Genomic DNA, 57,500 nt, shown 5'->3' on the forward strand with positions numbered 1-57,500 from the left:
TATATATATATATATATATATATATATATATATATATGTATACATAAATATACAGAAATATATGACAGCTACAAACACATGCAATCTGAGAGTCATGCTGCTGCACACTAGAAGTCTAAATCTGAGCATGCACTCAGTGGATGTCTTCCTTAAAATTGGGAACAGTGACATCTGTGCTGTAACAGAGACCTGGTTAAAGGCAGCAGGAAGCACCCCTGCACTACCAGTGTATAACTCATTCCACAACTTTTGGCTGCAGAACTTGGACTGAAGCACCAAAGGTGGTGGTATTTCCATATTCATTAAAGATGCACACACCTCCAGAGCAGTAGACCAACATTATGCATTACAGATCCTACAGGTGTAGCTAACATTGATTAAGACAGTGGTTCAGGTTGTAGCCTGCTATAGATCCCCAAACATGTCCCAAGACTCACACTCCATGTCCCCAAACACCCTGGAAAATATTAGTGTCCAACCTAACACCCCCCATACTGGTTGACTTCAACTATCCCACCATTAACTGGAAAACCTACTCATGTACCGATGCACATGCCCATCACATCGACCTGGCCCTTGCTAACATGGGCGAATGTTGCTCTACACCAATAGTCAACTCCTCCCCATGTTATATCTCAACACAAATTAATCACCTTTGGAAATCCACAGCCCCCCCCCCCCCGCACAGGTAACCACCATGAAAAGCCTGTCCATAGCTAACTATGGCCTCATAAAAACAGAGGTGGCTAACCCCAAGGCAGCCATGCAAATGGAAACTAGTTGCAAGACTGCTGAATCAAACAGAAATGCACTATGAACACGTACACAAATGCATGGATACTGCCATACCCAATAGAACCAGGACCCTCACCTCCAAAAAAAGGAATGGGATGTAGTGATCCCCGTTCATAAAGAAACTGTACAACAGAAGGAGGGAACCGATATGGAATAAGGTGAAGTCCCAAGACTGGAAAAAACCCTTATTAGCCTCAATTAAAAGTTGAGATCCCTCATCAAATACTACATTAGCTGTGACAACAGAATTGGAGCACATAGTAAAGACAACCACAAGGCCTCATACAGTTATGTAAAGAATCTCCATGGCAATACCAAGATTTGTTCTGAGATACTAGACAATGGTACTTCCTATACTGAGCCAACAGATATTGCAAATATACTGGCTGACATACTGAGTGCAAACTTTTCCCCTCCCCCCCAAAGGACCAATCACAATACCAGTACACTGCCAGGCACCCAGTATTACTGCTGCACAGGTTAAAACATCACTGCCCAAGGCCAAGAATACAGCTTCTATGGGGCCTGACAGTATCCCTGGCTGTGTTCAACATGAACTACAGAGTGACCTGGCACCTCACCTGTCTGCTCTGTTCAAGCACAGCATCACCTCAGGCTCTGTCCCTACTGAATTGTGCACAGCTACAGACACCCCTCTCCCCAAAGAGGTCTGACTACAGACCCTGGGAAATCCCGCACCAACTGCCTGACAAGTCTGATTTGCAAAGCTGTGGAATGTATCATCATGCACCTAATAAACAGGGATATGGGAATCGGCAGACTCAGGATCCCATAGAGTTTACTTTTGTGAAGGGTAGGTCATACATGCTCAATAAACCTGGTCAACCTCTTGGCGTCAGTCACCTGAGCTGTGGATGATGGCAAGGTGGCACATACAGCCTACCTTGATCTGGCCAAAGCCTCTGATAAAATTGCCCACTCAGGAGTCATCCAAAAACTCACTAAGCTAGGCATCAACCCCTCTATCACTAGGTGGGTTGCAAACTGGGTCACATATAGGTCTCACAGTGTGGAAGTAGCTGCCTCCAAGTCAGACTGCTGAGAAGTTATACATGGAGTCCCACAGCGTTCTATCCTGGGTCTTCTCATGTTTGGTATCAACTTCTCTGAAGTCCATGCCAACATGAAGGGACTCTGGCTGACAAAGTTTACAGATAATTTGGGACCTATCATTAACTACCCAAGTGATGTTGGCATCCTACTGAAAGGCCTCACTGAGACCAATGACTGTTGTCAGAGTCATGGCCTTAAGCTCAATATCAGAAAATGTGTTGTCATCCCCTTTGTGGAAAACCCTGTTCCCATGATTTACCACATTGATGGTAGTCCCCTGAACAAAAAAAGTGTTATAAGAGATCTGGGTACACAGGTTGACAGCAATGTCTCTTGACCACCACATTGCCACTGTGGTCACAAAGTCCTTCTATGTGGCACATCTTAGTGCTAACACATTAGCATCCAGGAAGGAAGAAAGAGATCATTGTCTCCCTGTACTTTTCTTGCTAGAGTGACACAGTTTGCTTCAGCATACATATTCTGATGGCTGTGAGGTAGGTAAATGAAATGTATGTTCTCATTTTCTGACAACCATCATATCATTACATTGATTTACTAGAGAAATGATAATAATCTGTACAACATACCAGACATATGAGCAATAAACCTGGACATCCTGAAACAATCCAGCCAGTTGACAGGTATGCTTAGAACTCCATTCTGCAATGAATCTGGACCAAGGCTGACAAAGTAGTTGGTGGAAGCCATGCAAATGGGGATGTATCTGAAGAACTGGCATAGGGAAGCTAGTACAGTTGCTGTAGTAACACCCTCCTGTACGCTCTAATATATATTTACTGAAATAGCACAAGTAATTGAATTAGGACATCTGCTATGGATAATTACACATGTATTTGCAAACATATCAGGCACTATGGGGATGTAACAGCAGTGACAAAGAGACACCAGTGTAAAAGTGCATACCCACAACAAATATCACCACAGTCACAGTCACATACCAGTAAGTCAAGTGAGCAGTAGAGTATACAGACTGTGTGAACAAATACATCATTGTTTGCCACTCACACACTAGCCCTACATATACAGTCCCAATTCTCATTGATGTCTGAATACTGACCTTGGTACAGGACACGTCTCAGTCTGCCCTTACAAACACATACAGCCAATAGATCAGCAGAAACTGGAGCGGCATGCACAGTCAGATAAAGAAGGAGCCATAACACTTACATCCACCCCCCTCCATATACAACCCAAATAACATGTACACATGATGTGTACACAATCATGACAGTCTATTAACAATGGCCAGACATACACAGACCTCTCACATGTAAAGTTCACCTCAGAATGTACAGGCTCAGGACTCATATCTATGGCCTCTTCCCTGACATGTCTGTGGGTCTACTACATCACTGGGATGGTAACAGGAATGAAGTCAAGAAATAATGATAATAAATATGTCTGCCCTCATTGGTATTTGGACAAAGTCTGACATCATTTGGGGACAGAGGCACAAACACAGGGGTAGATTAGACATATTGCTGTCATACATTGAGACAGTTGCAAGTGTTACTGGGTTTGTTGTAACATACTTTATAAGGAATATGACGTTGGTAATACCAATAGATGTGAGCATTTACTGACTGCATTCCACAGATTCCATGACTGATTTAACACCAACTGTCTGGGGAACAGACAAAACATAACAGGCAGCCATGTGGCCAGTCAGTGGACAGCGTGCCACTGGAGAGGTATGTCAGAGATATATCACTGTCAGTCCTGAAGTCACTCAGTAAATGCATGTCCACACAAACCCTGTCAATCTATCAATCCACCATGTGTATAACAGCACTGATGACATAGAATCTTTTCACAAATCTGGGGATATGTCCCCCATCTTGTTTGGCTGTCTCTACATATCCTGTCCTGTGACGTATTGCTACTTACTGTATGTGAATCTGTAGGCCACCACCTCTGTAATGTCCCTCACACAGGCAAGGAAAAGGAGCAAGACCCACATTAAGGAATGTCCCACATGTCAGAACTAGAAGCAGTGTCCAGGCCCATAGCACAGCACAGTACAATGTGGGCACCTACATAGTGGTATGGCCTTAGCAATTCCTGACATCTGCACATCCGTACAGAGGACAGACAGGAAGTAGATGGCCAACAGGTTATGCATTAGGATGAATGTTTTGAAAGATGGATGTCTGAAACTGAAACGTATGCCATTACTACATGACAGCAGTCCTCAATGACATGTCCAAAAACATAGTAGTCTGCAGTTCATATTAACATATCAGATCAACATCCAATAGGAGTTACATAAAAAACATACAGCTCAAACACCAAGAACAAGACAGTAGTACTCAGAGTCCCAGCTTTGCATGCAGGACTGTATGATTCTAGTACTACAATCTGCAATCTACTCTTACTTGGAAAATCACTGTTAAAAGTACTAACATAATGATACAATATGTTTTAAACTATTTCTGTCAAACAGTGCACTGTAGCTGGTGTAACATGCAAGTGTGACTGCATATAACCTGGGATACTACCCATGTATGAAACAAATACAAAGAGAAAAGATTGTGGTACTACCCATTTATACCCAGGTGTCCCATACAGTATAGTCACACCCCTTCCTACTGTAATGACAGCACATAGAAGCATATTATGTACAGGAAATTAAATACACTTATTAAATATGTCATTATCCTGCTATTTTATCAGACTGGAATGTGATCACTGGTTACCAGGGCTGTTGATGTGCACTTTGACAGCCATATGAGGTCCTGTGACCTTTTTCCTGTTTATGTCTTTCAGGTAACATGTAGAGGGCTCACCTGCCAGCATTCTCTGTTGAGGAAACTGACATCATCACCCAGTATGTGATTGTACATTATACTCTGTTATTTGGATGGAGAACAGAAGATGTGCGTGAGAGGACTGCCCTATGGAACAGTGTGGTCCACAGGGTAAATGATGCCGGCCTGCACAGCAGACCTTATGAGTATGTGCAGCATTGGGCCATTGATCTCATCCACCATGCCCATCAAAGGGCTGATGCTGTAGTGAGGGACTGGCTAGCCAAAGGTGGGGGCCCAGATATCCAGCCCCCACTGACACCCAACGAGGAGCTCCTTGCGAGACTTGGGGCACCTGCCCAATGCACAAGCCATGAAGCTGAGGGAAGCATTGTGCAGGTGGGTTGCACACAAACACTGGACAAGGAGTGTGCAGGTAAGGGCCAAGTGTGGATTAGTACACTAACGTATCAGACATACATGTATCTGTATTGTATCTACATCCATGTGTCAGGTCCAATTGCAGTTGTGGATGGGGTTTTCTAATGCACAGAGGTGCACATCTATGGTGAGGACAGGACATTGTGTATTAATGGGGTTAGTACTGTAGATGTGCAGCCATGCTGCATCCATACTGTACCAAGGCCACATGTGAGTCTGGTGAAAATAACTCCCTTTCACAACCAACTAGGACCCTCTGGTCTGCATATGGGACAGCAGCCTGAAACTGGTGAGTGTGACATTGTTCTGTTGTTGCCTGGCAATACCCCAGGCATGTGAAGGGCATGCAATTTACCATGCACACAGCCATCAGTAATAGCTATAGTGCTTTATGTGATAGCTATATTGCTTTTCTGCATGTTCACATGCACTGGGGTTAACTGTATTGCATCACAGTACTCACCACTGGGGCCTATCTGACGTGTTTAACATTCCTGTAGCATACCTCACAACTTGTCAGTGCCAACACATCTGGACAGATGCAAGCAAAATGGGCTGGGCAAATGGCCTAAGGTAGGGACATGTGTGACACATTAGTGGTATACAGTGGATATAAATTGTATACACACCCCTGTTAAAATACAAGGTGTTCCTGTTACATACTAATTAGGACCACAGTATTTAAGTCCACACCTCTTCCAGCTTTTGATGTGACCCATAACAGGAACAGTTCACTTGTAAAACCAAGCATCTGGAGTCATGTATTGCACCTACAAGGCTGGCCACCTGTGAGGGCGGCACACGTCGTATCAGCATGATTTTCCAGTCAGGTATGATACCTCATGCTGCCATATGTGTCAGTACACTCACTGTGGCCTATTTGGCTATAATATCACATACATGGGTATTGTTAAGACACACAGACCACATCCGACCATGTATACATTGCAAATATATGGATATTCCAGACACATCTGTGCAGAGGACTGTACAATGGTTTAACCTGCTGCATGTGAGGCAGATGCTATTACCACACTATATAAAGTAATGGCAGCAGGAGGTGGTCACCAGCCATGTATGGTATAAGCGACACAAGATATGATCCTCACACACAGTTGCTACCATTGGGAGTAGAACTCATGTCTATCTAGGCATTCCTACTATAGTGCTACACAGTTATCAGACGCGGCACAGAGCGTATACATTTCCATCTCTGCCAAAGGCACTTCTAAGGTGGATGACATCAACAGGACTACTAAATTAGAGTGAGAGGAAGTGTAAAGGGTAGTACACAGGTCAAAAATGGTCTAACACACACACTACATGGTTCTCACACAAACATGCACACACATCCAAACAGTTGCCAGTAGGATGATTAGAACTCCTGCTTATCTAGTTATTGTTACTATAGTGCTATGCTGTTATCAGACGTGCCACAGAGCTAATGCATTTCCACCTACTCCAAAGGTACTTCTAAGGTGGATGACATCAACAGGACTACTAGATGGAGCAAGGGGAATTGTGAAGGCTAGTACACAAGTCAAAAATGGTATAAGCCAGACAGTACATGATTCATACACACACACACACACACACACACACACACACACACACACACACACACACACACACACACACACACACACACACACACACACACACACACACACACACACACACACACACACACACACACACACACACACACACACACTTACTTGCCAGTATTGGGATTAAAACTACTGCCTATCTAGTTATGTCTCCTATAGTGTTACACAATTACTGCACTCGCAACAGAGCTTACTGAATTTTCACATGGCCAAAGCTGCTGATAGCTGCACATGTGGTAAAGTATTACAGGTGGCAGACAGTCTGCCTTCTGTTTCACACTTACATCGTGCTAGTTCTATAATCTTGCACTTCAACTAGCATTATGGCTTGGCACTTCACCAGGTTATTGTATCAAGAAGTGTGGCACACCTGGGAGCCTTCAGCAGTACTTGTTCATCACAGATGTAGCTAAGGTTGCCACCTGTCCCAATGTCAGTGGGACACTCACGGGTTAAGCCACCTTATCCTGTTGCCCGCAGTATCAAGTAGTGAGACCTGAAAAGTCCTGCTTTTGCGATCTCACTGAATTGCCGTGATAAAGTCGCAATTACTTCCGGCTTTTTCATGGCAATTCAGTTACGTCACCAATCCGGACCTGCAGGCAAAGCTACTGCCTGTTAGATCAGGGTGCTTTAATTCATGCAGCAATTGGCTGCAATTCACGAAAGGTGTGGGGCTTGGGGCAGGAAGAGCCCTGCAAAGATCGCCGCTGTAGGAACGCTTTGTTTTAAGCTCTTCTACAGCCGCTAAAAAAACGACCGAGATTTTTTTTTTTATAACAAGTGAGACAGCCAGACAGCCAGCCATCCTCAACCCATCCAGCCAGCCATCCTCCTCCTCCAGCCAGCCAGCCATCCTCCTCCAGCTAGCCAGCCAGCCATCCTCCTTCAGCCAGCCAGCCATCCTCCTCCTCCATCCAGTCAGCCAGCCATCCAGCCAGCCATCCTCCTCCATCCATCCAGCCAGCCAGCCAGCCATCCTCCTCCATCCATCCATCCATCCATCCATCCATCCATCCATCCATCCATCCTCCTCCTCCAGCCAGCCAGCCAGCCAGCCAATCTCCATCCAGCTAGCCATCCTCCTCCATCCATCCAGCCAGCTAGCCAGCCATCCTCCTCCTCCATCCATCCATCCAGCCAGCCATTCTCCTCCTCCAGCCAGCCAGCCAGCCAGCCAGTCATCCTCCTCCATCCATCCATTCTGCCAGCCAGCCAACCAGCCATGCAGCCAGCCATCCATCCACTCATACAGCCAGTCATCCATCCAGCCAGGCATCCATCCATCAAGCCATTCATGCAGCAGCTACTCCCACCAACCAGCTAGCCACTCCAGCCAGTCATCCATACAGCCCCCAGCCATTCATGCGGCCAGCCATCCATCCAGCCATGCATCCATTCATTCAGCCATCCATCTATCAAGCCATCCATCCAGTCATTCATCCATCCAGCTGCTACTCCCACCAACCAGCTAGACACTCCAGCAGCCATCCGTCGTACCCATAACAGCATCTCCTTCACCACTCTGGTGTTGACGTCATGGTAGAGGGTGTGGCCAGTGTCATATTGGCCACACCTCTGTGTCCCACTTTGGCCTGCTTAAAAGGGGGCAACCCTAGATGTAGCTCCAGTACTTACTAGTTATGTCCACCCCTCCTGGCATGTTTGAAGGGCAGTTTTCTGTGCTTTCACCCATTAACCTGGTACACTTGTCCATTCTGAGGCACTGTTGCAACTGCCTCATATACACAGACAACTCTCCCCTCTAAATTCCAAACACTCAGAGCTGTGAGAGTTACCCATATATCACCTAATGTGGATATAGGCACTCTCCAGCAAACAGTGGACTAGCAGGTTAAGAGGATAAGTTCAACACCTGCACCACAACATGTGGAACAAGTAGCTCACCATACCACCCACTTTGACAGCCATGACATACAGTGAAAAGCCACACACCCACCTTCCCAGAGGCACTCAATGGACATTTACCCAAACAGCACAGACCAGCAAGACAGACACCCATTCAGACATCGCAACATGGCATATGCCAAGGGACACATATTTAACCTACACAGTGTGCCACTCAACCTAAGCTCCTAAGGTTAACCACCTTGCACAATACAGTGATCCTGGGTAACTCAATACTGAGGCACATACATATCCCACTCACTAAGATGAATATGGAGCAGGTAAAAGCCAAATATCTATCACATGCCAGCATCCAACACATGACACAGCCAGTCATGGCACTCCACAACAACTATGATTATCACTCTGTATCCATGTGGATGTGAATGACTTGGGACACACCTCCCTGGACTACATGACAAGAGACATGGTTGAAGTCTGATTATGTGGTCCAGGCAGGTGTGACAGTAGCCCTGAGCAGTGTACCACCTTCACCCAGAATGATGCTGCGGTACTATCAACAGATGACTGACTGCAACATTGGCTTACATGTTTTGTGTCATTCTCAGGGGATCCAGTACCTCACTGCTTGGGATGACATGACTGACAGAACCCACTGACTTGCCACAGAAGTCCTACATCTGTCAGCACTGGGTTTCCAGATAATGGCTAAGTGTCTTGCCTTATTAGGCAGTGTTCCTAATGTAATTACCACCATAACAGCTGGACGTGTATGCAATCTGAGGGTCATGCTGCTCAACAGTAGACATCTAACTGTCAGGATGCAGTCACTCAAAACACTCAGAGTAAAGGACATATGTCTGCTGTAATGGACAGGTGGTTCACAGCAGCAGACAGCAGACCTGCAGTATCCGGCTATGATACAATCCACAGCTGTCAGCCCCCAAACATGGACCACACCACACCTCTACAGGTGGTGTTGTCTCCATATTCATTATGGCTAGGAACACATCCGCACTAGTATCCCAGCATAATGCATTGGAGATACTTCTGGTACAACTGCCTTGGGGTAAAAGTGCAATCCAGACTATAGCCTGCTATGGGTCCACATCTATGTCCCTAGACTGTCAATGCACATTTCTCAACACCCTGCCATCTATGACAGTCCAATGCAACACTGACATAGTATGAGTCTTCAACTACCCCTCCATCACCTGGGGAAAGTAGCCAAGCACCCGTACAGTTGCCCAACACTTCTGGGATTCATCATTTAAAATGCTCTGGACCAGCTCATACTGACCCCCAGTAGAGGATGAAATGACCTTGACTTGTGCTGACCACTTAAAAATGGGACTGTTGTTCATCCACATATGTCAATCCCTGCATGGTGAGATCCACACAGGCTGTAATCAACATGGAACTCAACATGTCAGCCACACCCCCCACAAAAGTAACCACCTTGCAAAACCTCTCCAAAGCTGACTTTGCAGCCATGAAAATAGGGGTGGGTGTCTTCACCGCCCCCATGTCAGTGGGAAATAGCTGCATGACTGTGGAATCATACACATATGCACTGTACCAGCAGGTACATGAATGCATGGTACTAGCCAGAGGCTACTTCAGTAATGGCGGGGGCCATCACATTGTCTCCCACTGTCCTCCAAACACTGGGGACAATGTGATAGTCCCCGCAGTTACTAAAGTGTACATCAGAAGGAGGACACTGTTGCAGAGAAAGGTGGTATCCCATGACTGTTGAACTCCCTTATTAGCCTCAAACACAACTTTGGATCCCTCATGGAATCCTCTACAGGCATCTATGATGGCAGACATGCAGCAGACACTGACGACAATCACAACAGCCTTTCATAGTTGCATCAACAACCTCCACAGCATTAAACACAAGTGCTCTGAGTTACTGCACAATGCTAATACCTATCCTGAGACAACAGATATTGGCCACAGTCTTGGCAGCACATTCAGTGCCAGCTTTACCCCTCTCTCCCCCCACAAGTGAAGTGCTGAGTGAATGTGTTCTCACATGGTGTATCCCATTTCTGTTCTAGGTGTCTGTGTGTCACCAGGATGTGGGCCTGCAGCAAGACCATGGGGTATGGCAATGTGATAACACATCCACCATGTCATAGGCAGGGTATAGTATGTGCATGGAAATCCCCAGTCTGTAACACAGTGATTGCATATGCCTCATAAATTATAGGGCTGAGGGTTGTACATAGGTATATGTTGATTTACAACATCTGTTGTAGAATGGAGAATGGTACGTGTTGTGGTTTGAACACACCTCTGATTGCTAATAACCACAGCCCCAGAGGATATTCATCAACCAAACACACTGAGATTACACACACACACACACACACACACACACACACACACACACACACACACACACACACACACACACATATCTGCCAGTACTGAGATCCACTAGTTCATTGCTTCATAGGTGTGTAGTAGGTGAATGGGCCTGAAGGTTCTACAAGGCTAGCCCAAGGGAAAACTCTGGCATCAGGCCACATGAAAATAGTCCCAAGTGTGGCTCAGGTGTATAGTCACTGGAGTGGTCCCCAGGGGTGGGTATTGTATTCCCCATCTGATCATCCAGATTTCTATTGTGGGTGGCCAGTGATGTGCACTGCTTCACATGCATGTGATTTATAATGTATAACATGGACAGTGTCTGGGTTGTGCACATGTCCCACATGCATGTTCTTTTAAGTGTGGAAGTGTGCTTGAGTTGTCTGGGGCATGTTGTGTAGATAGATTGGTATCTTCAGAACTAGCATTCCTGACCTCATTTGGTGAGACATGGCTATGTAACTGAGGTAGTGATTTCACCTACATAGACAGTATGATACAGGGATTCATTGGAGTTACTGGAGTCTGTCTATACAAGGCATGTGTATAAGGCATGGTATTCCCTTTGGGGGGCACATTTGCAGACTCTACAGTTGTTGCAGGTGTTCAGTGGGGAACATGGCAAAAGGGCCACTGTACACATTGGGCTACTGAGGGGATGGAACAGGGTGCTTTCTCCTTTCACTTGCTGGATAACACACACTCAGTCAGGAGATGTAGCACATCAAAGTACTTTCCGATATCAGTGGCACTGTTGTGGTCAACAGGCAGCTGACTGTCAGCCTGTGTTCCCCATTCTGTTATAACAACATCACTGTTCAGTGGACTACCACCAATGTATTACTTCATGTGAGCCATGGTGTTCCCAAAGGTAATGGCAGCACATTTCTTGGCATTGAGGTAATGTCCAGGGTTCTGGCAACAGTCATAGGTGTCAAGTGGCCTTTGGGTGTGATGTCAACCTTACATGGATTGGGAATGCCACCCCTCACCATACTGTTGTATGCAAACATTATTAGCCAAGGTGCCTTTGTGTACTCCTGCACCTCAGAAGGGTAGATCCCAAACATGAGAGGACATGGGTCCATACCCTGTGTGGTATCAGTCATGTCTGGTCATCGGTTTGACATGGCGTCCACTGCAATCACACCGTGGGTACTATCTGTGAGGCAATTTGCAGGACTACTGATATAGTGGTTGTTGCCTAGCCAAGTGTGTTTGTGTATGATTCATGGGTAGAGAGTGGTCTCTGAGTATTAGTAGGGTTTCCTGTATTGTAGTCATTGAACATGGCACTACACATTTAGTACTGTGGATTGTCTACACCAACCTCTATGGTGTTTGACAACTGTTGACCTTGTGATGTGGACATTGGGACATATACAAAGTCCGCAATATAATAATTTAGCAAAACCCCCCCCCAATGGATCCTGTTATTGCACACCACACCCACACAGGATATTGATGACATACACACACAAACACAGACACACACACACACACACACACACACACACACACACACACACACACACACAAACTTGCCAGCACTGAGTTTTGAACCTCTACCTTGCTATATATTGCTATTACAGTGTTACGCATTCATCACATGAGCCACGGAGCTTATAGGATGGATGATGTCCCGATGTACTTCTAAGGTGAGGTACATCACCAGCCCTTGTAAATACTGGCATTGGGTGATGTAGTGGGTGAGAGATTTCACAAAATATTTTACCTTACACATCCATTTACATTTGTCTGTGTGTGTGTATGCTTGGCATATTATATTATGTTGGCCTTAGATATGTGTGAGTATTCCTATCCAATGTGTGTGTGTGTGTGTGTGTGTGTGTGTGTGTGTGTGTGTGTGTGTGTGTGTGTGTGTGTGTGTGTGTGTGTGTGTGTGTGTGTGTGTGTGTGTGTGTGTGTGTGTGTGTGAGGTATCAATGGTGTACAATTTGATGTGTGTGCACAGACATCTGTGAATAACCGATATCTGTAGTCCACTGTGCTGTCAGACATCTCTAAGTATAGGAGCATGTCCAGTATAACCTTCTATACTGAGTGTGTGTATCCATTCCAGGGAGGGATGGACTCCAGTTCAGGGTTTTGTGTGCTACAGCTGCACCTAGTAAACTGTTTCTGCAGGATATCTGTAGATAGGTTGCCAATATGGAGACACAATGGGCGTAACATACGGGGAATACTGTAACTATTGCTGTCTTTGCTGCTTGTGTAACATGGTTGGTTGTACCATAGATTTTCTGACATATTTACTGTTTTACACTGTGATGTATCATGTCATCAACTACTGACAGTTATCATTCTTTTCTCACAGTTATTTACTAGGGAAATACAAGATGAATGAAGCTGAGACCAATATTCTGAGGCATATAGGCTACACATTCTGGCACTCTCCTGCCATTGTGGAGGGGTAGCTACAGACAATAGACTGCTGGTTCTGTGTAAGTGGTCCAACACCTTGTTAGTATGCTGGCAGGGGATCCCCTTCTTGTGCTTTTCTCAACTTCACAGAATGGCCATATCCTGCTGGGACCATACCTCTCAGCTGTACAGATACACCCAGGTTATCCAGAGGCAGGACTCATATATCTGGTCAGTTTAACTTCACATTGTGGTTACAAGCAGTTTTGTGGCTATTCATTGATGGGTCTGCAGTCATGGGGTAGTATGGGTGGAGATTAGAGTTTCAGACTTCACACACTCCATGACATCCATGCTTCTACACCCACACTCTTTTATTCTCTCCTCTTCCTAACATTATGTACGCAATTTCTCAGAGGTATCCTTATAGTTGGGCCTTTATGTCAGTAGTATTTATGGCCTGGTCCACAGTCCTTGTAGTAGGACATGGGGAGGAATGCTACTGGCATTTGTCAACATGGCCTTGCATTTGTTTTCTGTTTACTGTATTAGGTTGTTAGTTAGGACCCCCTGACATTCCATAAATTGGCACTATGGGTGAGGTATGGGCCTTTGCCAGAGGACTGTAGGCAATTTGAGAGTGCTGCAAGCCATCTGTAGCAGGTCAGTGCATTCTGTCAGTCATATGTTCCCAGGCTGCATGCCAGTGGATTACCCTGGAGTGACAGTAGTGAGTGGTTGAGGTATTCCTGTCAATCTTTCCTGTTCATACTGATCCACAGGTCTGGATGTGGTCAGGTTGCTGTTTACAGCTAGGAACACACCTGCATTGGACACCTATTCATCATCCAGCATCATGTATGTATTCCGATACGGAAATGGGTTCATGCTGTACTCATTCCCTACAGCAAGGATATGACCTGTGATAAACCTGTGGCTGATGGTGGGGTGAGCTGGGTGCATGTGTTATATGAAAGCTTCTTGCACCTGTCTCACAAATATACCTGGGACATTCCCCTTATGCTGGCTTGTATGTGGACATGGGCAGCCTGTCATCACTTTATAACTGTGCCTTTTGTGGTCTGCCAGTGATTGACCAGACTACCAGTATTCCATACTAGAGGGACAACTAATGTGATGCTAGCCTCTATGTATAATTCCAAACTTGTGTGCAGTTGACAGTTATTATATATACACTCTGTGTAGGTTACTTCCACCTGTGTATTGTTTCTATGTATGGGCCCCTGTTCATGGTGTGTCCAGCTTTCCGATGGTGACAGATATTGACATCTAGACAGTGAGTAAGTACAATTGCTGACATATAAACAGATCTCTCAGGGTAAGGTACCTGCTATGTCCCCAAACGAAAAAATGTCATTATCAAGGTGCAGGTACTCCACGACTATCAAAGCCAACCATCAACCAAAAAAGCAAAAATCAATAAAAAAATTTTATACTTGAACAGCAAAATAACTTTATTCCAACAGTTATAATCTATTACTACATCCATTTTAGTGTCAATGTTGAATTTTTAATTTTTAATTTTCACAATATAAGTTTCTGACTTTTTATCTAGTTAGAAGTTTCTGACTTTTTATAGTTATGTATTCGTACAAAGGCTTTCATTGGTTAACTGTTTAATTGATAAGTGTTTAAATACAGAAGTGATGAAGTGTTTTATTAAAGTCTGAAGAAGCGTCCAGAGTAGACGTGAAAGCGCTAACAACCCATGGAATAAAGTTCTTTTGCTGTTCAAGTATAAAATTTTTTTATTGATTTTTGCTTTTTTGGTTGATGGTTGGCTTTGATAGTCCTGGAGTACCTGCACCTTGATATTGACAACTGCTGACATGGCTGTAGCTGAGAAGCAGTGTGGTTGACACTGCAATTGTTGGAACATGGCCCTGTCGTCCACTGTACTGTACCTAGGCCACTGAGACTCAGCCATCCAGGCCCACATGCTGACTACTTCCAGGCAATATTAAACACACAACAAACTTACCACACTGACCCCCTGCATATTGTACACATGCAACACTGTAGATTGGGACAGCTCTGGCAATCTGTGCTCCAGTGATATTGCTCCTCAAACTTACATGTTACTGCATTTCTACATGGGATTGGGGGGCGGTGCACACCTGAAGACTTTAAACATTTGCAATGACTGTACTGGTATTTTGGTTACTCTGTTGGCTTCCATTTCATAATGTATTGTGACCTATCATGCAGAAAGGAGGCATATCAGTAGAGTAGACATGTTAGATCTTAATGGCATAAATTTCAGTTTCAGACTTCTTACCCTTCAGAACTAAAATGCAACTGCCAGACCTGTTGTAGTATGTCTGTGTAGGTCTGGTGGAGGGGGGGGGGGTGTTCACCATTGCATTAATTTGGGGGCCCTAGCCTGGCCTTTCTTTATGGTCATCTACACCTGTCCTGCTGGGTGAGGCTGGTAGTGGGTATGTGACCCTCATTGACATCCAAGTGTGTAACCTGTTGACACCTACAGTTCTTTGGGCCATCACATGTACTGTGGTGGGAGTTGTCACCTTGTGTAGCACTGCCTAGTATGTTGACACTGGTATTTGTTATGAATTTCCTGCTGTCCCATATAGCTGTCAGCTGTCTGCTGCTATCCCATTCAGTCACCCAATTCCCTTGCATGCTTGCATCCATATCATACATACAGCTATGAGAACATGCTACTCCATTCAGTAATTGATAGGAAGGGTCACTTACCTTTTAGCTTGGCCAGTACTGAGGACAGTGCTGGAGGGCTGACTATGTCGGATGCACGTAGTACACTCCCTATACATGGTAAAGCACAGGTAGTGTCATGTTTGGCATCCCTTTTACTGTATGTGCAAATTGGTGAGACATATCAGTTCCTGGGTCCCTACAGTGTCAGCATGTGTGCTATGCGTTGCCTCTTTGCCAAGTCCTGGGCATACTGGGCACCTCTCCTTCTACCTACAGGGGCAGGCTCAGGATGTTCCTCCTCCAAGTCCCTCTGTGCCTGTGCTGGCCTTGCCAATGGTGGGGGGGACTGTGTGACCTTGCCCCATGCTGTTTCTGCTGCAGCTGTTTCTACAGGATCATATTGTGTGGAATGGCACATACTATGAACATTTGTGTACATGTAGCTGGAGAGTACTGCAAGACTCCACCGGATATGTCAAGGCAGCTGAAGCGTGACTTGAGCATCCCAAACACATGCTCTACAATGGTCCTGGTTTGTGCGTGTGCCTCCTTATGGTGTTCTTGTTCGGGTGTGTGTGCATTTCTGATAGCTATCATCAGCCACGGCTTCAGTGCATAGGCAGCATCCCCCACTATATGGCCATATGGGATATCTCCACTGGCAAATACCTGATAAAGCCGTGAGCAATGTCAGATGTGGGAGTCGTGATAGCTTCTAGGGCTGCCAGCACACACATTCATGATAATGCCCTGGGCATTGCACACAGTCTGGCAGTTGATGGAGGGCCCTTGCGGTTTACATAGACTATACCCTGCTCACCGGGTGGTGCTTTGATGTGGATGTGCATGCAGTCTATAGCACCAACTACCTCAGGATATTCTGCTATATGGTAGAAGAGATGCATACTTCTGATCAATGCCTCACAGGTGGTGGGGAAATAAATGTGCTCATTGGCATGTGGTGTCATGGCATCCAGGAACCCTGGATGCTGATGTCTGTGAGACCCCCATGATATCTCTAGTTGGTCTTTGGAAGGTACCTGTGGCTAGTATTCTTAAGTATAGACATACCTTGGTATCCACTGAGATGTGTTCCTCTCTATTAGTTCTGTGTGTGAGGCATGGCCAGTACAGCTCCATGATTTGCTGTAGAATGTCCCTGTCACCCTATAGCACTCCACTATCTCCAGCTCATGTAGGGCCTGGTAGGTTACCCTGGGTCTGTACACTCTTCTCCTCCTCCTCACTGTGGTCCGATTGACAGCATTCACCTCCTCACCACCCTCAGTCTCTAGCATGTACTGATGGAGTAAAGCAGCAGCAGCCTCCAACATTTTTAGTTAGTTTTGCCAGTTAAAAATCCCCCGTCTGTGTACACCGGTGGTGTAGAGTTTGTGGGAAAAACAGTCTGTAGAGTGCTTGCATAGTTTATAGTAGTGTACTGGGCTGCTACATGAATAACTGGTTCATTCTAATACATTACACCTGCTAGCTATGCTAGTTCTCCTTGATTGCCTTCCTACTGCTGCTTCCCCTTCCCAGTTACTTCCTATTTATGCCCTGAGGAACATCGTGCATACCCAGTGCTGAAATGTAAACAGTGCTGCCACTTCCCCTTTTTTTTCTTTTTTTTTTTTTGTTATTTTTTTGTTTAAAACCCAGTGCACGGCACACACACTCGTTTAGGCTATGTACACACTGCTCAGGCACATTTGATACACCCCCTTCCTTAGCTGTGCTTAGCTAAGAGCAAACACGGGCCACAAAGCTCCGATGAGCTTACAGCAAGCATGACACACCCCTTTATGAAGTCATTCAGCTCTAACACTTGTTGCTGCACCTACACGGTTAGGTACAAGCTGACACTTTGAAGAAATTTGTGATTCAGTATGACTCCCCTCATTTGCATACCCCAGTCTGTAGGCCGTTAGTTACTGCATTAAAATGGACCCTTTCTCCTTGACAAGCAGTGCTCCCTGGTATTGTTTACATTCTGCATGCCATTGACTATCATGGCAAAATGCAGAATTATCTTAAAATTGACTTTTCTCATTTTTTTTTTATTTTCAGCACAATGCCATTTGTGCGCCACTGCCCTAAGCTTAAATGGATGAGATTGGCTAAAAAAAAAAGTTTAATTTAAAAAAAAATTAAACTGTTTTAATGCCAGTGGCCTTATATTTGGCCATTGGCATATGTATTAAACATAATACATGCTTTTACATGAGCTGTTATGCCTCCATTTATGTCAGATGCAGAAATGTATTTGGTTACTAGCCGAGGCAGAAATGTATTCGGTTACTAGCCGAATACATTTCTGCACTGACACTGTTCTTACACATAGTCTGTGCGCTTGGTGAATTGAAAACATCACCTCATTTGCATGTTTTTCACCAGCAGATGAGGTAATTTGCATGCTGCATGGTTTTCCGTGCAGGAACAGTGTAGGGACACTCGTGCACATGAAAACAGCCCTATCCTGAATCACACAGTGGCCATAGTCCATGCAGGAGCAGCTACACTGCTCCTGCACAGAAGTTTGCCATTCATGAATCCTGGGGAAAGTCTATACTAGGAAGCTTTCTGTACTGTCTTTGGGGTGAACTAATTACTCTTTGGAAGCATGGAGGTATGCATTGTTTTATGGATTCCAGCACCTGCCAAAGATCTGAGCAAAAGCCCTTGTTTGTGTATTTTTACAGGTAGGTGTTAAGTCTTTCCAGCTTTCAACAATAGGAGTTTTGCATGGTAACTAGAAGTCAGATGACCATAAATGATGCCATTCTGTAAGCTATCCCACCAGTAATATTTTAGATATTATTTTGGGAAGTCCCTTAGTGAGAGACAGAGCATTCTCTATTCTGTCTTGGGCCTGATAACAACAAGAAAGGCCACTCACGACATCATCTGCCTTGCTCTATTAAGTAAGCTATTAGGGTATAGTAACTTTCTTAGATACAGTCAGGAATACAGTGAAGCTTAGTTTAGATATTATTTTTCTTTATTTGTCTGAGCCTGTCCTGAAATGTTATTTTAAATATTTCCTCTGTTTTTGAACTCTGATGTTACTGTGAATATATACTTAGTATTTTCTTGTTCTTTTATTATTTATTATTAAATATAAAGCCTTCATTGTGGCTGATCTTTGTAGAGATATTTAAGTTTTGAGAGTACTTGCATATTTATTTGGTGACACTGTATGGGCCACTCCCACTAGACTTACTCTTGGTCAAACTATCATTTGTATTAGTATTAATATTACACAGTAAAACTGGACAACCTTTCTCAAGGGCCATAAAGTAGCTGGTGAAAGGCTCTGGAAGCAGGGGGCATAGCTAGTAAACCTGTGCCAGCCTTTCCCAGGTGTGTGTGTGTGTGTGTGTGTGTGTGTGTGTGTGTGTGTGTGTGTGTGTGTGTGTGTGTGTGTGTGTGTGTGTGTGTGTGTGTGCAAATCAATGCACAAAGAGTGTGTATGTCAGCTACTTGAGCAGGGACACAAAGCACTAACTGGGCAGAGAGCATGCTGGAGGACTTGGCTTAGAACCCTGGCTAAGGACTCAACTCTATAGGTGGGCCAGTGGGGAGTCTTTTAGGGATCTTGAGAAAGAGAGAGGAACCATCCCCAGACTGACTGTAGTCTCCGTATGCTAAGGGAAATTGCACTTGATGCAGAGAGTTGCATCTGGAAATACTGTGTGTGTACCCATTATCCTCCACATTAATGTCCCCCCCCCACAGGTGCCAATGGTGAGGATTGAGGCTCCTTGATTACTGGCCCAGAGGTGGAATATCCACATCATGTATTGGCTGGCAGTGGTGGGTCTTCACAGGGTCCACAACAAGGGTTGTATTCCTTTGGTGACTTTTATGACTACATTTTCAAATGTGTAACAATCAAGCATTATGTGCTCTACTAATATCTTCAACGTGACTGCTTCCATGGTTCAGCTTGTAAATAAAGTGATTTTTTTGAGTATTAGTGAAAAGGGTTGAGGGTGGAAATCCTCACAAGGTTGTCTGGATGTTTTCCTTCTACAATTTGCATTATAATGCAGGCACACTAATCAGACTCTATTGATGCCATTACTGGATTTGTCAATAAATCTTGTTTGCTTTTCTGTGCCCCACCTCTCCTGTCTGTTTTTATTACGTTTATTAAATTGAATTACTTGAGAGTGATATCTATGTGCATGTTAATTCTTCTCTGCATATATATGTATACATGTGTATGTGTGTGTGTGTGTGTATATATATATATATATATATATATATATATATATATATATATGTGTATGTGTGTGTGTGTGTATATATATATATATATATGTATATGTGTATGTGTGTGTGTATATATATATATATATATATATATATGTATACATGTGTATGTGTGTGTGTGTGTATATATATATATATATATATATATATATATATATATGTGTATGTGTGTGTGTGTGTATATATATATATATATATATATATATATATATATATATATATATATATATATATATGTATACATGTGTATGTGTGTGTGTGTATATATATATATATATATATATATATGTGTATGTGTGTGTGTGTATATATATATATATATATATATATATATATATATATATATACATGTGTGTGTGTGTGTGTGTATATATATATATATATATATATATATGTATATGTGTATGTGTGTGTGTGTGTATATATATATATATATATATATATATACATGTGTATGTGTGTGTGTGTGTATATATATATATATATATATATATATATATATATATATATGTATACATGTGTATGTGTGTGTGTGTGTGTGTATATATATATATATATATATATATATATATATGTATACATGTGTATGTGTGTGTGTGTGTGTGTGTATATATATATATATATATATATATATATATATATATATGTATACATGTGTGTGTGTGTGTGTGTGTGTGTATGTGTATATATATATATATATATATATATATATATATATATGTATACATGTGTATGTGTGTGTGTGTATATATATATATATATATATATATATATATATATATATACATGTGTATGTGTGCATATATATATATATATACATCCATGGTTACAAAAATAGATCAGCACACAAGCATCACCAACTGTGTCTTCAGTTTTACACTAGTTACCCATGAGCTCATACTCACTACATGTTTATTGCAACTATTTGTACTTAACTACACCTACAAGTTATTCCAACAATATCTTCCCAAAGGTCCACACTGTGGCCGCTATGAATAGCTGCTCATTGCATATACTTTCCTGGCCACATGCATTGTTAATGAGCCTTTGGGCTCATTGCACAGTTAGAGTAAACAGTTTTGGCTTGGCTGTGATCATGGACACAATGTTTCTGAATCCCTGGACATGTTTTTGAAAATAAATGCATTGAGCCTGGTTGGCATGCAGGAGTGAGTTATTAATGCAAAATGGTTTGCATCATTGTGTTTAATGAGTGAATTTATCAGGACAAGATTGGAATGGGTATAAGGGAAGATGATAAAATACTGAATGAGATAGGATGTGAAAATGGATGTAATGAGTAAAACAAAGAAAAGGTAGAAAAGGAATGATTTAAAAATGAATATGGCGTGTAACAAACTGCCACAACACTGGCAGAAGAAAGGTTAACATTTGCAGGTATGTTAGCCACTTTTTTGGGTTGATCTTCAGTCATTGTGCAGTTTGTATTTCTTCTGGTCAACGAATAATTAAGAATATATTTTGTTAAAAAAAACATATTAAACACATGTAAAAGATAAATTAAAATGTGTCAAAGTCCACACTCAGGTGCTTGTATCTGATGTTATATAATAAAGATATATCAGTGTGCTTTACACATAATCTCGATAATAATACCTATTTATATCTGATATATGCATGTTTCACACAAATAGAAATACAGAGAATAGTTTATCTCTCAAAATGTTAATGATGTAGACAAGAGGAATAGTGAGAGCACTGTATATTTTTATTTGTTTTTCATTTTTAAATACAGGAATTACTGAGCAAATCATCTAGTTTCCCCTTTAACAATATTTTTCCCTGTTTTCAAGCATTGATAAATTTGAACACATAGTACACTTTCATGTTAAATTGTATGCAAAGCGAACTGGCAGGAGGAACCAACGTTAAAAAATCCACGAAGATGAAAGTCAATAGCGTAAAAAAAAATTTTTTAATATCCGCTTTCGTCACACAACTTCATCAGAATACATCAACAGTAGGCGCTAATGCTTTAAATACACACACTAATAAACCATCAATTAACTTAATTAATCCAATAATAAAATGAGATCTAAAATTCAAAAATTAAGTAACATAACTGAATCAAATCCTTTAGAAATGGTGAGTTTACGATTTTTTAAAAAACACTTTAAATTAATGGCTTCATTTAGTCCTGGCAAATTGTCAGATTTTAATCTCACTTGCCATAAGGTTTCTCTTTGCTCTACGTAATTTTTAAAGTCACCAGCTCTCCTATCAGACTTACAAATCTCTAAAACAGAAAAAATAAATTTCTTAAAAGATGAACATGTAACAGAATGTTTATATAGGGCGTTATTAAGGTCCTTGTTTTTAATAGCATATAAGTGTTCTTTTATGCAAGTGCCCAAGCTCCTCGTGGTCATCCCCACATAAAAAGCAGGACAAACCGAACACATGCCAATATATACAAGCCCACAACTGTTACAGTCAACATAATTACACACTTCTAAAATTTTATCAGATGTGACTACATTAATGTAGGGACCTTCAGAAATAAAACGACAAATCTTACAGTGATAACATCGAAACATGCCTTTCTTTCTGTTTGGTGTAATCTGATCATCTGGAGCTTGACACTCCAAAATTCTTTTAAGAGTGTTGTTTTTGCGAAATACAAACTTGGGTTTAGAACAGCCTGAACAATGTCGGGGTTACCCTGAATGACCTTCCAATTGTTTTCTAATATAAATTTGATCTTATTGATATCACTACTCATCTCAAGGGAACAAAAATTGTCACTAATAGTATTATTATGCGTCTGTGGTCCATGGGTATTGGTAGTGATGAAAGGTTGTTTAAGAATGGGTGGAAAATGTGTAAAACGTTTACTATAAACTTCATTACCAATGTCAATTAATAAACTATCATCATAACCCCTTTGTAAAAATAATGAGGCAATGAAATGAAATTCCTGTATAATATCATATTCCCTGGTAGTCATACGACTGGCTCTAATATATTGTCCTCTCGGAATGTTTCTTACAACATGCTTAGGATGCCCACTGGAATTATGCAAGTATCCGTTGGTAAACGTCTCCTTTCTGTGAATTTTACTATGGAAATTTTGATCCATATTGTCCCACCAGATATGAATGTCTAAAAAATTAACAGCTAAACCAACATCACCTTTAGTGAATTTAAGAAAACTAGATGCAGAATTAACTTCAAACAAAAAAGATTGCACAGTGTCTGAACTGCCCTCAATAATAAAAATTAAATCATCAATGTATCGACCGAAGAAGATGATGTTAAACTTTTCCTTCAAAGTGGGAATGATTTCAAGTTCCCACCATGCCATAACTAAATTAGCATAGGCTGGTGCTGCAGAAGATCCCATAGCAACACCGCGTTTTTGTCTGTAATATCTATTATTAAACAAGAAAAAATTGTTTTCCAAAATAATCTCTAACAACCTACAAATTAAGGAAATAATGGAATTATTAAAGAGCTTTCTTTTAACCAAATAACTACGGACAGCATCTACACCATCATCATGGGGGATGCATGTATATAAAGAAATAACATCCATAGTAAAAATGGTATGTTTGTTGGGATCAAAAATCCGCCCTTCACAAAAAACTCTCATTTTTTCCAAAAAATTCCAAGAATCCCTAACAAAAGATGGTTCATCATTCAGTAGGGGTCCCAGCACAGCATCTATAACAAGAGAAATTCCCTCGGTGATGGAATGAGGAGAAGAAACAATGGGCCTGAGAGGTGGATTTACAACGTCCTTATGGGTTTTTGGAATCCCAAAAATAACACCTATTTTTGGTTGTTCAACAACACAAAAGTTGTATAGTCCAAAATTTATTTCACCAGTCATAAGTGCGTCATACAAATACGAATGCACTACCCGAAAACATTTTAAAATATCATAAAAGGCAATAGGTTCATATTCATCAGTATTGTCTAAAATTTTTAGCATGTAACAGTTATAACGCTCATGGTCCATGATAACTACATTAGAGCCTTTATCGCTCTTCATGAACCTAAATTGTTTTGTCAAATCTTTTAAATTACTTAAAGCTATCCTTTCTAGATGGTTTAAGTTGTCACAAATATAATTCTTGGTTTTAAACAAATTATCAACTTCTCTAATACACAACTCTTCGTAAACTTTAATAGTATGGTGTAGAGTAGGTACATAGCACGAAGGCCTGCTGATGGAATGACGGACATCAGGGAGGCCATGCATTAAATAAGATAAATTCAATTTTCTTGTAAATTTTTTGATGTCAATAATCGTTTTAGCATAATTCGCCCTTTGATTAGGAATAAAATTGAGTCCATACTTCAAAACAGTCATCTCTGAATTGGTAAACAGATGGTCAGTTAAATTAATAATGCCAAAGCTGTCCAATTGTCCAGCTAAGCCTCGTCCCCCGATTGTATGCATATGCTACCTCTCTGCTGTCAAAATAAAACAATTACACTCTCATAATCATCATCTTTACAAAGGTACACTCTCCCTTACTGCTGCACAGACCTTGCCATTCAAGGTGGTCCTTCAGGGTCAAGATGGAGGCGTGACAATCTCTAAACCACCAACCACTCTGGTATGCAGAGGCACAGTTGGCAGGAGACTGATCTTTATCATTGTCCGGAGTACTAAACATGGTATTGTCCACCTGATTCTTCACTATAGGATCAATGAAGCCATCTTCAGCTGTACTGGGCTGGTACGTACCTAGCCTCATGGCATAGTTCTGTGATTCTGGCTCCAGTTTGAAGTGGCTGTATTCTGCAAACCTACTGACACTGCCAGCTGAGAATACCACCCTTAGCTTGTAGTTTGCTGTTTTAGTTAACTGGTGTACAAACTCATGGCCTAGCCAGTAGGTGAACTGTACATCTCCAAAACCATTCTTGTACGACTTCCAGTCAAGGTCAAAGTTGACATCCCTGCTCATGTAACGCTGAAATATAACAGTCCAGCCTTTCGCCCCCATGTCACAAGTGGCCTTCTTTCCAGGTGAATTAATGTCATAATAAACAGCATAGACACCATTTTTCAATGTATTATCTGCTTCATACAGCGTCTGACAGTCACTAATTGCTGTAGAAGTAAAAAGAACATATATTACCAGCTAGACCTTGAAATACATAATATTTTTTCATTTTTCTCTGTCCTGTACAGTGGAACATTAGACTACACTCTTTGGATTTAAAATGAAAAAAATATATACATATCATGATGTAATTCCAGTATTACTAATCAGGTCCATATAACATCTTTATAAAGTAAGAATAAAGCAAACAATACACCTTTAGAGGATTTCCTTAACTGATTCTCTCAGAAGTACCATAATGCAAATTTTGGTGGTTTCCATGAGAAGATGACAGCCATGACTGAGATCTAAACCTTACATGCACCACCTCATGAATTATTTATAAAGGTATTGAGTTAGGTATGACTAGCCTGTGTAATATGTACACGCACAAGCCGGGAATAATATGGAACTTAAAATGTGGTCTACGTTTTATGTAGCTTGTTAACATTCTTCTTGTTTTCTTCCTCCTTTACTTTATCAAGTGTTTCCGGAATGTCCACGCCAATGTGCAACACAATGTCTGTCAAGTTGTAGGGTTTGATAACATGGCATTAACACCATATCTTAAACCAGATTTATGCTCAGAGCTTTGGGCATTTATTTGGTGTCATTGCAAGGCAGCTCTTCCTATAAAGCTGTCTTACAGATATGTAGCCTTCCGTAAGTGATACTACCTGAGTTTATCATCATGAGGCAATGACATGGTAGGTAGGAGGTTATGTACACAATTATTCATGCCACTTGACAGCCAAACCTGGTAAAAATGTAATATTCTTTTTTGTATGACTGAAGTGAAATTAACTGGATGAGTATTTGGGAGAACTGTAAATAAGTTGTCTGACTCTCCCGACAGAAAGAAATCCTATGCAGCAGATGATCATGTGGGTTTATTTACTGCCAACTTGGATTCCTTTCATGCCTTGTTAAGTTAAGCTATTTCTGCAGCACCAGGACTAATCCTGGAGAAAAAAAATAAACAATGCCTTTTCCCAGGCTAGGAATCCATGTCCGGAATAAATGCTGGCATCCTCTCTTTTTTATCAGCACAACACTACCACGGACAGGGTGCAACTTCAGAGGAAGAATAGTAAGATGTGATAGTTTATTTTACTCGTGAGCTTTTACTTAGTATTCTGACTATATTTCTATCACATCCTCACAGATACATTTGTTTCCCTTATCTTTAATTTATGAATTTGGAGACATGATTACTTCTGTGCTCCAATGCCCCTTTTATGTCTAATTTTATCACTAACTGAAATTCATAAACTTACCCTTTCTCTTCTAATTGTACAGCAAATGGAAGCAGAAATGGTTGGATTTGCTGCTGGCTGTTAACTAGGTTGTGTATTATGATCGTATCTCCATACTTCTGCCTTATCCTAGCATTATAACATCTTTCTATATGGACACAGTTCTAATGCTTATAAATGGCCTGAGTCGTCTATTTTTCCTTACTGTGTGTGCGCCTGTCAGGTATAAAATGGGACAAGGGGATTGATGCCAATGCTGACTTGTTTACTGGGATTGTCTGTCATGGCATAAGTTACCTCTTTTCACTGGAAGCCCGGGGTGAAAAGCTTCTAGCATAATACACGTAAAAAAGGTTCAAAAAGCAGGTAAGAAAAATTAAAATTACCTTAAGCAATTTAACAGAATGGATGCAAACAGAACACATAGTAAAACATAAACAGAGCTTTACAAAACATAAGAGTACACATTAATAGATTAAAAATTGTGGGTCATGAATAAAATGTAATACATGATTACAACAATGGTTCAAAACAAAGAAAGCAGAAAAAACAATTGTGAAATCATGCTTTTAAACAGTGATGTATGAGGAAAAAAATAATTAATGTGTTTGTGGAAATGATAGTTACACAGCAATGTGCAGGAGAAGCAAATTAAAAAGACAAGTGTGAGTGACAATAGCAGGGAAATAGGCAGTAGTGCCAGTACATAAAGTGATTGGTATTCTGCATGGCTATTGCCTCCTAATTCCCAACCCCACCCTGGAGACATTGAGAAATTGTAAAATAATATATGAAATCTCTATTCTGGCCATCAGAAACAATGTGTAAACAGAGAAAAATAGTACTTTGTATTGAAAACTGTTTCAACCTATCTAGGATACATACCTCGGTGTGATCTTGGTCGTTCTGTGACTCTTAAAGAGTAACTAAATAAATATAAGCTAATTTATATTTCTAAACCATTTTCTACCAAATGATGCCAAAACAGGGGATGGCTCCTAACTGTTAGCTACTTTGGCCATTCTCTGGCACCCAGTATTAACCCTCAGCCCTCCCAATTGCTCCTTAGACTCATATGGTCCATTCATTCTTCAACAGCAACTGCTGAGCTAGCCCATAGTAGGAGTCATCATCATCCATGTGATTAAGCTGAACATTTGTTAGCGATATATGTAGGGTGTGCACAGGCACAGACACCCTACTCCCCACTCTGACAAGGTGCAGTCAGGTTAAGCATTGTCATTTTTCCCCTCCCCCACATCAGCCACAAGAGGTGACAGATCCATGCACATATAAAAACTCCCTACCTCTCGCCCCCACTCTGAGAGGGTGCAAGCAGGCAAAGCATTATCTTTTCTCTCCTCCCTCAGACCAGCCCCAGGAGGTGACAGATCCATGTACAAATAAAGCTCCATACACCCCACCCCTACCATGCGAAGGTGGGAGCAGGCTAAGTGTTATCATTCCTCTCCTACACCATTGCCGCCAGCAGGTGACAAAGCCGCTAGTTAGACAGCCACCTGGATGGTAGTCAGGGTTTCATCCTTCTGTGCCAGTGGAGCTGGTACTGTTAACTAAGTTAATCAAACACTCGTCTTACACAATAACATACATCTAAAAGTGTTTCAGGAGGAATTTTAGGTGAGAAACAATGATTTCATCATACTATTATTATCACTGCTGTTACTTAACAATACTTTACTTATCTAAACCAAAAATGGCACAAAAGACATCTTACTCCTTGCATTTCAAACAGAAATCCCAATAGACACTAACTGAAACATGACTTATCTAGTATACGTCAACCTTGTATCATATCATTGATATAATTTCAATACCATCTCACATGACTGCATCCTAGAAATGTGTAGCGAAACTAATTTCCTACAATCTGTGCATTTAGGGCAATGTGCTTAACACTTACCTCCAGCCAAAGCAACTGCTGACTCCTGAGCATCAACAAAGGTACAGAACAGGGCCAAAATACTCAAAAGACAAAGACTCGCCATTCTGTTTGACTTCTGTGTCCCAGGTACCTGAATTACAAGAAACAAAAACAAATCATTATCAACATACAGTGAAAGTACTATGCAGTGTTCTCAGAAAACAGTACAGTACCTTGTCTTGTCCTGTGGGTCTAGATGAAGTACTGTTAGCCCCCTGTGCTTTATATAGGTTTGCCAGCCAGGAAGTGATGAATAAACAATATTATCACTGCTAGAGATCTAGGATCTGTGATTACCACCTCAAACAAATTTTGTTTGATAAGTGTGAGGTGTTGCATTTACTTAACCTTCATCATAAGCTGAATGTTATTCAAATCTATATTTACACAAGATAATGGTGAACAGTTCTGTGCTTGCATCTTGTTTCTAATGCTGACAGTTTAGAAAATCTGCTTTCTTCTTAGACTTCTAGTCTTTATAAAGTTCTTTTGCACAAAAGCACTTACAGAACCTTGTTGTATAGGTCAGGGGCCCTTTTTACTCCCTTTAATCTTTTCTTTCTTCTATACGAACCTTAACTTTGCTGTGGTGGTGGTGCTGCAGTAGCATTGTCACCTCACAGTGAGACATTGTCCTGTTCGATTCTCAGCTAAAGTGTCTTCTGTGTGGAGATATGCGTGAATGGGCGTACCTTCGTTGAAGGTTGTGCGTCAGGGCTGGCAACTCGGTATGTAAAAATCTACTGCCAATCATTAGCAGACCGGAGTTCCTCTGTGGTGACCCCTAACCGGGAAAAGCCGAAAGATACAACAACAATAACATATGAACCTTAACTTTCAGTCTTTAGGGAGGAAATGGACAACTCTTCTCAGCTTAGATGCTTAGGTTTCATTTTTCGTGGTTCATTCTATGAACAAATTACCCCAGACAGACCCTGCCTCATACAGAATTATTGTACATTTTTATTTTATTTATTTATTTATTTTATTGACATTTGTTTACCGAGAAGGTCCACTGGGCCAAAGAGCCCATTTTTAGTGGAGGCCCATGGAGAAAAGCCCCAATTGCATATCAAAAGCTCCATTACATATTAAAACCTCCAATTACTTATTAACAACAACAAAGGGATTACAAAGTTTACATACCTGGAATAGCAATATGTATTTATTTTTTATTTATTTATTTATTTATTTATTTATTTATTTATATTTGTTGATCAGGAGTGTCCGACTGGACGTAGGTCCATTTTCAGTGGAGGCCCGGGGAGAAAAGCTCCACAGTTAAAATAAACAGACAGTAGTTACATTGGATTACATAGCGATTAACAATTTACATAGCAATTACTTACAACATATTTACAGATGAAGAACATAGTACATCAGTAAACAACTAGAATCTTTATCTGTGAAGTACATAACAGACATTAACAAATGTTACAATATGAATTTTCTGCTGTATAATAAGTACTAGGCTTATGAACATCTGAGCTTGCTATAATCAAGGTAGTTAGTGGAGTGGAAAGAAAGGTAGTGGTTGGATGGGGTGGGTGATATTAGAGTGGGAGTTACAAGGGCATAGCCAGCATGTTTTTAGGTGCGCTTTTAGTAAAGTTTTGAAGTGGGTGCATGATGGTATGGAGGTAATTGTGGGTGGGAGGGAGTTCCATAATTCGGCTATGGCGCAAGAGAATAGTGCTTCACCAACAGAGTTATTGGCTTTAGTGATCTGCAAGTGATTTTTGTTGCTGGATCTTAGTGGTCTGGTGGTGCGATAGGGTTGGAGTAGATTCTAGAAGGATGGGACATTTAGTGGATGGTTTACTAGTTTGTGGGCGAGTGAGAGTTGATACTATTGAAGGAGGTGAGGGAGTTCAAGCCAGCCCAATTCAGCAAATGAGAGACAGTGGTGACTACGGTAGGATGCTCCTGTGGCGAATTTGGTGATTTTGTTGTAGCAGGTTTCTAGCTTGTTTAGATCACATTGCCTTAGGTTGGTATATATTGGAGAGGCATAAAGTAGGGTGGAGATAAGGTGGGAATTTGCTATTGAAATCTTTGCTGCTTTGGTGAGAAGTTGCTTATTTCTGTATAATGCTCCTAGTTTTTTGTGGACTTTTTTATGGTCATGGATATGTAAATGTCAAATTTTAGTTTATTGTCTATTTCCACTACTAACAATTTGGTGTGTTCAGTTGGGTATATAGTGGTGTTGTCTTTTGCTGTGATGTTAAAGTGAGAGTTGTTTTGAGTATGTTTGGTGGGTTGGAAGATGAGTAGTTTAGTTTTGTTTGGGTTGAGTATTAATAGGGCATCGGATAACCAAGTTTCAACAGAGGAAAATGCTTCCTGTGTGACTTTTTGCAGTTTGGGTAGGGACTGGGCTGAGCAGATGATGGTTGAGTCATCTGCGTATTGTATGAGTGTGCCATGTTTGGTGGCAGAGGCTAGATTATTGATGAAAACAGAGAAGAGTAGGGGTCCAAGGATGGATCCTTGGGGAACCCCTATGGAGACAGGTAGTTGGGGAGATATGTCACTCTGCCATACAACGGGTTGTTGGCGGTCAGACAGGTAACTCTGAAACCAGTTGGTGACTGATTGTGAGAAGGATAGGTTATTGAGGACAGAGATGAGTTGTTTGTGTGGGACCATGTCAAATGCTTTAGATAGGTCTAGGAAAGTAGCAGAGGAGAGATAGCCATTGTTTTTATGCTGAAGGATAGTGATAGTAAAGGAGAGTAAGGCAGTGGTGGTGCTATGGTTTGGTCGAAAACCATGCTGAGTACTGAGAAGGAGGTTGTTAGTAAGGAGATAGTCTGAGACCTGAGAGTGTATGCATCTCTCTAGTATTTTGGAGAGTGGAGAGAGAATAGCTATGGGGCAGTAACTGGTTAGATCTGTGGAGGGTCCACCTTTGTGGAGGGGAATTATATGTGATACTTTCCACAGTGTGGGAACGTAACTTTCTGACAGAGATTGGTTAATCAAGATGGATACTGGGTAGGCTGGAGCATCAGCTGCGATTTGTAGGTTTTCACTTGGGAGGTTGTCTGCTGCTAATCTGGTGGGCTTAAATTTAGTTAAGAGTTTTTTTTTATGTTGGAGGTAGGTACAGGAGAAAAAGAGAAGGCAGTGGGGAGATTACTAGTTGAAGGTTGAATATGTTTCTTCCCAGCAGTAATGCAGTTCTGAGAGTAAGTATTAATCTCACTCAGTGCAGATTAATGATGTCTATTTGGTTCCCAGTCATACAGCATGCAGCAGCATTAGGGCGGGCTGGGGGAACACAGTCTTGTGATCAATCTTTCCTCCCCTGCATCATTTACACTGTGGCTCTAAGTACAGTAGTAGCTTGCATTACCTCTCAGTTCCAGTGGAGGGCACTCATATCCTCATCATCCAATTATGAGAATACAGCAGGCCTTTGGTTGTCCAGTCATCCTTTCCCCAGACAGTCCTTCATGAGGGCTATTAATTGAACATACTCCATATGCAGCACACCTGGTTAATATGCCATTAATTCAATGGGCCAGCTTTTTACAAGTGTTGCTTTCTACTTAGGGTTTGCAGCCCCTAAGAAAGAAGTGTTGAGAAAGATGGTAGTAACAAACCTAACAAGATGAAGCACACACAGCTTTCAAGCTGCAGTCTCAAAGGATATGGCTATGTGCTTGCAGTAATAATCTCATCTGCAGCTCTTTTATGTTAGCAATGCAGGGTATAGTTCTTCCCTTACAGCTTTTATAGCTTCCCTTAGAAGAAACGAGACAAGTATCTATTTAAATAGAGATTTTATATATCTGTCTGTCCATATATATATATATATGTAAACAAACAAACCACCACACTACCTCTAAGTACATGCATAATCAAGATTCACAGCAGATATAAGTGTAAAATGGCAGTCGCTAAATGCTCCGTACTCACTCAATTTCTAACTATTCAATGTCCAAGAAAAATTGCTCAGGTTGGTAGGTGCACAGTAATCATAGGCATTAAGCCCAGTGCTCCTTGTCAGTGGACAGTGCAGTTCAGAAATGTGTGTGACTCAAACAGGAAGCATAGAGCATGTCAAGAAAAATGCTGCTAAATGCAATTAATCATATGACTTCTGAAATTAAGAACACATCCATGCCAGGGGGTAATTTGTAAAGTAAGTGAGCTATTGTCATATCCAGTAGATGGGATAGCACAGTACTCACAGTAACCCTGTGACTTTGTTCACAGGGAGCTCCTGTCATACCCTAGTAAAGGGATGTCACAGTACTCATATTAATACTCTGCCAATGTTCACAGGGAACTCCTGTCATACCCTAGAAAAGTGATGTCACAGTACTCACAGAAGCACTGTCCCTTAGTGCACAGTGAGCTGTAATCATACCCTAGGAAAGGTATGCCGCAGCACTGAAAGTAACAGACTTCAGGGTTATTAACTACAAAAATGGCTCCTGCTGTGCACTGCAGAATGGCTGGCATGATGTTCACTATAATACTGTCTCTTGCTACATTGAGTTTTGCTTTTATACTCCGGGGAACAGATTGCACAGTATTCACAGTAACACTGTCCTACAGGAAGCTGCTGTCATACCTTGGGGAAAGACTGGCACAGTATTCATAGTAATACTGTCCCTGGAGGAGCTGCTGTCATACTCTGGGAAACGATAACACAGTATTCACAGTAATACTGTCTCAGAAGGAGCTGCTGTCATACTCTGGGAAATGATAACACAGTATTCACAGTAATACTGTCTCAGAAGGAGCTGCTGTCATATTCTGGTGGAATAGATGGCAGAGTATACACAGTAATGCTGTCCTGCAGGGAGATGTCTTACTCCAGGGAGTGGCTGCCACAGTATTCACAGTAATACTGTCCCTGGAGGAGCTGCTGTCATACTCTGGGAAACAGATAACGCAGTATTCACAGTAATACTGTCCCTGGAGGAGCTGCTGTCATACTCTGGGAAACGATAACACAGTATTCACAGTAATACTGTCTCAGAAGGAGCTGCTGTCATATTCTGGTGGAATAGATGGCAGAGTATACACAGTAATACTGTCCTGCAGGGAGATGTTGTCTTACTCCGGGGAATAGATGCCACAGTATTCACAGTAATACTGTCCCTGAAGGAGCTGCTGTCATAGTCTGGGAAACAGATAACACAGTATTCACAGTAATACTGTCCCTGGAGGAGCTGCTGTCATACTCTGGGAAACGATAACACAGTATTCACAGTAATACTGTCTCAGAAGGAGCTGCTGTCATATTCTGGTGGAATAGATGGCAGAGTATACACAGTAATGCTGTCCTGCAGGGAGATGTCTTACTCCAGGGAGTGGCTGCCACAGTATTCACAGTAATAATGTACATTGTTTTATAAGGAAATGTGAGAATGATTTCTATAAATATTTCTCAGATATAAGCAAAGGGAAAAGACATGAAAAAATCTTTTATAACCTTAATTTTGAAGAATTTCAAGCTTTACAGAATCTATCTAGAAATGAGTTGCTAACTATAAGACCAGCTGATAAAGGCGGAGGCATTGTAGTCTTAGATACTTTGTTCTATGATGAATTAATGCTTAAGATGCTAAGTGACACTGAAAAGTACCAAGAAATTGATAAAAATAGACTAACTAAGATTATTAATACAGTACAGGATATGTTATATGATTTACTTATGTGCAGACTAATTTCCAAACAATTATATGATTACTTTCTAATTAATGCACCCAATGTTCCCAGTATTAAAGGTCTCCCAAAAATACACAAAATGGAGAGCCCCCCACCTATGCGACCTATTGTAGCGGGGGGGAAATGGGTGACAGAGTACATATCCAAGTTTGTAGAATCTAAATTAGGTCCTGTTGTTAGACGAATAACTACTATTTTAAATAACACATACTCACTGTTGGATGATATACAACAAATAGCGGGTCAGATAGATAGTATTTCGACTTTAACATTAGTATCATTGGATGTCAAAAACCTCTTTACAGTCATACCTAATGACTATGGAGTTGAGGCAGTTAGAGATGTATTATTAGAGGAGAAATCCTTGAATAAGGATATGCAATATTTAATATGTACATTATTGACTTTAGTTCTAGAAAACAACGTGTTTATGTTCAAAGACAATTTGTATATACAAACATGGGGTGTTGCAATGGGCACCCCATGTAACTTGTAAATATTGTCATGTATTATTGGGAATCTAAATATCTATTCAACAGTCACTATATGGACAATATAGTTCTTTATAGACGATTTGTTGATGACGTTTTGATATTTTGGAAGGGTGAACAGTCAGAATTAAGAGAATTAGTAAATTACTTAGAAACAACGACTGACTTTTTGAGATTCACCATAGAATACTCATATAACAAGATTGATTTTCTAGATATATCCATACTGAAAGATGATAATGATTTACTTATTACGCAACTTTATAGGAAACCTTGCTGGAAGAATGCAATTTTGAATTATAATAGCATGCATCCTCGATTCATCTTTTCAAATATAATACAGAATCAGAGAGCTAGGATTACTAGGCTATGCACCCATATATTAGAGAGAAACGAACAACTTACACTGTTGGATAAGTTATTTGCAGATAGGGGATATCCTAACAGCCTTATAAACAAATTCAACAGTGAAACTAATGGGAACAAAGGAACTAAGCAGTGGTATAACAAGGGTGTACAGCATATGCCTGGAAATAATCAAAATGAGGATACTATAGCCTTCACTCTGAGGTACACTAATGATAATCATAATATTGTAAAAATTATACAAGAGAATTGGGATATCCTTATAATGGAAAATAGCATCAAAAACCTAGTAGGACCTACACCACATTTCAGGTATAGAAATGCTAAGAACCTAAAAAGGTGGTTATGTATAGATAAGATGATTAAGAAATCTAATACTAATGGAAATGTTGGTTTCAAGATGGGAACTTGGCCATGTGGGAGGTGCAATATGTGTAAATATGTTAATACAGAAAGTGAATTCATAACACCATACTTGGATTACACACACAGGTTTCTTATATGTGCCACATGTAATACTACTAATTTAGTATATCTAGCTACCTGTGAGAAGTGCCAAGCATTTTATGTAGGTCTCACCTCTAGAAGGCTCAGAGACCGCATTTACAATCATATATATGACATCAGAAAGATGAACCTAACAAATGCTCTAGCTAAGCATATTAGCTCCAATCAAGACCATCACTTTAATTTTAGGGTGCTACAAATAATTGAACCCTCAGTTAGAGGTGGAGACAGAATGAATATACTAGCTAAGGCAGAGCTAGATTGGATATTCAAACTACGAGCACATATAGAGCCTGGATTAAATATTAACATCAGTATAAAACCAGTATTGGAAGCACGTAGATAGTTAACTATACATAAGAGATATAGAATATAAAAAGGGACTATATCTATATATATATATATATAATACATATGGTAATAATTATCCCTTTTCATCTACATTGTTAGATTATTTACATAATTGTATCTATTACTGAATAAAAAACTTCACAAAATTTTGCACTTTTTACCTATATGTATATATGATAGGTTTTTATATATTTAATAAATACAACAATAAGATAGGCAATTGATACTTTAATGCCTATTTATATATATATATATAGCTAAAAGAATGAGAGAATAATTTGAGTTGAATTGATGAAATATAGTTCTTGGGTTTGGTATGCTGCATTTACCCAGGACTATATATGATGAATTGGATATTTTATATTACTATATCCGTATAGTCTCTATGTGAGAAGTGAATAAAAAGGATACATATGCCAATTATCTGACAGACTGTATGTGCTCTGCATTTCAATATTTTAATATTCTGTATTTATTTATACATCTATTTACATGTTGCTCTTCAACAAGATTATTTTTATTAGTGCCATATCTGATATGTAATCAAGTTGGATTTGTAAAATACTGCACTTAGATTTTTAAAGATAGAAGGGTAATATGATTATTTTTATATATATAACAATATTTTATGTGACAAAAATTTTTTATATATTTATATATAGGAAATACATATATTTAATATTTAGGGAGACATGTTGCTTTATTTCATTTTATTTCATTTTATTATAAATGCTGATGCAGCTGCTTTAACCTATGTCAATAGACCAAGTAAACAGAAGTGAAATGTTGGGACTTCTGCTTTAAACAAAAAAGCCAATGCTTCATTATTTAATCATTTGACCTATCAAGTAATTAATATCATTGCTTGATTGTTTAATTATATGGCTCAGTTGAGTATATAAGCAGAATGGTTTTACTTAAAAAATGTAACCTGATGAAGCATACTCGACGTATGTGAAAGCGCTCGTTTGTTTTTGTTCTGTCTTGTGAATAAAAGTTTTATTCTACATCGTGGTGGATTCCTTGGTTTTCATCTAGTATTTCTTGTGCCTACTCCGTTGGAATCCTTTGGATGGTAACTAGCCTGTTTTTGCTGATATTCACAGTAATACTGTCCCTGGAGGAGCTGCTGTCATACTCTGGGAAACAGATAACACAGTATTCACAGTAATACTGTCTCAGAAGGAGCTGCTGTCATATTCTGGTGGAATAGATGGCAGAGTATACACAGTAATACTGTCCTGCAGGGAGATGTCTTACTCCGGGGAATAGATGCCACAGTATTCACAGTAATACTGTCCCTGGAGGAGCTGCTGTCATACTCTGGGAAACAGATGACACAGTATTCACAGTAATACTGTCTCAGAAGGAGCTGCTGTTATATTCTGGTGGAATGGATGCCACAGTATTCACAGTAATACTGTCCCGCAGGGAGATGCAGTCATACTCTGGGGAATGGATGGCACAGTACTCACACTAAAGTATCCCATAGTACACAAGGATCTGCTGACATACACCAGAGAAGAGGTGTCATGGTACTTGCAGTAACACTTTCCCCTGAGTAATCAAAAAGCTTCTATAACATACTGGGAAGGGTGAAACATTATTCACAGTAGCACTTTATCTTATAATACTGGGAACTGATCATACATTGGGAAGAATGGTATGGCACTGACACTAATACTCTCCCTAATTATATGGGGAGCTGTTGTCATACACTGGGAAGGGCGTCATGGTACTGACAGTAATACTCTCCATCAATATACAGTAAGCTGCTATCATAGACTGGGAAGGATGGCATATCACTGACAGTAACACTCTCCCTAATTATATGGGGAGCTGTTGTCATACACTGAGAAGGCTGGCATAGAACTGACAGTAATATTGTCCCTTAGTACACTTAGAGCTGTAGCTGTGTCTTGTAAAAGGTTATGTACAGCATTTGCTATGCATTATCCTTTAGTGTAGCAGGGACATCAAATGACACGAGCATTACAGTTCCCTGCCATTGGTCTGTGTGGACATGAAGTGGGCATGTTCAAGTTACATTCTTGTCTTCCGTGTCACAAACAGAATAGAAAGAATGAGAACAGACTGAGGCAAACTCAGTGGCAGTAAAATACTGGACATGACTTTGTTAGCTACATCTGAAGGTATGGTTACTTGACCCTGTGTACCACATATTTTCTCTGGAGTTGGTTGCAGTGACAACTATCCCAGCTTGCCTCTGCAAACTTTGGTGTGGCTATTTGGACCACTCATTAAATACAGTGACCTAGAATGTGTCAACAAACAAATATTCAGTATATACTAATGGTGTGATGAGATGTGCTGGGTAAGATGTCTGATAGTAATATTTTAACTTGGGTTTCATTACCAGAGCTTCTGTCATGATACTAGTCATGGAGAAGAAGGAAATGAGCAGTGTTGTCTCTCTTACCTTTATTAGGGTGGTGGGCGAAGGCATTTCTGGCTTCTACAGCAGCACCCCATGCATACTGGTGGAGTTGCACTGGGATTTTGCATAGAAAAGACCACTGGATGACACTCTAAGACAAGTGCAGGTACATGCAAGGAAATAGTGCCAGCCTGTCTGCCAGGGTGACTGCATCCTCACCTCTGTGGCACTGATAGATATGTTAGATGAGCACCCCTGACCCTATAGTAAGAGAGCATCACTCCTTCCTACCTCAACTCAAACATTTGTATGATGTAATGAATTGCTAAAGAAGGCTATACAGGCAGGGGAATGGCACTAAATGGTCAGTTTACATGGCCAGCATATTCATTTCCTGAGAGAAAACTCTAGTCAGCCAATTGTCTTGTTTTCTGTGATGGCCTGTTTCTCTTGCTCCATTCCTAATATAGAAAAAAACTTCAGTGACTGCTATATTAATGAGATGATAAGAAATGTGATACTGAAGATAACCCACACATGCATTCAGTTTGAACACCACTATAAAATAAGGTGCAGAGATTTTTGCTTCACTTCAGCTTTCCAAATAAACACAAATGTATACTTAAAAAAGATCCTGTTAGTTAACAATTCAGGAGATGATAAAGCAGTGATACTTAATCCATGGTAAGGCAACTTAACTTAGAGATTCAAGACTGCAAGACCTAGACAACTGAATAATGAAGTACAACTCTTCTAAAATAACAGCAAAGAGCAAAACCTTCCTGTTAAACATTAATATTGCTTTTGAAGGGGAGGAGAGATGTATCTCTGCACCATAATGAAGGCCAGCCCCTACACATCTGTTACTTGTATATACTAACTCCAAGATTGCTGCACCTTGGGCAAGAAGAAATTCCCAAACATACAGCAATTTTGGAAAGTATGTATTTCCCTCTTTTCACACTTAAACTTTTTCACTTCCAAGAAGCTCACTTTAGAGTCCTCGAACATATAAAAGAAAGCCTCATGGGTAACCATAAATATACGAAAAAAGGATAGAATGAGAAACATTTACCAATACTTACTGCATAGTATTTACAACTCTTGCATGCATGTCCAGAAATTAAAATGAAGTTATATACATGAATTAAGACAAGAGACAAGTGAGGTGTGACTTTCAACTTTGACTGCAATACATATTTTTAAAGAGTTTACTCCTATAAATTGGCATTTATGAGTTTGATTCCTATTGTTTAAAGAAACTAATGCAGTCACGTTTGCTTGTGTGTGTTTGCATGGGTGTGGGTGTGTGCGTGCATGCACGCGCATGCGTGTGTGTGTGTGTGTGTGTGTGTGTGTGTGTGTGTGTGTGTGTGTGTGTGTGTGTGTGTGTGTGTGTGTGTGTGTTCTCATCCTTCCATAGACTGGTATCCTATGTGAGATGGGTTTCCCTGCCCTAAATTCACTGAGTGCTGAGATAGGCTCCAGGTCCCTGCCACCTTAAGCTGAATATGAGAGGTGATCAAAAAATGAATGAATGACTCAATCGAGCAATGAAATCAACATTTTTTTCTAAAACAATAATAGCAGCTGCATTGTGTCATTCAAAAGACTGGTAAACTTGAGAACAATAGAATACAAATTAGAGATGCAGTGTGACATGACAGATATGTGCAAAATGTATAATTAGGAGAGGAAGTAATTAGAAGAGTTTGCTTTGAAATATAATTTTAAGATATGAAACTCAGTAGATCAGATGAGTTAAAATTTGTCAGAAATATACCGCAATACCAGGAAGATACTGCCCTGAAATAAAACTATATCCAAAGAGCAGCTATATACTAATTATTTCACCAATGTGTTTCGGTAATTGTGTAATATTTCTTTTAGTTTGTAATACAGACTGGGGATGACCATGCCTTCATAAGTGATATATGCTGCCTTACTATTAAAAACCTGATAAAAGACAGAGTGAAATTCTGACGCATTGTCTGCATTTTACATCATTATTTTTTCATAAGACACATGAAAAGTATGCCTACATTCAGAGAGAACTGCGCACTGCTAATGCAGAAACGGCATGCTACTGCACATGAAGGAGGCAAGTGGTGTGTGGTGCATATGGCAATGACCTACACAATAATAATAACAGCACTACCACAGTTTAGAGACAGCTATAGTGTGCACTTAGCTTGTGCACTGAAACTGCAGTACAACACATTCAGGGATGTGTAGGAGCAAGTGTTACAGTGGAATCAAACTGCTCATCCTATCAGTGTTCCAGTGTTATCTTTATATCTGAGACACCACTTGACATGTGTGTGTGTGTGTGTGTGTGTGTGTGTGTGTGTGTGTGTGTGTGTGTGTGTGTGTGTGTGTGTGTGTGTGTGTGTGTGTGTGTGTGTGTGTGTGTGTGTGTGAGTGTGTTTGTGTGCTTGCTTATAAATACATACCTAAATGTGTTCCTGTGTACATGTGTGCATGCTTGTTTATACATGGCTATGTGTGTGTGTGTGTGTGTGTGTGTGTGTGTGTGTGTGTGTGTGTGTGTGTGTGTGTGTGTGTGTGTGTGTGTGTTTGTTTGTGTCCTTGTTTATACATACATACCTAAGTGTGTTCCTGTGTACATGTGTGCGAGCTTGTTTATACATAGCTGCATGTGTGTGCGTGTGTGAATATATATATATATATATATATATATATATATATATATATATATATATATATATATATATATATAGCTAGATATAGATATAGAGATAGATAAATATATAGATATATATGAAGGCATGCCTTCATATATCTAGCAGATATTGCAGTCTGTGCTGTCCCCAGCCCCTCAGAACCCTGCAGGTTCCACTACAGTTGCCATGTAACCAAGTGGCTCACCACTTGCAGTGTAGACATGCTAAGTTCTTTATGTTGTGATGATAAACCTGCATTTCTGTGGGTAATGCATTGAGACATGCTTCCGTTTTTCCACCAGGATTGGTGTCATCCGCTACTCACTTCCACCTTCCCCAGACTAGTCTGTCCAGCACACATGCCCAGTCGAACATAGGTTGATAACAGGTCATCTGCAATGTAGTCAGGACGTTATCCCTCCTGGGCCATGGTGCCTGGTATAAGAGAGAGACAGAGCTTTAACACATTCTGCTTAAGTTGGGTGGCACCCAGGCCCTTGCCTTTCTTTGCAGTGATTCACTTTGATCTCTCAGGTTGGAGCATATGTGTGGCGAGGTACATGCCAAAGGGAGTACTATATTTAATATGGGTTTAATAAGGGAGGTGTAGAGAAGCAGGGGGACATCCATGGACCTGGAGGAAATATTCATAGTAATCTGTTGAGTCGAACAGAGGTATTTGCTACAATCCATGGTTAGATAAAGATCAGAGGAAAGCTCATTGTTCACAAATGTGCCCAGGGCTCTGATGACTTTATCTCTTTTAAAAGGCAGTCCCATTAATGGGGAAAGAGCATAGGTGTTCCTGTTTGCCAATGGTTACAATACTACACTTTTTGGCATTTAGCTTGAGGCCATGGTTGAAGCACAATTTCTTTGTGATGTTAGACCTTTATGTGGAATCTAGGAGTCTCCAGGAGAGTTGATAATGGCTCTAAGTTTACAGTCAACATTAAACATAGTCATTTAGAGGCCTTCAATATTAGTTTTGATTTCAAAGAAATAAATGCCAAATAGGAACAGAGTTAGTACTAAGCCCTAAGGGACATAAGTGGTAACAAGCCTTTTTGAGAAGAAAGTGCCCCCAACCTTAATTTGCCAAATTCTGTTCATGGTCCAGTTTTTATCCATTGAGTCACATAAGTGTTGACATTTACTTTAATAAGCTTATGTTTACATTTACTTTAATAAACTTATCTGTGATGACTGAGGATTGCTGAAAGCTTTGGCTAGGTCTGGGTAAGCTGTGTGTATAAGCTTGCCCTCATCTTGGGCCTCAGTGACTTTTCCAAAGAAGCTGATCAAATTAAGTAGATGTGATGAAGCCTCCACAAACCCAAAGTAATACTAAACAAGGGATTTTAGGCTGCAAATATCCATGTTAGTGAGATCCAAAATGGTGCATTACAGTGGATTACAGATAAGGCTTGTGAGGCTTATGGGCCACAGTATCACTTGTAGGCCCTCCTTTTGTAAAGAAATAACCACCACAATTCTCCAAATCTCAGGCACAAAGACAGACAGCAGAATGAGGCTGAATGGATTCTGCTTATGGAAGGTAAGACAGTCCTTCATACCGGCAAGGAAGCACCATGGCACATTGCCAGGTCTCACTGAGATAGCATTTTTCACCTCCAAGAGAGCCTTTTGGACTTGTTCAGGGTGATGTTTGGGAGAAGGCCAACAAATGGTCAAGCATTTGTAGGCTAGATGGAGATAAACCAGAGAAGTTTGAACTAAACTTGTCTACTAATAGGTCAGCTATGTCTTCATTATTGCAAGTGGGGTTGTTTTGTATCAGTCTGGTACAATTATGGATGTTGTTTTATTGTTTCTTGATTTAGTTGAAGAATAACTTGTGGTTGCATTTGACAAAGGAGGCAATTTTGAGTTTGTTCATACTTGGCTTTGGTAAATTTTATCTTTTTTAAGATCTTTGCTAAGGGAGAGAAAATGTATTTTTGTAATAGAGCTTGATTATGTTAGGGGTCTACCAAAGGGATTTATTCCTGACCTTGGAACTGCATTTGTTATAGATTTGGACCAGTGACTCACTGCAATAATGAGATGACAATAGAACCCTTCCACATATACGTTAGTATTTACTGTAGGGTCTTCAAGTAGACACTTAAAACTCCTCATGTCATCATAGACTTGAAGTAAATTTGCCTTAGATAAGTCCGTGAAAGTGATAGTGTTTATGTGTGTTTTGAGCTGGGTTATAGTAGTGTGGACTGCCAGTAGTTTTCATTTGTCCTTATTTTGGCTTTTACTTTTTTACATGTTTTTTTAATAGTGTGGACCATTGCTTGATGGCTAGACCTGGCCAAGGAGGATACAGTTATAGACACAGAGCATAATTGTGCTATGTTTATAATGATCTGGTCCAATATATTTGATTCTGTCATAGAGGAACATAAAATTTGGTCTAGTGAGTTTGCATTAATGAAGTCTAGGAAGCATTGCACATATTTATTCATAGTAGTGCAATTATTCCAGTTAATAGATAGATAAACAAATTCTCGAAGTATGGTGGTGTTTGGTTTGACAGTAACAGAGTCCAGCTTATTTATATATACCTTGTTGGTTCTGAGTGACATAGAGGGGGCTGTATATTGGCCAGAAACTGGCAAGGCATCTTATCTATAGTTACTAGAATCTAAAGGAGTCTGTGGTAATTATCTAGTTGATAAGTACAGAGATACAGAAATTAAGGAGGTATGTGGACACACCACCACCACCAACAGTTATGGGAGTTCTCTCAGAAGATCTGAAAATGTGATAAGCACTGAACCCTGGTAGACAGCACTGGCACAATGCTTCAATAATGACTCAGATGTCAATATTTCGTGCAGTTAGAAAGGCTGCTAAACATGGCAGTTCCTTATTTAAGTTTCTAGCATTGATCAGCACCAACCTTATTTCATTCTGTTTGGATCTCGCCAAATTAGTAGATGAAACAGATTTATGTTGCATAAAAAGGCACCATGGGAGTCAAGACAGTCCTAGCTGATACACAAAAGCCTTGAAGTGAAATGTGCAAATCAGTCCGTGACAAAGCAGGTAGGGCAGCCATCCTTCTTCCTCCATGCTAACATTGGGTCCCCAGACAATGACATCAGTAGCTGAGACAATTACTGAAGTTCAATTGTCTTACTGTATGACTCTTATCAAGTCACTTAAACAGACTGTGCTCCTAGGTCACTCATGAAAAAAGACACTTGTGTCCTCCAGGCTTACCCAGTTAAAAAAAGTATTAGAAAAAGAAAATGTAATCTTAATCATATTTTGCTTTTACTGAAGCATGGTGTTTGATGAAAGAAGGATGATGCTCAAGAGTAGCTTTATGCTACTCTGACGCCTTTATTATGCATCCCTTCTCATCTAAATGAACAATGATCATGTTGTTGTTGTTGTTGTGTCTTTCGGCTTATCCCGGTTAGGGGTCGCCACAGCGGAACTCCGATCTGCTAATGCCTGGTAGTGGATTTTTACATGCCGAGTTATCAGCCCTGATGCACAACCTTCAATGAAGGCACTCCCATTCACGCATGCCTCCACACAGAAGACGCTCTAGCTGGGAATCGAACGTGACAATGTCTTGCTGTGAGGTGACAATGCTACCACAGCACCACTTGGGGGTGAATTGACCTGAGAACCTTATCCTAATACTGAGAGGCAGCTTATTGTCACCCTACCTTTGCCAAGCATTCTGAGGGGATTGTCTCTGTGCCTCACTATGGAATCCCCTATGACTAAGACTGTTCCAAGTGTTTTGGTTAGCCCATGATACCTTAATTTTTCCATGGGCTGGTATGATGACTCTTTCAGTAGGGTTTCTATTAATTGGTGATAGAGGTGTGGTATGTGAGGATCCATTATGTTGCTAAGAAATTGCAGAACTGGCTGTCTTAAGTATCTCAACATAAAAAGCCTTATTTTTAGGTGAGAGACATGCAAGTGCAAGAGGGTATAAGCCCTGAAATCCTCCTGGATACTATGTATATGTTTAAATGAAAGGCTAGCCTCCAGCTTAAGTAGATATTTGCACCTCTCACATGTGGGCTGTGGTGAAGGTAGAAGTAAATGGTTGTCAGTGAGCATTGGGCAGTTAGAGCAATACCTCAAGGTACCTAGAGCTAATAGGCTAGCAGTAGGGGGTACTCATGTTTTAGTTAAAATAAATAAATACATACATACATACATACATACATACATACATACATACATAAATAAATAAAAGAAGATTACTTTAAACTGTTGCAAATTTCTTGCTACAAATGTAGCAAACAGTTGCTACTGTTTGGACCACACACAGAGCACTGGGGTGCACAAGTTTAACCACAAATGCAATAACATGTTTTAAGAGCTGGTATTGCACTAAAGAGTGATGGGGATGATCATTGGCCAACTTTAACCACCCAACACTTTGTGCCTGGGGCCTGTTCCTCTCTTGCCCTAGCCTAGTTATGCTTCTGTTTATATATGTTTGCATACACATACATACACACACACACACACACACACACACACACACACACACACATATATATATATATGTAGCAATTTTAGCAAATGGCTGAACTGTCAATTTTATGTCAACATCATGATGATGACATGCTGCTCTGCATGCTCTGAAGGCTCACCCCTGATCACGCAAAATAAAAATCAAGTGCTTTTGCAGGAGTGGGGCAAGCACTCACACTCTCTGTATGGGGGTTGTGCCCTATTCCCATTCCCTCATTAATTCTATATACTAAATCCAGGTTCACACAATCCTTGAGGAAAGGGCAAATTCCCCATACTGAGGATTGTTGATCTAGTACACCTGTCGACCAACTGTTTGTGCTGGCACACGTATCTAGCCTAGAAATGGACTGCAATGAATAAAGTAATAAAATGCTAGCTCTGACCTGAAACATTTACCAGTTAGTACACCGGAATAAGACTCTAAGGTGTTAGCAAGGTACTCCTGAATGCAGTGTTTGATTAATTTTGCCTCCATTTGCCTAGTGTATGAATCTGAGCAGCATGCTTAACCAGACTGTGCTCCTGCATTACTTTGCATGATTAGCAAATGTCTAAAATAAAAATATAAGGATTTTGTATATTATTGTCCTGCTTGCTAGCATCATCAAGTATTCATCATTGCTCTGCTCATGCTATCTGTTAAGAAAACTCTTAACAGATCAGGAACTGGCTAGCTGTGAATGGAACATAAAAGAAAAGCATAGCCTTGCTCCCAATGTTGTTGCCTTTACACAAAGGCTTAATGAGGTTGTTTCAATAAATTCATTCTTGGACCATTTCTGGACCCTTTCCTGCATTGATTTATTTTGACTTTTAGTTTATTTGGTTGATGCTGCACCATTTCAAGTTATTTCTATACTTCAGTATAAACTGCTACACTAACATAAAACTCCCTAAATATAAGTGAATAAGAAAAGCAACATATCTTAATATAACCCTCACTACTTACACCTCTGCTACACCAAGTTTAAGGAGTCCTGTGGCCAGGTAGACCAGTGGATTTGAGATTTCCTGCTTCTATGCCTTGACAGTTACTGACCCTCTACTGGCAGTTGGAAGACCTTTAGGGTTATTATCATGTAGTGGGTCAAGGCATACTCTTCCTGGAAAAGTACATGGCTGTACAAGGAAATTGTTGAGTGGGACATACACTGATTTCCTTTCAGGCCACCTTTCCTGAAACCACCTAAATTGTATGGAGTACATAGTAAATGACATCACAAAGCTAAAATGAGAGCCAGATTGGGTAAGACACTACAGGATCATGCAGTATAAATATAGTAATGCTGGGTAACACATTACAGGACCATGCAAAATAAATACACTAAACTATTAGGTTACAATTCAGAGCCAGACAGGTAGCTAGAGTAATATCTAAATCTAAAGCAGGGAAAGAATAAATCCCTAGAAACTAGACAGCTATAAACTGATCTTTCAGATATTACTAAGTCACCCAAGAAAATTAAAAGTTTCAGTCTAAAATGTACATGATTATAAACAGAGATTTTTCAGACTTTGGGCAGTATTCATAGTTCTTGCATTTAGGCATAGAGGGGACTTGTAATAGCTGTGCCTAAGCACAGCTCATGCATGATTCATAGACAGTTACTGTGCTTAAGCTCAGCAGGTTTAGTATGTGTATGTAGAACTTATGCAGATGAAACAGTAATGACATGTAAATGGGGATTGCTTCCTAATTCTGCAATTATCATGTTTAAATGAGGGACTTTTCCCACCTGTTGCAATTCCTAGTCACTTTTTATGTGTATCTGCACAGTGCACATAAGCCTTATTAAAAGTGAATTTGCTAATTTTTTATCTACTTTATCATCCGTGAAGATGCTTGTTGTACCTGCTAGTCTTGATGTGTCCTGTTGTGTGCTGCTTGTTTCAACTATGACAAAGCCATGGTGACCAGCTGCACTCACCGGCTTTGAAGGTGAAGATGTAGGTAAACATTGACTCATTTTAACTTTGCCGATCAAGAAATTATTCATAGGTTCATAGGTAGGTACTAGGCTATCAGCCCTAGGGCCCATACAAGCCTAGCCAAAAAATGTACCCTGGCTTTCGCCACTCAAGAAATTTATTTTCCTGTGCCCCTGTCGAGCAGAGCCACAGAAATGATCTGGGTGAATTTTCCATTTCCCATCCAATCATCAAGATTTTTCTTGAAGAGTGCTAATGAGGAGCTCTGTTTGACATAGATAGGTAGTCTGTTCCAGAGTATGGGAAGTCTCTGGGACAGGAATATATCCCTCCAGCATGTTCTGTTTATTGTGGTGACAAGGTTTAGGTCCCTAGAGCATGTAGCTCGGAGGGATTGGGATTTCTTTAAGTGGAGTATGTCCAACAGCTCTGGGTTTGACATAGCTTTGTATGTTAGGCAGAGATCGCCCCTGAGTAGGCGATATGCGATGGAGTAAAGCTGTAGTTTTTTGAGACATTCTGCATAGGGCATCTGTTTGAGGCCAGTAATCCTCTTTGTGAGGTATTTCTGTGGTCTTTCCAGTTGTTGTATTGAGAGATTTAGAGTTGACAGGGATATAATACACACTTTATTGAGTTTGCATGGCCTACAGACAAGAGCTGGGGGAATTCATGATTTTCCTATACCTGTGGATACCAGAATATGTACAGCCCTCACTACACCTGCCACGGGATCCTTCCAGAGACAAACTACAGACATGCCGGGTATTTCTCAATCTTCTGCTTCGAAGATATTTCACTAATTCCTCAACATACTCTTGGAACATGTCGGTCACTGTATCTATTTTTTAATGTCACCTCAGCACCAAGCCAGTACTTTGCATGCCTTCTACTGGATGGCGCACATTCCTGTGGTTCTTGGTGCATAAGATTGCACCCATGTTGCTGTTAGAGACCCCTCTGAAGTACGGGGGGAGTTATACCATAACAAGAAGGGCTACCATTTCATCAACTTCCAGGTAGTGTGTGATGCATAGGTGTATATCACCAGTATCTCATCCCATCATCCTGGCAGTGCCCATGATCAAATATCTGGTACAGAAACTTACTCTACGACCTCTTCAAGCTTGGTAGGATACCCACTGAGCACCTTGTTGGTAAGTGCAAACTTTTGAATTCATACTGTTTTCTGTAGGTATAGATTAGATAATGTATTGTTAAGTATTAACTCACACCCCTTTGTTGTTGTGTCTCTCCACCCTTGTTCATAGGTTCTTTTTTAAGCCTTGCCAATTTCTCTTTGTGAGACTCAAACCCTGTACCTCTTGCTTGTGAGGTGAATACCTTACCCATTATGCCAACCCTCAACCCCACTGTAGGTGATGCAGGCTTCCCACAACCTTGGCTAATGACACTAGTCCGTAACCCTATAGGAGCAGCTTGGGAGCACTACAACATCACCCTGTCCTAGACACAAATTGTCATTAAGCATGCATTTGGCCTGCTTTAAGCTTATTTCTGATGCCTGGACAAGTTTGGGAGTGCTCTTTTATATGACCCTTTTACTATATGCAGGATGTTTCCCACAGTATGCATTCTGAACAATGTGATCATGCTTTGAACTGTTGCTGAACTGCCCCATGATGACACTATATCTCCCATTATCATTTTGCCCACCAGTGAGGATAGTGACAGTGGCTAGTTGGCAGCAGTAGCATGGGGTCCCCTACGGCAGGCTCAGGCATGGCATATGACTATGCAGGGAAAGCGGTGCCATCTGGTTGACAGCTATGGCCCATGACATTCACTTAGTGATAGTACATTAACAAAAATGACATACATAATAGCTGATGCATGCAGTGTAACTTGTGGGTTATTCTGTATGGTGCTTGGTCAACTTACAATGCACATCAAACATTTCTTTTTTTTTTCCAAAAACAAAACCTTCATTAAATAATATTACCACAATGGATGCAGTGTACTTTTGGAAGTGGTTTTACTTTAGTTTTATAGTAAAGCACTTATCTGAATCAGTACCTGAACAGACAATGAGAAAGGCATACGTAATAGTGGTGTTTATTTCAGCAGTAGATGATTTCATTACTGTTATTTTTAACATTACACACTGACTTTGCATTCCTGGTGCAGGATTATAAGTCATCTGTAAAAATCTTGATATTTGCCATGGTGCTGCTAGTATATATCAGTTAAGTATTTTTACAATTTCCCATAGCTGCTTTTTTGCCTTTTCTATGTATTGTTGGTCCCTCCCTGTTTTTTTAGATATAACAATGAAGGAAGCATTTTGAAAGTTAGATAATGGTGAGTACTGAGTTTATAGTGTCATTGTGCAATGTAGGCACGTTTAACATGAATAACTTTGCTGTGTATTAACTTTAACTATTCAAATACTTGCCTAGCCTGTGGTGGAAAATGGACATTCCGCTAAAAGGAGTAGTCCTTGCACTCTAAGGACCACTAATTAGCTAGGTCACTGTCCTTTTTCTTGACCAATAGATTATACTGTATATGACAGTTACATTTTTCTCCCTAGGATCCTGGTGTTTGCATTCAGTACATGAAAGAAAACTGTTCTATTTTGTGCCTCATTTGTACTTGCTCTGCACCAGCTATAAACTGCTCTCTGTAATAATTGGCCTGTGGGTGGAATGATCGCTATACTCAGCATTACTATGTTCAGCTTTGCTTCACACCTCTACCCTACCTCCAATGCCCACCCACCCACCTTAATCCGCCATTATACTTCCCACATACACCTGTCACTCATCACACCCACTCCTTATACCTTCTCAAACAACTTTATTAGTATGAAAGAAACACTCCTGTTTTGATTTTCCCCTTCCCTACTTCCATCAAACATTTAGCTTCATTTTCAACTGCAATTCTCCCCTCATATTGCTTTAAATTATATATTTTACTACTCATACTCCTCCTCAACTGTACTTGTAGTTAATTCCTGAGCAAAACTCCCTGTTCCTTTTCTCACTGTAATCTTCTTTCATATACTACATCTCTTCCTCTGTAATACCTCTCAGCCTTCCCCTTATCTCTCTATACTGCTTATTCCCCTCTACCCTCAATTTCATTATGTACATACACAATTAAATCAGTACTTTTTCTTACATCCCTTCCTTACAATACCTACTCTAGATTGATAGCAGACTCCTCACCATAAATTCATCCTCATTCATATCAATATTTCCCTGTCTACCTATAAATACTACCTATCAATCCCACCTATCATCTTACATGACTTTACTCCTCCACTTAATCTCTACTACCTTTAACTGCATCCCTCAACACTCTTCCCACCACACACTATCACCTATCTAAACAGTCTTCTAAATTCCAAATATGCCACTACTTCATCTTCTTTTACTAACATTTCTCATTAAACTCACACCCTCAACTAGCTATCACAAGTCTCTCTCCTACTGTTACTTACCTACACCTCCCACACAATACTTATTCCCGAATGTGGAGAGGTTGCCATAATGGTTAAGATGACCCCCTTACAGATACAAAGTGCATAGTTGATTCTGACATAGGGTAAATGGATAGGCTTAAACTGGTCCACAAGGGCAGCTAGCCTAGTACTAATCTATGAACCTATAAACAACACACTTCTCTAATATCTCCTCCAGCCTACATGACATTAATTATATTAGCACCCTGAAATAGAAGCAAGAAGCACATTCTCCACCATTATCCAAAATCATGTATAAACTCATGCCCAAATATGGGTCTCTTCAATAGCCACATTATTAATTGGACAATAATACTGGGAGGGGACACACATATCAAACATGGACATACTCATCTAACCCCTGACCTAACCAAACCAGCCCCTTCACATCTCAAAACAGCAATAGGATACCTCTTCAATTATTTTGGACTTACAATACTATGCAGTAACCTAAGAAGTCTTAATAACAAAATCACAGAAGTTCATGCATATATAGATCACTACTCTCCTGATCTCTCCATAGTCATAGAAGCCTGGGTAAAGCCAATTACCAAAGATACAGAAATAGTCCCACTAGGTTATAATATACTCAGATTAGATAAAACCAACAAAAAAACAGGTGGAGTTGCTGTTTTCTACAGAAATGTTTTAGATCTCTCAAATGACCATGATACTATATCCACTTTCAAAAATGCTGAATTTCTAATGTCACTCCTCAAACTGAATACTCAAAAATCTCTAGTCATCACAATCTCAATTGATGAAGACTCCAACTAGAATTAACAAAGCAACATCTAAAGAATCCATCCTAGATTGGATTTTAAGATCCACCCCAAATAATGTTGCCACAAGTGTAACCCTACCTGATAGCCTAAGTGGCCACCAGCGAAACCACATAATCAGGCAACCCAAACAGCCCCACAAGCGTCTTCACTATAATACAGTCAGAAACTTTAGTAATTTCAGTAAAGAAAATTTTACTTCCAGTCTGCTCCACATCAGCAAGGCTTCACTTAAAACTCTTCCCCTGATGAATCAGTAGACACATTAAATACAATATTTATAAATATCCTGGCAGAGCAAACACCATTAGGATTTAAAAACAGCTAAAAATAAACCAGCCATTGGTTAGATAAAAAAACAAAGCACCTCATGCAACTTAGAGATTAATGCCTAGAAGTCATGGCTACAAATCAAGTCTCAAAAATCCTTGCAACAATATACAGAACCATAGCAAACAATGCATAAAACAGGACACAAAAAAGTTCATATAACAACACCCAAACGTCATCATCAAACAATCCAAAAAATATCTGGAAATCAGTAAATACATTGCTCACTCTTGGAAAATCAACCCAACCCAGGTCATTCCAACTAAACTTCCAAAGCATTGCTTCAAAGCTTAATTCACATTTTATAAATACAGTCGATCCCATCCTACAAAACAAAATTATTACAAATCCAACCATCACTCTAGATTCATTAAAGCTACAACAGACCTTCATACCCACTCTAGTGCCACCATAGAAGTCACCAACAGCTACAATAGCTTTGGAGATGCACTATATAGTAGTTCAGTGGCTAGAAAAAGGAACTCTGTCCCCACTAGCATTCAAAACACATCATCCAAAGCCTCATTTAAAGACCTCATCAGGCAACATCTCAAGCAAAGTTGGCAGTGCCATGATTGCTCCCCAGGCTAGTGAAAGTGGATAAGGTACACATACTAAACCTAGAGTGCTTGATTAAGATTGAAAACTATTCTCACAAACACTGGCTAATCTACAATGTATGTACTGTACCTGTGTACTATGTATGTATTCTACCTATGTTCCAAATTTCAGCTGTACACCACAAATCTATTAAGTACCTTTATTTTTAAATATTTTATTTGTTTGTTCTCTCCACTGCAACTGTTGATGTGCTGCATACCACTGTAAAAACATGCCTTTTGTAATTTGTGTGTATACTGATCATGTCTAAATGTATCTGTAATTTTTCTATGTGGAGCTTTTTCTCCCCGGGCCTCTGCTGAAAAAGGGCCTTTTCAGACACCCCCGGTTAACAAATGTAAAATAAAAATAAAATAAAAATAAATAAAACTACCTATGCACCCTTAATACAGCAACAACAACCACTGTCCCTGAGCAACTTCCATCTGAGGACCTCAAACTCACTGCAGATAGCTTTGCACATTGTGTCTCAATTTTAATTAACCACTCTATCCTTATGGAAAAAATCTTATATGCTACCCCTCCATAAAGGCGGCTAATGAACCAAGCTCGTGAACTATAGACAAATTGCCATTCTCTCACCCACAATACAACCACTGCACTTCTAAGGTTCACAGATATAATAAATCACAATAGAAATTCAAGTCTCCTAACCTCAGACTTATTTCTGGATCTATCTAAGGCATTCATTGCAGTCAGTAATCAAATTCTCCTAACTAAACTCTCTCCCTCTGGGCTATCACACCCATCTTTTAACCAGTTTCGTAGTTATCTCACTAGTAGGTCTCAAGCAGTGGAGTGGCAAGAGGATTTCTCTTCTTTCCTTCCTAAATCCATCAAAGTCTCACAAGGCTCCATCCTAGGACCATTACTGTTTAACTAACTTATCAATGACCTAAACACAACAGCCAAAAAGCCACCATGGTACAATATGCCAAAGATTCCACTCTTATATGTGGTACTATGAAACTACCTATGCTCCAAACACTCACCCAGAAATCCTTCTCCTCCATAGAAGCTTGGCTCGGCAACTCACAACTCCTACTAAATCAAACAAAACTAAGCTACTGCTGTCCATACCCAACTCTCTCCTCCCAGAAATATCTATTGATAGTCCCCTTATAATGACAAATGTTAAGGGTTAGATGCACACTGGGGTCATGAGCAATACTCTCTGCACAGCATACTAAGTTACCTGTCCAATAATCTTCCACACTGCATGACTGTGGCTGTTGTAGTGGTCTGAAACTACTGGTACCAGCACCATCTTTGGTTGCTCTGGTGGTATCTTTGTCAGCATCAAAGTCATCACCTCTTATAGACAGAAGGTATTTCTTATCCAGTGTTAAGGGTTGGAGTGTGGAAAGGCCACCACTAGTGCTGGTCCAGGCAATTGCAGTCAGCCTAGATTTTGCCCTTGCACATCCCATCAGGACATTTGCTCTTTTCATACACTATGTCAAGGTATGGTGTCTTCTCTCTACAGCATTGATGTCAGCCACTACTTCATTCCATGCCTTCATAGGTTCATAGGTTCATAGGCTGGTACTAGGCTATCAGCCCTAAGGCCTATACAAGCCTAGCCATAACAATCCCCTGGCTATTTCTTCCCACATTATTTACTTCCCTGGACCCCTGTCTAGCAGGGCGACTGACATGATCCCTGGGGTGAATTTCCTTTCTCCCAGCCAATCGTCAAGGTTCCTTTTGAAGACGGCCAAAGAGGCACTCTGCTTGACATGTATGGGCAATCTATTCCAGAGTCTGGGGGGTCTCTGGGTCAGGAACCTATCCCTCCAGCATGTTTTGTTTATTGTGATGACAAAGTTTAGATCCCTGGAACGTGTGGCTCTGAGGGATTGGGATTTCTTTAAGTGTAGCATGTCCAACAGCTCTGGGTTTGACATGGTCTTGTATGTTAAGCAGAGATCGCCTCTGAGTAGACGATATGCAACAGAGTATAGCTGGAGTTTTTTAAGACGGTCAGCGTAGGGCATCTGCTTTAGGCCTGTGATTCTTTTAGTGAAATATTTCTGTGGCCTTTCCAGTTGTTGCAGATGTCTTGAGAGGTACATACCAAATGGGCGTTGTATTCTATAATGGGTCTAATGGGCGTTGTATTCTATAATGGGTCTAATGAGGGATGAGTACAGTGCGACAATGACCTCCTTTTTTCTGGAGCCTTAGCTCTCTCTGCCCCCCCCCCCCATTTACCCTATAGATGTTTCCCATATGGCCTCAGAGCCATGAGAATGTGGTTCTCCTCAGGACTAAAGTTTTCCCTGCAGTTTCTTGTTCTCTGCTGCTACAGTGTATTGAACCTGCCTGCAAATATTGGTTTGTAGTTAAGCCATGGCCCTTTCATGACTCCCTAGAGTATTACTATTATGTATACAATGTCAGTACTGCAGTTGTTTCTCCTCTGTCATCCTCCTTGTTACTACTGCATGATAAAACTTGCAACTAAATATTAGCCCAAACTTGAACCACTTTCTCACACAATACCTTACAATACTAGTAATGTATTCATGCAGGTCCATAATAGTAGTTACAGAGGTAACCAGGGTACTCATTTTATCTGTCATCCATGCCTGTTTAGCAGCTGTTAAATGTGTACACTTTGGTTCCTGGTAGGGTATGGTGTCACTTAGCTTATATACTTAAAAATCAGATATTTATTGCTGTTCACCTGGTGGAAAATTAGACCATAAAACTACTTATCCCATGCACACAGCAATAAAAATGGCACCTTACACATTCCTAATGCTGCCATTCAAATAGGGGCAGAAACATCACACAGGCAACCCAATTAGTAAAAGCTATAAGAAAAACCTAGTGTCAGAAAAATATGTATTAATGTATGTGTTTAGTGCTTATTAGAAGCTAAACGAGTTAACACATTTCATTCTATTTTATGTACAGCTTAGTTTTATATGAAGCTAAAAGATGTTTTTGAAACTGCAGTATGCTTTCTGAAACTTGCAAGATGCTCTCTGACCTATGCTAGCACAGCAAAATCCATGTTTATGCCTTTTGGAAATGTACTGAGAAGCAAATGATTATCTGCTAGGTCAGGAAACTGATGAATAGAAGAATACTGTTTTCTATAATGTTGCAAAAATTGAACAATCAGCTCTGTTCGTGTTATGAGAACATGCACAGCTGCTGATGGAAAAGATAAAGTTAGAAAAAAGACTGCTTAAAGAAATGGACTATAATCTGTACTTGCTTTGTGCTCGAATTAGCCATAGTACTTTGAATGGTAACATTGCATAGTGAGAAGTTGTATCTAACCGGTGGTCATCAAGGCCACGTTGTTTTTTTTTAGGAAGTTTTTCTTAAATTTGATAACGCAAGCAGAAAATCATGGACAAACAGCTGCTATGAAGTAATGATGTTAGAACTTGTGATTTGTTACGTCAGCTTAGTAGGCAATGTCTTGTAAGAAATGTATAAGAATGGCTTCACTTCCTGATTTTAGTAAGACAAACTCTGTATTAGCACGTTTTTGTCTCCTTGCTGCAAGATTAAAGTGCCTTAACCTGAACCTGCCGTGTATTGATCTTTTTTAAGTTGTTTTTTCCTTTGGCACCTAGCCAAGCTAGAGTTTTCACTTTTTGATACCTGAAACCTCTTGTAATAGAAGCCCATGGGATATATGCAACTGACCCCTTAGCTGTGGACATACGTGTTTCAGCCTTCTTATGACCTCATCAGCACAGCATAAGTGGACTGTTTGACTATACACTAGAAGCACATGATATTTATACCCAGCTGGTGGCCATAACAATTAAGGTGTCTGCAAAATATCCCAACTAAAAACTAAATCAAAGAGTAAAAAAGTCACACAGAATAAGCAATTAGTAAATAGCCAAACAGTCCACTTATGCTGTGCTGATGAGGTCATAAGAAGGCCAAATGCATGTCCATAACTAGTGAGGTTTGGCTTTATTGTGGCCATAAAGACTTAAAAAGAAATAAAGTAAAACGCCATGGACATTCAGAAGCCATATACCTGAAATACTTCATGTTCTTAAGGGGTCATTTGCATATATCCCATGGGCCTCTATTACACGTGATTTAAGATATCATGCAGTGAAAACTCCAGCTTGTCTAGGTTTTTTTTGTAGTTTTTACTAATTGTTTTTTTCCATATGGGGCAGCTTGTGGCACAGGTTCCTGGGCTGTAGCCCCCCCCCCCCATTTCATTACAGTGTTTTATTTATTTAGTTAGTTAGTTATTTTTTTAAATATGAAATAAAGAAGCAACTCTTAGCCACAGAACTCAAGCACAGTTCTCGTTGCACATGCACAAAGTACTGAGCTCATTGGCAATAAATAAATAATTAAGTAACATTCAGCTTCTGAGCTTCTTTTCGAATCAGCCTAGCTTATGGGCAGATGCTTTTCAAAAATTTACCCATCATTCAGTGTGGTTTAACCCCACTGCTTGACTTCGGTTCTGGCTGGAAGGGGCAGCAGCCTGTCACATAATAGAAAATTGTGCACTTTCCTCCATGGCTGCTGATGTAAGCATGAGAGGGAACATACAGGAAGTTAAAAATAAGATGTTCTCACTTGCCAGCTCTTACTGCTCTTCTTTTCATTTGCCAAGTTAGGGGAGTAGAGTAGGAGGACTTAATCAAAATCTTCCTAGAAAAAAACAAAGTCATAATGCTAGAAAAGATCCATTGCTGCAGGTGGGTGCATTGAGCTAACTATAAGAAAAGTAAACATTGTAGATGAGAATTA

At 40.4% G+C, this 57,500-nt stretch overlaps 1 protein-coding gene across 1 annotated transcript; it reads right to left on the reverse strand.

The window, feature by feature from the left end:
• Positions 1-22,029: 22,029 nt before the first annotated feature.
• Positions 22,030-54,178, reverse strand: LOC122816182 (fibrinogen-like protein 1-like protein). The gene is made up of 6 exons (XM_044088931.1): positions 53,944-54,178; positions 33,662-33,724; positions 33,450-33,538; positions 28,561-28,672; positions 24,718-25,388; positions 22,030-22,155 (listed from the first exon to the last, which is right to left on the reverse strand). Exons 1-5 carry the CDS (start codon positions 54,176-54,178, stop codon positions 24,760-24,762), a joined length of 1,128 nt encoding a protein of 375 aa, XP_043944866.1. The 3' UTR covers positions 22,030-22,155; positions 24,718-24,759.
• Positions 54,179-57,500: the final 3,322 nt, after the last annotated feature.

The sequence above is a fragment of the Protopterus annectens genome, chromosome 12.part0, assembly GCF_019279795.1.
Source record: "Protopterus annectens isolate FY-2018-M chromosome 12.part0, PAN1.0, whole genome shotgun sequence".
Lineage (NCBI taxonomy): Eukaryota > Metazoa > Chordata > Ceratodontiformes > Protopteridae > Protopterus > Protopterus annectens.

Excerpts from the sequence above, each read along its gene's own strand:
- LOC122816182 (XM_044088931.1), bottom strand. The coding sequence starts at position 54,178 with ATGGGATGTGCAAGGGCAAAATCTAGGCTGACTGCAATTGCCTGGACC. Across the intron at positions 28,673-33,449 it reads CAGCAGCTCCTCCAGGGACA|GTACCTGGGACACAGAAGTC; the intron begins GTATTACTGTGA and ends CTTGTAATTCAG. Across the intron at positions 25,389-28,560 it reads AGCAGTTGCTTTGGCTGGAG|CAATTAGTGACTGTCAGACG; the intron begins GTAAGTGTTAAG and ends TTACTTCTACAG.